The sequence below is a fragment of the Peromyscus californicus genome, unplaced genomic scaffold, assembly GCF_007827085.1.
Source record: "Peromyscus californicus insignis strain IS unplaced genomic scaffold, ASM782708v3 Scaffold_17__1_contigs__length_78620276, whole genome shotgun sequence".
Lineage (NCBI taxonomy): Eukaryota > Metazoa > Chordata > Mammalia > Rodentia > Cricetidae > Peromyscus > Peromyscus californicus.
Genome location: NW_026294469.1, coordinates 45,943,929 through 46,016,017, shown reverse-complemented (window position 1 = coordinate 46,016,017; position 72,089 = coordinate 45,943,929). Strand labels below are relative to the sequence as shown.

General features: G+C 44.2%; 1 protein-coding gene across 1 annotated transcript; it reads right to left on the bottom strand.

The window, feature by feature from the left end:
* Positions 1-27,771: 27,771 nt before the first annotated feature.
* On the bottom strand, positions 27,772-59,488 carry Prrc1 (proline rich coiled-coil 1). Its single transcript, XM_052742217.1, has 9 exons — positions 59,335-59,488; positions 52,346-52,474; positions 51,412-51,801; positions 49,889-50,049; positions 45,761-45,863; positions 43,678-43,841; positions 38,549-38,652; positions 35,973-36,075; positions 27,772-31,560 (listed from the first exon to the last, which is right to left on the bottom strand). Exons 2-9 carry the CDS (start codon positions 52,452-52,454, stop codon positions 31,351-31,353), a joined length of 1,344 nt encoding a protein of 447 aa, XP_052598177.1. The 5' UTR covers positions 52,455-52,474; positions 59,335-59,488; the 3' UTR covers positions 27,772-31,350.
* Positions 59,489-72,089: the final 12,601 nt, after the last annotated feature.

Sequence of the window (72,089 nt, the reverse complement as noted above, 5' to 3'; positions counted from 1 at the left end):
CCTGGCAGATTTGTGGAAAATAGCAGTGTGCTGATTGAACAGAAATGGGTATTAACCAGCCGGCAGAGAAGACGGAGTGGTCAAGGACAATCTCAGGCATTTACAGTTTGTAACTCCTCTTTTCATCCTGCACTCAGCGAAGCTCCTCTTTTCCACATGTTCATCTTTTACTGTCTCATCCTTTTTAAAGAATCTTCTACTTTTTATTCTCACCTTGAACAACTTCAACACCTTCTGCCATAGGGGTGTGTTTGGGATAAGAAATTACTTTGAAGTGCTTCTGACAAATGGAGCTTGTTTATAGAATGCCACTAAAATGTGCTCATTTCTCTTTTCAAAAGCATGCCAAGATGGTAGGTTGTTCATGGAGCAGACAAAGAGACCATAAGTGCCTCCTCTACAGACAGTTTGGAGGACTGTGGCACTCCCAGGGGTTCAGGTCACACAGAGTTACAGCACTGGCTTTCACCACAGAAACCTCCACAGAGGTTCCTTTTCCTCCACCATCTCCAATCATGTTTCCTTATTTATGAACATCAAAATATGCATGAGTTTTTAAAATTATCTTGGAACTGAAATGGCTCATGTGTTAAGAGCTGAGTTTGGTTTCCACAACTGAGCATAACTCCAGCTTCAGAATAGCCAGTGTTCTTTTCTGACTTCTGGGTGGCACCAATGCTCACATACACATACCCCCATATACATAACTAAAATAGAATAGCAAATAAAATTTAAAAAGATCTTATTCATTTGGTATCTGTCCTCTACCTCTACCTTGATGCTTAAACTCTAAGGGAGTGGCCTTATTTGTAGACCTAGATAGAATAAGATATGGTACATAACAGAAACTTAATAAATCAAGTTCCAGCCTTACACTACAGGACTCTCATCCAACTTCTCATCCCATAGACATCACTAGAGTTCCATTTGACTACAAGAGACCACCACCCTTCATGGTATTACTATCCCAATGTTAATATTAACTATTAGTATTTGTATAGTTTTACTTTTCCACAAACTAATGTTTAATAGATTTAATGTACTGAAATACATTGAAGTATTTTGTATCATTTAAGTAGTTCATATTTTCTAAGTTATATGACCACAATCAATTATTAATATTGAAGGGTCCAGGAACATAGAAATATAAAATCATCAATCATCAGCTCTCAAGGTTAACTGCAAACAATGGTTCCCTGCTTTACAGCCAGCTCCTCTGTCAACAGCCAGGGGTTAACTTTTAACCCCCTCGCCCTTATAGCCATCAACTGCCTGGACCAAAGTTAACTTTTAATAGTTGTCTCTACATGACTTCCAGCATGCATCGCATGCCTGATGTTTCTACGTGACTCCTAGCATGCACTCTGTGCCTAATGCCTTCCCTTTTACTATAAAAAGTGGCTCATAACCCCCCTCCAACTGCCACAGCCTTAAAATCCAACTCTGGCTGTGGTCTCAGCTAGCTGATAAGCTTTTGTGCCCTGCAGATGCTTTTTATTTTTTATTTTTTAATTTTTTTTCTGGAATAAAATTTGCTTCTGGTTTAATATACTTTGGTGGTCTTTCCCCCATTATTGTGAGACCCTGGATCCAACAAACACATTAAATTTATTTAATGCTTAATTGGAACTATGAAGAGGGCACCTAATAATTTCCACTTACTCTTGACTATCCAATGTAATGTATATTCTCAGCCATATTCTCAGTATATTCTGGTGTCCAGGGACAATTTGATATCTAGCAAATCCCCCACCCCTGACTGATTTTTGTTTCAGAAGCACTTCATCACAAGCTGCCAAAATCCTTTCTCAGAGTTCCATGGCCAGCTTCACACATCAGGACATGGTGCTATATTCCAGGTTCATTGGGTCCCTGAAAAAAACCATATGGTCAAGCTGAATGAAATTGAACAATAGAAATAAAGCCTTTGGAAAATCACAGACGTTGTAAAGAGTGAAACCCACACCAAGCCATTTGTTATTATCAGCCAGTAGTTACCATCTTACTACTAATGCAGGGACCTAGATGGTGCCTGGGATGGAGTAAGGACTTTGTGATTGGTTACAATCACTATTCTGGGAGTGTGGCTGAAAAGCCATCATTTCAGCCATGAGATAATACCTAAGCATTACCAATTTTTTTTTTTTAAATAACATGAGAAGCATGTGAAGCAGAGTGGCTCTGCTCAACATCAGGACCATGTCAGCTTGTCAGTCAGTATGTACAAACACTCACTGATTTGGGAAGGGGGTGCCAGCAGGAACTAAGGCTCTTGAAGTAAGTGGTATTTGAGTTCAGAGCCTATTTGTTTGCTAGCCACAATCAGCTCTCTCCTTTCCAGAGATCAATTTAACTGGAGCTAATCTGCAGATAACTGGAATTAAGGACTTCCAACCTCTTAATATGGCTCACCCCACTTGTAGGCTTAAAAGAACACAGTGCTTTGCCATTTTTTTTTACCTCCCCCAGGTACAGAACACTTTTCCTAGCAGGGCAGGGCCTCCCCAGTCTCTCATGGATGGCTATCAAGCAGAGTGAGGAAGTAAGTTGGAAATCCACAGAAATATGATGTCTATTTATTTATGCCTAGTGATTGGAGGGTGTTGAGACATGGTCTGACAATGTAACTCAGCTGGCCTTCAACTCATGATTCTCCTGCCTCAGTTTCCCATGTGCTGGGATTGCATGAGCATATCATCATGTCCAGTTAGTATTTGTTCACCTGAATAAAAGCCTGAGTTCTCTGAAAGGGAAAACTTCAGACACCACAATGTTAGTGACTTTTCTTGTTACAAAATACACGAGAAAAGCACCTTCATTAAAGAAATGTTTACTTTGGTTCACAGTTTGAAGATACAACTCATCATGGGGGAGAAGGCATGGCAGCCTGAGCTTGAGGTAGCTGGTCATATTGTGTCCACAGCGTGACACATAGAGGAGTCGCACTGAGGGGTGCAGAGAGGAGTGAACAGTGGAGCTCAGTTCCTGGACCCCCAACCCATGCACTGGTGTTGCTCACAGCGAGAGTGGGTCTTCCTACCTCCATTAGCCCAATCTAGAAGCATTCTCATGAGCCAGGAAGTGTGTTTCTGTTGTGACCCATCAAGTTGACACTTAAGTTTACCTACCGCGGACATGAAGCAGAGAGGATGAGTCATGAGCAGCGGAGAGAAGGCAGTGGCTCCTGGAAATTCAGAGCCTCTGGCCATGATCTGGGCAGGGGAAACAATGGGAGCTGCTGGGGGGCTTCCGAGCTGCTGGGCTGTACGTCCTGGGATGCAGCTCCACTTTCAACGATGTCAATGAAGACTAAACATTATGCTCAAAGGAAGCACAATGGAAGAATGGGTTCTTTCTTACAGGCTTTCGTCTTCACCTGGACAACAAAGCGATCATAAAGGACTTGAGTGGCATTTGAAAACTTACATGAGGAGGTGACATCATTACAGGCTGTGTCTGAGAAAGAGAAGTCACTGTCACGGCTCAAAAGTTGACAAGGCCCTGTAATGCCAACAGTGCATGCTCACCAGCAGGACCACTGGATTTCTACTTGCCACGCACTCCAACCTCTCTATTCTCTCCCTTCAGTGGGAGTCCAGTGCTTCCACCAGGCATGATTTCTGAGCACTGCCACATCTGCTGTCACCCCCACTTGGCACATACACTCACCATATTAATTCCAGGAGGACATAGTCCCCAATATCACCATCTCTGAAATCATCTGTGGGCCGTGGTCTTCCTTAGATATTTCTGTATTTCTCAAATATGCCATGATAAGGGAACCACGTGCATGACTGTAGAAATAAAAAATATATTTGATCTTCCCGGGTTCTTGTCACAGAACTGTTAAAACCCTGAAAGAATATTGTGAACGGAAGGAGCCTTATTTCGATCACATCTTAAGTTTATTCTCTTGAGGAGACTGAAGTAACATAGGTGCCACCTAGCAAATGTCCAGATGGGGTGGGTCACTTGAAAAACAATGGCACAAAGCTAGCATCATCAGCACGTACCAGGACTGTTCCAAGCAGGACACAGGCAAAGGGATGGGGAGACAAGTCTCCATAGAGGCCACAGAATGACATGACCTGATGAACTTGGAGACGCCGAATGTATGGAGATATTGGGAAGGAGGAGAATACACTGAAAAGACACAGAAGCTCCAGCTTCCCTGGGTACACACCTCTCCCCCTGCTACTTCTCCATCAGGTTCTCCCTCAGCTGTGTCCTTCACAATAAGCCAGTCCACCGAAGTGTTTCCCTAAGTTTTGTGAATATTTCCAGCAAATTATCATTCCTAAACAGGGCAAGGGTAAGTCATGAGAAGCCCTAGTTAAGAACTGGCCAATCAGAAACACCAGAGCCTCAGACTTAACAAGTGTCATCGGAAGAGAGGGCAGTCTTGTGCGACTGGGTGCTTTACCTGTGGGATCAACACTAATTCGATGTGCTGCCAGAATTGACTAAAGTATAGGATACCCAGCTGGTGTTTGGAGAGCTGGAGAAGTGTTTGGTGTGGAAAAATAACACACATCTGATTTCAGGTGTGTTGTTCTGTGTGATTACCAGATAGTTATAGTCCCTTGGTGAGCACATGCCATTTTAAAAGAAAGCAAATAAATCTTCTCTCTAACTATGCCATGGTTTGTTTAACAATGGGTTCCATGCAGTTTCTTGTGAAATAGTTGTCTCTGGATGGTTCAAAATATGAAGCCAATGGCTGACATTGCTACTGTGGAAGCCAGCCTTTGGACCTAGACTGAATCATTGATGTCTCTTCCTAGTCTTGTTTTTTGGTTTGTTTTTATGGGTTTTGTTTGTTTGTTTGTTTGTTTGTTTGTTTGTTTTTGAGACAGAGCCTCACTCTGTAGCCCAAGCTGGCCTAGAGCTCACCACATAGCCCAGGTGGCTTTGAACTCATGACAACTTTCCTGCCTCTGCCTCCCAAGTGCTGAGATTATAGGTGTGAGCACCAAAGCCTGGCTCTCATCCTGCTCCCTAATAAATGATATGTAGTGTCTGAGCTTCTTCCCTCCAATCTGAGGGGTTGGATATACGCCAGACAACACACACTTTATCGTATTCAGAAATCGACAATGTGTCCTTGTTATCAGCTGGATGGAAGCCACACGCCCGTAGGTTTCTTTCTTTTCTTTCTTTTTTTTTTTCTAATTTTTAGTTTATGTTTTCATACAAAGTAATAGTCTCCTTGTAGCATGTTTTTACACATACTTAGCTTGGTTGACCTCCTCCAGTTCTTCTCCCCCATCTCTGCACTCTCTGTCCCTCCTTAAATATTTCTACATACATGTTTCACCTATCCATTTTGTTATTTTACGTACTCTGTTGCCCTCTTCACTTCTTCCCTTGAAGTCTCCTTTTCCCTTCTCACAGTCTCCTTTCAGGTTTCCTGGACTGTATACACACAAATACACACACACACATACACACACACACACACACACACACACACACACACACACACACACACACACACATACACACACACACACACACACACACGTATATGAAGCAAGATACACATATGAGAGAGTATGTGCAGCTTTTGTCTTTTGGGGTCTGAGTTATCTCACTAAAGACAATCATTTCCAGTTGTATTCATCTTCTAGCAAATTACTTATGATTTTTCTTTATATAGCTTTATCCCAGCTCTCTTCAGCCCTCTCCTTTGGATGCAGGCTAACACACTTCAGGACAGTACACAGGCACACCCACAATTTTTTTTTAACATGGGGACTAGTGATCTGAATTCAGGCTCTCACGCTCACACAGCAGGTATCTTATTCACTCAGATATCTCCCAAACCCCACGATTTGAATTGTAGATACAAAAACTGATAAAGGCGTGCTCGAAGCATACAACAGGACACCTGTTTCCAGAGTCTCTGAGCAGACAGCACTGACACTTCACACAACAGATAGACTCCCTCTCTCACACACTCCTGTATTCACAGAGTCTCCCGACTTACTGATCCCTGCTGGAAAGTTGGATAAAAAGTCCCCCTAGCACTGCATATCAGTGCTGACCGGAAGTCCTGACTCAGCTGTTAGCAGTGGGGGTTGGTTTACGTTCTGAGTTAGTTCCCATTGCTGAAAACGTAATCATCTAAAGCCATGTGGATTTAACATCTCGCCATTCAGTAAGAAATCTGACTTGGGCCTCACTGAGCTAGATAACCGATGGTCAGCAGGGCGCTCTTCCTTCTGGAAGCACTGAAGAATGCAGTGCTGGAAGGGTGCTCAGCCTTTGGTCCATGGCTCCTTCTGTCTCTCACGTCCGCATTGGGAGTTTAAGTCACTGGGAGGGTGCGCAGCCTTTGGTCCATGGCTCCTTCTGTCTCTAACATCCGCATTGGGAGTTTAAGTCACTGGGAGGGTGCGCAGCCTTTGGTCCATGGCTCCTTCTGTCTCTAACGTCCGCATTGGGAGTTTAAGTCACTGGGAGGATGCTCAGCCTTTGGTCCATGGCTCCTTCTGTCTCTCATGTCCGCATTGAGAGTTTAAGTCACTGGGAGGATGCTCAGCCTTTGGTCCATGGCTCCTTCTGTCTCTCATGTCCGCATTGGGAGTTTAAGTCACTGGGAGGATGCTCAGCCTTTGGTCCATGGCTCCTTCTGTTTCTAACGTCCGCATTGGGAGTTTAAGTCACTGGGAGGGTGTGCAGCCTTTGGTCCATGGCTCCTTCTGTCTCTCATGTCCGCATTGGGAGTTTAAGTCACTGGGAGAGTGCGCAGCCTTTGGTCCATGGCTCCTTCTGTCTCTCATGTCCGCATTGGGAGTTTAAGTCACTGGGAGGATGCTCAGCCTTTGGTCCATGGCTCCCTCTGTCTCTCATGTCCACATTGGGAGTTTAAGTCACTGGGAGGATGCTCAGCCTTTGGTCCATGGCTCCTTCTGTCTCTCATGTCCGCATTGAGAGTTTAAGTCACTGGGAGGATGCTCAGCCTTTGGTCCATGGCTCCTTCTGTCTCTCATGTCCGCATTGGGAGTTTAAGTCACTGGGAGGATGCTCAGCCTTTGGTCCATGGCTCCTTCTGTCTCTAACGTCCGCATTGGGAGTTTAAGTCACTGGGAGGGTGTGCAGCCTTTGGTCCATGGCTCCTTCTGTCTCTCATGTCCGCATTGGGAGTTTAAGTCACTGGGAGAGTGCGCAGCCTTTGGTCCATGGCTCCTTCTGTCTCTCATGTCCGCATTGGGAGTTTAAGTCACTGGGAGGATGCTCAGCCTTTGGTCCATGGCTCCCTCTGTCTCTCATGTCCGCATTGGGAGTTTAAGTCACTGGGAGGATGCTCAGCCTTTGGTCCATGGCTCCTTCTGTCTCTCATGTCCGCATTGGGAGTTTAAGTCACTGGGAGGATGCTCAGCCTTTGGTCCATGGCTCCTTCTGTCTCTCATGTCCGCATTGGGAGTTTAAGTCACTGGGAGGATGCTCAGCCTTTGGTCCGTGGCTCCTTCTGTCTCTCATGTCCGCATTGGGAGTTTAAGTCACTTGGCACCTGGACTAACTCTGGCTTCTTCCCTGTCACCCTCTCTCATTTTTCAGGTTCCTTTGGATTCCACTGGACTCAATTCTGGATAATCTTTTGCTCTCAAGGTCAGTTGATTGACAGCCTTAATTCTATCAGCAAGCTTAACATCCCTCTGCCATATGAGTCCCCGGATTCCAGGGATCAGGCCACAAGCCTCTTTCTGGGCATTATCCTACATTTTACAAAGAAAGAAAATAAAAGCTGACAAAAATGTATTGGATGACAGGTCAATGACGGCAGAATGTGGAAGTAAAACAAAGATACAGGGAATAGGGCACAGTCAACAAATGTCTTGAGACTGGGGGACAAACAAATAAATTCCCCTAACATGCCAGGCAAGGTGGCTCACTCCTGTAATCTCAGAACTTGGAAGGCTGAAGCAGGAGGACTGCCAAGAGAGCTCAAAGCTAGCCTGGATTACTCTGGGAGTTCCAGGCCAGCCTTGGTAATAGAGTGAAATTCTTTCTCAAAATTAGAACAAACAAATAAACCCAACAACAAACACTCAGAGGTAAGAGAAATACACTGAAGCCATCTGTGAGGATGATCTTATTGTTCAGAATAAGGTTTTAAAGTCCCCTGCTACTATTATAGTAGGGCCTATTCCTCCTATTACTTAAAAAAAAAATATTCTTCACGTGTTTTGTTGCTATAATGTAAGGTACATGCTCATTTATAACTAAATCCTCTCTATGAATTGACTATGATTATATGATGACTCTGGTATCTTCAGTCATAGTTTTGTGCTTAAGGTCTACTTTGCCCCAATACATGTAAAGAAATGTCTGATGGGGCAATGTCTTTCTGTACACTGTGAATATGTGTTGCTCTGATTGGTTGATAAATAAAACTGTTTGGCCTATGGCAAGGCAGTTTAGAGGCAGGTGAGAAATTCAAAGAGAGAGACAGGAAGAAGGCAGAGACGCCAGCGAGCTGCCCAAGGAGCAACATGTAATAGGATGCAGGTAAAGCCACGGAACATGTGGCAATACATAGACCAATAGTTATGGTCCATAATTTAAGATATAAGAGCTAGCTAGCAAAAGGCTTGAGCCATAGCCACGGAGTTATAATAAATATAAGCCTCTGTGTGTTTACTTGGGTCTGAGTGGCTGCAGGGCCCAGGCAATGGAGAAAACCCCAGCTACAATGTCTGTTCTCTATTGTTTTCCATTTCAGTGAATATCTGTCCTTAAAGCTAAGGTTCTTATAAGTAGCCTACAAGTGGATAATTTGGGGCCAATTGATGTGTGCTTTTTAAATTACAGAATTTAAGTCATTTACATTTAAAGTAATTGTGAGTGTATAAGATTGTTTTTCCATCTTGTTAATTTTCTGCTGGCTTCTTTGTTCCTTTTGTTTTCTCTTGTTGCCTTCCTTTGTGGTTTGCTGGCTTTATTCAGTATTGTGCCTGGTTTGCTTTTTCAGCATTTTTTGTTGTCTTTAGATAAGCTTGTATAACATATAGTAGTCGTGTGTGTGTAGGCCAGAGGACAAACTTGTGTGTTGTTCCTCAGATACTGCTCTAGTTGTATTTCTGCAACTCTGACAAACTCCACAACTCCCTGACTTGCTCACTACCTTCTTTATATAGCCTAGGATCACCTGATGAGAAATGGTGCTGATGACAGTAGGCTTTGCCCTTCTGTATCCATTAGTAATCAAGACAATCCCTAAAAGACATGGCCATAGACAAATCTGACCTAGACAACCCCTCAGTCTGGGCTTCACTCTCAAGTCACTGGAGGCTGTGTCAAATTGATAGTTAATGCCAACTGAAACAAGTGTTGTCTACCTTTTCCTTTGTTACAAGACAGGATCTCTCACTGGCCTAGAACTTGCCAAGTATGATAGACTGGCTGGCCAGCAGCCCCAAGAAGTCACCTGTCTGCCTCCAAAGGGCTGGCATTGCAAATGCATGCCACCACACCCAACTTTTTTTATACAGGTTCTAGGGATCACACTTAGATACTGGTGCTTACATGGCAAGAGCTTTACTGAATGGCATGCCTCTCCAGCCTGGTAACCATCTTTTTAAAATAGATAGCAATTTAACCCTGATCATATGAAAAAATTCTACTCTCCACATAGACCATTACAGGATTCTGAACGTGGCTGTGAACTTCACCAGTGAGCTTTATTTGGTCTCTTGTTTCTATATCTAACTTCTTTCCTTTCACTTCTGTTTGAAGAGCTCTCTTCATCATTTCCTGTAAAAAGTCAAGTAGCAATAAACTCTGTTATCTTTTGTTTGTCCATCCTTTCTGATGAAACTTTTGGGTAGGTAAACTATTCTGGCCTGTTTCTTTCTTTCTTTTTCTTTTAACTATTTTTTTTCTTTTACCACTTTAACAGGACAAGCCTCCTTCCTTTTGCTTCTAACAAAAAAAATCTATTTGTCCTTGATTTTTAACAGCTTCATTCTAAAATGTTGTGCTGAGACCTTTGTTGCAGTTTTGGAGTTAGTCTAGCTATGTTGCCTAAGCTGGCCTAGAACTTATAATGCTCCTGCCACGGTCTTCCTAGTAGCACAGATTTCTGGTATATACCACCACACCTTCTCATCAGTGAACTTTTAGGTTAAAATTCTTCAGTGAACTTTTGAACTTCATGTATCTTAATATCCATAGCTTTCCTTAGATTTGAGTTTTTAGACCTTATTTCTTCAAAGAAACCTCTTTCCCTCCTCCTGTATCTTCTCTTCACAAATCTCTACAATGTTAACATTAGTTTTCTTGACTATTCTTTTTTTTTTTTTCTTCTCTGATGAGATATTTTCACAGGTCATTTCTTCCCACTTGATCAAGTCTGCTGTTGACAGTTTTTATTATGTGTTTTCATTTCAAGATTAGGAATTTTACTTATATTTGAAAGTTTAACTTTTTTTTGAACTTCTATTTTTGTTCATTTATTTTGTGATGTCTTTAAGTTGTCTATATTCTCTTGCAGCACAGGACATTCTTAAAAATAGTCATTTTGAATTCTTTGTTAGGCAAGCCATAGCTATCTAGTTCCTTAAGATCAGTTACTGGAATATTTTATTTCTTCAGTGATAACACTTTTTATTCATGCTTCCCTTCTTTGAAAGTCTTTTATTTGCTGCCTTTTTGACTGAAGAAGCAGTCACCTCTCTGGCTTCTACTGACTTCAGGAGAGACATGGTCACTAAGGATTCCAGTGGTGGCATTCTGGAAATTTTTTTGACCCATTTTCTTCCATACCTCTTGTTCCCCATGGGAATAGCTCCTAACAGCATATGCTCTCTCTTGACTTTACAAAGCCAAGCTGGGCGCTGGGAGCCTCCCATTTGTGTTTCCCAAGGGTGGTATCCTGAAGTGTTCGTTCAAGTAAAGCCAGCTGTGCACACTACATGTTTACACTGATATTGACGTCCACAGGTGTGTGCTCAGGGAACTAGCCTGGTGGCGGGGCTAAGGCATGAAGATCATGAATCAAACCCACAGGCAGGTTGGTAGCATACAGAGTTGATATCAGGGCCTTCCTGTGAAGTCCATAGATCCTCTTGCCTGCTCCAACCTGTGACAGCCATTCACCCATTCAGGTCCTTACCCATAAAATCTGGGTGGGATAAGGAAGACATGGACTTGTTGCTCACTCTCTGTACTCTCACTTTCCTCCGTGGGTGGGAACACTGGCTGGGGATGGATTTCCTGGCACTAGAAATGAAAGTGCTTTGACCTTCTTTAGTGCTTCTGGTACCAGGGCCAAGGGCCATTTTCCTTCTGCAGTGTCCTACAACCTCTGTACTGGATTCATCGCCTCCCATGTGGGAAGTCTCGTCTGTGAGTAGCTGGCCCAGTGCACAGCCCTTATGTAGAAAGAGGATGATAGAGAGTTCATATTGCATCATCTTGCCATCACTTCTAACTTATAAATTCAAAGGATCAGGCTTGTTGCTTGGTTGAAGAACTACATGGGTTCATTGCCGAAATGACCCAAACTCCTTATCTTTACTCTGGGAAACATTTTCAATGATATAACCATTACAAAACACCTCAGGGTACCCTTAGGGAACCACCAGAGATAATCTTCATTCATAAAGCTTTTTTGAGTCTCACTGTGTCCTGGGCACTACGCTATCTGCTGATGATGCAGATAAGAAAATGAGTTTTCTCTTCCCCTTAGGCATACAGGTGTAACAGTCATAACAAATGCAAGGTATGTAGTGAACTTGGGAGAAAAGTCTGTAAAAGGTTGTTGAGTATTAATGCAAAAGAGGAAATCACTATTCTCATTAGAAGACAGAGAAGGCAGGATACAAAGCTAAGAGTGTGGTTCTAGAGTTATATTTATAGATCTGGAATTCTAGCCAGTGACAGAATATTTGCACATTAATTCCCTCATCTTGAAATGATAATCAGGCCAAAGCACAGTACAGACCATGTTACGTGTACCACACAATTTTGTTTTCATGTTGAACACATTTCCTGGTTCCCTTGCAAGTAGGAGGTACCATGGATGATACGGTAGACCATAAAAATGTGGGTAAAGTGTTGTGATACCAGTCATAAGCTCCATCCTCAAACACCAGGTAGTCTACATGCTTTGTTTTCTCTACACAAAAGACTGATGTCTTAGTCACTGTTCTATTGTTATGAAGAGACACCATGATCAAGGCAACTCTTACGAAAGAAAAAAATTAATGGGGGCTTGCTTACAGCTTCAGAGAATTAGTCTATTGTCATCATGGCAAGAAGAGTGGTGGAAGAGAGACAGAAAGGCAGGCAGGCATGCATAGCACAAGAGAAGTAGCTGAGTGCTACATCCTCATTCAAAAGCAGCAGGTATACACACACACAGAGAAAGAGAGACAGAGACAGACAGAGACTGGGCCTGGTGTGGGCTTTTGAATCCTCAAAAGTCCCCAGTGACACATCTCCTCTGCTGCGGGCCACAAGTATGTGAAATAGAGATTCAGCTGTATATGATAAAGCTAAACCTAGAAGGGTCAAGGAATTCTTCTAGAGGAAAGTCAAATATCAAGGAATATTTGATGTTATTTGGCTTTTAATATATCAGTCTTCTGCTATGAATTTCTTGTGCACTTATATACTTCTAGGTGCTGTGGGATGTTCTGTATGGCAAATGTGTTGCTAATTAGTCAATAAATAAAACACTGATTGGCCATTGGCTAGGCAGGAAGAGTAGGTGGGACAAGGAGGAGAATAAAGCTGGGAAGTGGAAGGCTGAGTCAGAGAGACACTGCCAGCCACCATGATGAGAAACAGCATGTGAAGATGCCGGTAAGCCACAAGCCATGTGGCAAGGTATAGATTAATGGAAATGGATTAATTTAAGCTGTAAGAACAGTTAGCAAGTTAACCTGCCACGGCTATACAGTTTGTAACCAATATAAGTCTCTGTGTTTACTTGGTCGGGTCTGAGCGGCTGTGGGACTGGCAGTTGACAGAGATTTGTCCCGACTGTGGGCCAGGCAGGAAAACTTTAGCTACAAATGGCGTCCAACATGGTGGCAAGAGTTTCCACCTAAAAACTGAGAAAAAAGATTCTAAAATGGAGCTAAAAACAGTTCCTAATTGTCTCTCTCAAATGAGTAGCAGCTGCTAGTTTGAGCTACTCTGGTGAGTTCCTAGCGTGCGCGCTCGACCTGCAGTATGGCGGGAATGAGGCCTCTGCAAGTGGCACATTAAGCTGCGTGGTAGATTTAGCCTTTGCTAGTACAAAACAAAAAAAGAGGTTTCTGGGCTACACGCTGCTTGGCTAAAAGCATAGACCCACGATAGCTCCCAGAGCTGGCTGAAAACGCCATGTTGGGAAGTTGAGGTGGGCGGAGCCAACAGCCATAGCACCCTTTCAGTCTTAGAATGCTGCAGTTTAAAGCAATAGATTCACAATAAGACAGATTCAGATGTAATAGTTTACAATGTGTGTAAAAATATACGTAAGCTTGAAAGAGAGAAAAAAAGGAATATATAGTTATATAAAGAAATAAATAGTTTTTTAAAATAAAGTCTTTAAAGAGACAGTAAAGGTAGTATAAAAAATAAGCCACGTAGAGATGAATATTACACAGAGAATCTGGATTGTGTTGTCTTTGGGATTCTTAACTGCAGAGAGATATTTGATTGTAAAGGAAGCTGAGTTAAACCAGTATGTATATTTTAAAGATACTTTGACTTCAAAATTTGGATGTAAGGATATGTTGCTTTGGAAAAGAGTCTCTTTTGTTTCCACAGAAAGCAAGAGGCTATGGATTTGTTCCAGATTAAGATACATCAGGTTTGACCAGCCAAGACCCCCTGAAAGGTCTCCAATGACACCATGGCCCAGATGATCCAACATCCAGAATGGTTTGAAGGCATCTGGTTCAGACAATACAGCCTCATGGACTATTCCATAATCCTAAAATTTTCTTTGTGTCCCCATAAGATACAGCGCCCCCCTCCAGCAGGAAGTAGTAAGAGAAGCTACGCCCAAATTCCCAAATTATATGTAATTTTACTTTGTTAAGGTTAAAACCTTCCTTTTGGAAAAAAAAAGGGGGGGGGAAGTGCTGTGGGATGTTCTGTATGGCAAATGTGTTGCTAATTAGTCAATAAATAAAATACTGATTGGCCATTGTCTAGGCAGAAAGAGTAGGCGGGACAAGGAGGAGAATAAAGCTGGGAAGTGGAAGGCTGAGTCAGAGAGACACTGCCAGCCACCATGATGAGAAACAGCATGTGAAGATGCCGGTAAGCCACAAGCCATGTGGCAAGGTATAGATTAATGGAAATGGATTAATTTAAGCTGTAAGAACAGTTAGCAAGTTAGCCTGCCACGGCCATACAGTTTGTAACCAATATAAGTCTCTGTGTTTACTTGGTCGGGTCTGAGCGGCTGTGGGACTGGCAGTTGACAGAGATTTGTCCTGACTGTGGGCCAGGCAGGAAAACTTTAGCTACATCTAGGCCTTAACAGAAAACAGTATAAGCTTCTCAGATTTACTGCTGATCTGATCTGAACTAGGTAACACCCCTACAGAGCCTAGGAGACTGGCAGAATGCAGATGCATAGCTTTGCAAATGAAGCTCAGACCATCCCTTTCCTGCAGGCCTAGTGGCATTCCAGAGCTATTGACTCAGAACAAAAGGGTTTTTTGCATATCCAAGTGTGAGTGAAGGCTGGAGCAGAATTCCCCAGAATTCTGGGCAGAGTCTTGTGGCTGGGGAAAAGAGAACAAGGCAGAGTTTCTGTAGATGGTAGGACAAGAGTGGCTCAGGCCGAGGAGTGAGGAGCAAGGAAAATTTTTTGTAGATTGTAGGTGGATTTGAATCAGGTCAAGAGAGGAGGAGAGGAAGGTAAGATGGAAGATGGAGGATTGGAGGTCAAGGATGAGATCAAGAGCATAAGAGCTTAGTTATTACTAGGACCATTAGAGGTCAGGAAAAGAAAGGACAGAGAGGAACAATTTATAAGAATAGAAATAAAGCTATGTAGATAGGATTTAAATGGACAAAAGAGCCCAGTGAACTTAGATTCTTTTCCCTCAGATTACCCCACTCCGGCCATAGTTTCTTCCCCAGGACTCTGAGAGAAATCTTCTCAGGGCAGGCCCTGGGAAAATTTCAATATCTGGTATTCCTCCAACAAGGCCACACCTCCTAATCTTTCCCAAAAAGTTCCACTAACTGGAGACCAAACATTCAAATATAGGAGCCTATGGGAACCATTCTCAATCAAACCACCACAACTTAGATGCTTCAGCTGTGTTGTGAAGGGCTATTACAATCCTACATTGACAAACTGCCCAAGGGAGTGTCCCTGAATGAGACTACAAAACAGTTTCACAGCAACTCTGAAACTCCTTTATGCAAACATCAGCCTATCCTGATTAATATACCTCAACCTCAAAGGCTGATGGGGATGTAATGAGATCATGAAACCCTCTCAATGACCAACAGCCATTATTGCTATCATTGCCATGATACCAAGAAGTGAATACACACGTAAGTAGAACTAGAGGGGATTTGCTGAGTAGATAGATGAGAGTAAGACTCACAGTAACAGGAGTAGTGGGAATTTTGAGCAGACTTGGGGAAGAACAGCAAAGAAAGGAAGCTAGCTGGGTGTTGTGGTACATAATGGTGGCCTAGGGAGGCTGAGCTGGGAAGATCCATGAATTGAAAGCTGATATGGTCTGCATAGCAAGACCCTGGCTAAAACAGAGTTTTAAGAAAAGAAAAGAATGGGGACTGGGGATATAGCTCAGTTGGGCGAGTGCTTGCCTACATGGAAAAAGCTCTGGGTCTGATCCCCAGCACTGAAAAAAACTGAGCTTGGTGGCTCACAGCTGGGACCTCAACACTCAGGAGAGACAGACAGAAGGATCAGAAACTCAAGGGCGTCCTCACCTACGTGGGTCATTCAAGGCCAGTCTGGGCTCCATGAGATCCTGTGGGAAAAAGAAAAACTGAAAAGATAAAAGAAGAAAGGGAAGAGAAGGAAGTGACAGAGAGAGGGAAGGCTGGAGGAAGGGACATGTAACAGATGGGGAAAAAAGAAAAAAACAAAAAGCCCCAATGATGGCCACCCAGCAGCTACTAGTGCTGCTCAGAGCAGGGTTCCTGGGCCCAGGGCTCCTGCTGACAGCCACTCAGGGCTCACTGCTGTTTCTCTGGAGTCCATTCCAGATGCAGGTGGAGACAAGTGCATCACTCATTTGTTATAAGCTGATGAAAGCTCCTTCCTGGACACTTGTTTTTACTACTTGGAACATGTTTCTTTCAGCACCTTCCGGTCACAGGAGTGGTCTTAGGAAAGGGTGAGAGCAGAAAGCTCCCCCGAGGCCGACTAACAAAGAACAGCACTCTCTTTGTGTCTGTCCTGGAGCTGTGAAGGAACAAAGGGACAAGTGTGCAGGGCTCTCCTATGGCCACTCCGAGCAGCAGACATGTCCCTGGTCCCAGAGTTACTACTCATGCAATAATTTGTCCTGAGCTGTTCTAAGGGATGCTATAGCCTTGAGCACCTCACTTACCATCATCAAAACAGCCCAGAGGCTGCCCGGCATGGGGGGGGGGCGGGGCTAGAGCTTAAACACTTCTTACTAGCTCTGCCAGACTTGCTAACCTTTGCCAAGCCAGCTCCCTAAGGACTGAGTCTGTGGGAGAGTTAAGCATAGGTCTTGCTTATGAGATAAATGAAAATATCTCCCAACTGGAACGGACCCAATCAACACCATTTACAATACAATCTTGACAAGAAAAAAAAAAAAAAGCTTCACCTGTCTGATATCCCAGTAGTTGGTATTTCTAGGCAAAAGAACCACTCATGCCCCTCCAAAAAATGGGAAGTGACTAAAACAAGAAAAAGTTAACATAATAGTCAGAAAAATAAAATGCAGATACACTGCCCAAATGTTCACTGCCACCTATAGGCCATGAAGCGTTCTTTCCCAGCCAGTCTACCCACAGTAGGCATTTGGGAGCCAGGCTACCAGCTAGCCCCCAAGCTTCCAGGTGCCTAGTGTACAGAAATTAAAGTTCCTTATCCCACAGTGCTCTTCTTCCTGAAAAGGAAATCATATCTAGTTATGTGTATCTGTAATCAAAACCTACTTGTCTATGGCTTCAGAAAGACCCCACCAATCAGCCCAGGCTGGCTGAGGATTAGGACCGAGCCAACAAAGAGACCTATTCATTCCTCAGTGCTTCCAGAGAAGCCTGTGGTCCAACTGTCTGATTACAGCCTGATTTTTAAAAGGACATTTCACAACTGCAGCTAAAGATACATTTTTGTTCATTTAAACAAACACTGGGAGATAAGAAACCAGCATAAGAGGAAATGTCAGCTGTGATTGGCGCTTCTCTCTCTTTAAGATAGACCATTTGTATTATCTAAAGAGCTGACAAAATAATCTACTCAAATGGCCTCCCACACTGCTGGACCACACTCCCTGGACAAGATACTGTAGAGAACTGGGAAAGTCCACTGAAGTGGCCACCATGAAAATGCCCGGAAGCCCCTCCCCCTTCACTGGCATAAAGACTGGGGGAGGGGAGTTTTCTTCTTTTACTTCTTTGCTTTCTGATTTTTCTCCCATTCCCCCCATTTTGTGATGCTTTTTGCCTGCTGCTGTTTGATTTCATCTCATGTTCTTAAATCAAAGAAAAGAGAAGGAAAGGGAAGTAACATTTATTAAGCACCCACTTCTGAGACAAGGGGTTTCCAAGTATTATTTACTCATTCCTTCCATTGATTTAATCTGGGAAAGAATCTTGGCATGCTCCCAATGGAAGCATTTTTAATAAACTTTTTTTTAAGCAGCAAAGGCAATTTATTAAGTACTCTATTTTAGGACATCAAAGTCCTCAATATGTCCAATATATTAAAATCTGCCCTCCCTGTGTGCTCTGTAGGGCATACAGTTTCTGTCTTTAATCCACACATACAAATCTCAGAGACACATCCTTTCTTTTCATCCTGTGACATGGACATCAGGTTTCATGGGCTGGCCTATCACCTCCCTCCCGCCTCCAAGGCCTTGACCGCCTAAGTGCCAAGGGCAGCCATAGCTGGAGAAAAGACACCCAGCACCCTTCCAAATGACATTCTGAATTCCAGCCTTCCCTAACTAATGGTCCCCATGTCACCTCCTCACCACCCTCCTTCTGCCTAGCTCAGTTCTTCCTGGCCCTAGGCTTGCATGAAGTAGTGTTATCAAGATCTACTCTGATCTCCCCTCAGCCCCACTGGTCCTTTTAATCTCCATAGAATGAATCTAGTCATATGTCGGCTGGAAAAAAATTAAAAGACAGACAGGGTATAATCCAGAGTCGAGGGGAGCATCCTGTAGAGGTGATTGCGGCAATGGCCAAAGGGACCACCGCAGAGGAAAGTATTCTGACAGGGTAAGACTTGACAGTGGCCAGAGAAAGCATTGTACAGGGCACTGCCTCAAGAGGCAAGAATGGACGCTGGCCAAAGGGACCATTTTGCCAATTCATATGCTTCAGTAGGCTTTTTACTCTCTCTCAAAGTCCCTGGAACAGACAGCTTTCCTGGGGAGTGTTTTCCTGTCTGGGTGGTAGACAGGCCCATTTGAATAAACTCTTATGTGAAGGGACATAAAAGGCTTTATCAACCAGAAAGCTTCCTGCTAGATAGTAATCCCATGCTCTTTGGGGGGGGGGGGGGGATTTCAATATGTTCTATCACTACCTTAGGCCAAAGACATGAGTCAGATCCTATTCTTTTGACCAGTAGTCAAGATTCCTGAAGCTTCAGTTCCTGGTTTTACAATATGCTGATTATGGGGGGGGGTCCTCCCCAATAACCCCACTCTTCTAGACAACTAATATCTGAATAGTTACCTGGCAACCATAGCTGAGGAGAGGAGCAATGAAGAGTTCTCTCATTGCTCAGTGTTTTTCAAAGGAAGGCATAATTCCTTCAGTTTAAACATCTGTAGAATGAGACAGCTACTCCAACGGAAACAGGTCAGATTTATTTAGAAGATATAATGGCTAATCTTGGTTGTTGATTTGACACACCAGGGAAGAAGGAACCTCAACTGAAGAATTGCCTCCATCAGACTGGCCTGGAGACATGCCTGATTGCTAATTGATGGAGAAGGCATCAGCCCACTGCAGGTGGCACTATCCCCTAGACAGTCAGGCTTGGGCTGTGTAAGAATGTGAGCCTGAGGGGGAGCCAGTAAGCAGTGTTCCTCTGTGACTTTTGCTTTAGGCTCCTGTCTTGGCTTTCTTCAGTGATGGACTATAACCTATACATGAAATAAATCCTTTCCTTCCCAAGTTGCTTTGGTCACAGTGTTTGGCACAGCAATAGAAAGCAAACCAGGACATGCAGAATAGACGTCCCTTATTGGACCCATTTCCATATCCATAGGCCCAGTTCCCAATCACCCTTCAGACGGGTGTAGCCGATGACGTCCTACAGAGGAGATCCGATGTTGCCTGCAGACTTGTATGTAGGGAAGCAGCTGAGCAGTCCCAAGTCCAACTTCTCCCTGAGTCTGTAGTCCTTGTCTCCTAGGTCTACCACCCCATACCTGCTGGCTACTGAGAACCACAACTCCTGGCTCTTGAGCTCTTGGCTCTGCACAGAAGAGGGAGGGGCTTACTATGCCCTCCATTTATGATGAGGTAGCTGGGGCCCAGAGAGCTTTTGGAACATCTCTAGGATGCACAACTAGTAAACTGTGGAGCCAGGATGTGGACACCCCAGCAATGGAGAGTCCTTTTCTCCCCCTGAATCCTATGGTGTGCCCACAATTCTCATGTGCCCATCGGGATGTGCTGTTGAAAGTCTGCATACCTATGGACCTCACAACCTTGTATTCCAACCCATAATGCTCTGAGGATGGTGACAGGATGGATCAGGCTCTCTTGGGTTTTTTGATATGGCATAGGACCATTGTTTTGCCAGGCACTCTCTGGGAGAGCTCTGGTTGATAAATCAATTTAATATATTTTTCCATGCTATGCAAGTAAACGATTTTGCCAGATTTTGCTCCCCTGTTGCAGAAGGAAGCAGGAGTTCTGGGAATACGGCTGAAAGAAGGGAGGAGAAGGTGGGCTTACTCTTGGGGAAGGTTAAGCTTTCCCAAGCTCAGGCTTCTAATCTGCAGTATGGGTATGGTGCTATGTCCTGGCAGAACTGTGTCAGAGATGACGATATTGGTTGTAAAAAGGGCCACGTGCACTCCAGCAGTGACTGTCATTCTTTATCCCATTGCTGCTTACAATGAAAATGTCATGGCATTGGGTAAATCTTGGAGTTGAGTGGAGCCCCATTTTCTCCTTTTAAAAACAGGAATAGACTTCTACTCCATAGCTCATTCATCTACAAACTTTGGTCCAGTGCAGGCACATGGTAGCTTCAAACGATGTGACATCTAATTGTTTTCCTCAGCCAGCCCTCTCTCACACAGGGACATCTCCTCTCCCCTCAACTCACTTGCTTAGTCCTAGGGGAGGTGCACAGATTCCCAAGGCGGGTGGAACTCAGGATTTTGTTCCCCTTTTGAGCTGGAATCTAGCTGGATTGCTCCTGCTGGTCCTGACCTCATGGTCCAGCCTCTACCTCTTCTGTTGTATATGCTCACTTCCTTTTCTTTCTTTTTATTTCCCATCCTTCCCCTATTCATTCATTCATTCATTCATTCATTCATTCAATTTTCTAAAGAAGAACTAGGGATTGGGAAAATATCACAGATAGGCAACAGAGAGCCCATTGTTTGTGTGTGTAAACTCAAGCATGGCTAGCGTAGAGTTCCACTCTCTCTGGCAAAGCCACAGAAGCTGGAGCACTTGCTGCTTCCTTAGGGTGTCTGCGTCTGCGCAGTCCCACCCAGCACTCCTGAAGCTCCTGCCACAGCACCTATTCGTTCCCCATCGTAGAAGAATATAACTTCCGGACTTCACAGGGTCCTAAGGACACTCCACACACTGTATTGTACATATAAAGGATTGTATGTACAATACATTGTCATATAAAGAATAGCCAATGATACCAATTACTGTTGCAGGACAGGAAATAGATTTGAAAAAAATTCATGAAGGCTTTACACACTGTCCTAGTTTGCTTTCTCTCTCTAATGAATACTATGACCAAATAGCAATGTGGGAGAGAAGGGTTTATTTCACCTCACAACTTACATAGAGCTCTTCATGAACAGAAGTCAGGGCAGGAACTCAAGGCAGGAGCCAAAGCTCCATATGGCTTGCTCAGCCTCCTTTCTTATACAACCCAGGACACCAGCCTACGTGTAGCACTGCCCACACGGAGCTGGGCCCTCGCACATCAACTATTAATTAAGAAAATGCTTTGCAGGCTTGCCTGCAACTCAATCTTATGGAGGCATTTTCTCAGCTGAAGTTCCCTCTTCCCATACAACCTGGCCTGTGTCAAGTTGACTACTACTACTACTACTACTACTACTACTACTACTACTACTACTACTACTACTGATAATAATAATAATAATAAATCAGCACATACATTAGATGAGCACATAACAAAAGTCAGGAAAACAGCAGTGAAATTAATATGTAGTCTTGTGATCTTGTGAAAAACATAGAGTCTTCAAGTCTCCAACTTACTAGATCCTGAGGACAACTGGAGTGCTCTTTTCCTTCAGCAGCAGAAGTGGAGAGAGACTATGGATAGAAGTGCGGAGTCATCTTTTAAGAGTCATTTCCATTTGAAATTTGAAGATGGTTCCCCTAGGATGCCTAGATATTTTACGTGCACCTGGCGCCCTCTAGTGACAGTATGCAGGGTCTTCAGCAGCATTAAAGTTGAAGCAACCGTTGTTATTTCTACCAGTTCTTGTGGGCAGGGGCAGAGAGGCATGTGTTGGAACCCCTTTCTAATTCAATTGGCTGGATGTCAGCTTGCATCCTGAGGTTTAGAGGTTAGGAGTCCCCATGCTTTGGAAGTTTCACTTTTCTTTAAAAAAAAAAGGGGGGGGGATTTCTCACCTGTGTCTCTGGGAGCCCCCTGACTTGGAGTTGAGGGTTTCCAGGCTGCCTTGGGCAACTCAGATATCCTCCTCAAATCACCCAGTCCTCTCAGCTCCTAGAAACCAGGGGTTACAGAGCAGTTCTCCAACATCCCACAATGCCAGACAGAACGGAGTTTTTACCCTCTGTGAGCCCAGCTCCTTTCAGGTCAGCAGAGGACCAAAGAGTATCAAGGCAGATGCATTCTCCACAGGGAACACTGTGCAAGCTCCTCCCACCTCCCAGCACTCCTTCCTTGGCCTGAGCTTAGACCCGTGTTGATGACTGCCACCGTCCTCAGGAGAGGCCTTGCTCTCCTCCCCACTCCTCTCCCTGCGGCCCTACCACCAAGCTGTCAGGCTAGACACCATGGCTTCAATCCAGTTTAGCCACTTCCCACAGAGATGATTTTCTTCCTCTCCCAAACCCGATTCTCTCTCCCCTGCCATTCATCTGTTACACTGCTCCCAGCAATTTTTCACAACGTAAAACAATCTGTTCTGACCACCTTAGGAAAGACATGATCCAGTTGGTTTCTTTCCGCTTTCCTCCTCTTCTCCAGCACTGTCTGTCCTGTCCTACAGCAGCGCACAATTTGTCTCTGCATAGAGATCCCTGGCCCTCTGGTATGCCATACAATGGCATCTCCAGGAAGCACCCCCAACCTCGTGGCTATCCCATGAGCCTACAGAGCACTTTGTAAGTACCACTAACAGGAGCCCTGCCAATGCCTGTCTCACTTCAGTCTGCTTCAGAGCAAACACCTGACTTAGGTTTTTGCATACATCTCAGAGTTCCTGGCATGCAGTCCATATGCACACACACAGGGTAACGGATCAAATGCACACATACAGGTTGAGGTATATGGATCTAACCTTTAAGGTTTATTTCATCTACATCTCACCAGTCAAAACACGTGTTGGAAAGAGCATATGATTCAGCACCCAACAGGACAGTTTGAATCTTTATTCCATCTCTTCCTAGTTGGGTGACTTTAGGCAAGAGAGTAACTCAGTCTTGGCTTTTGGCTTACAAAATGAGGTAGCATTTAGCACCCATGTAAGGTGAAACTAAATAAGACATTGTATGTAAAATTCTTGAGTACGTGCAATATGGTATGAACGAGCAGTCCTCAAACATGGCATAGTGCCACTGAATACAGTTCTAGCTGGCTATTTTTCCAAATTTAGCTTTTTATTGACTCTTTGTGGATTTCATATCATGCATCTCAATCAAACTCATCTCCTCATCCCTTCCCATACACCCTCTACCCTTGTAACCTCCCCCGCCCCAGGATAAAACAAGACAAAATTTAAAAGAGAAAAAAGACAAGAAAAATCTTGTCACAGAAGCTGTAGTATGACACAGTGAGTTACACAGTATACCCTTTAGTCCATATTATTACTTGCAAGTGTTCATTGCCATGAGTCATTGGTTTGGTTCGAGGCCTCTGGGTTTTGCTACATCATCAATACTGGGTCCTCACTGGGACTCTTCTTGGATATCCTGTTGTTGTCCTGTGTCGTGGAGATTGCTGCTCTGGGTTTGCAGGACTGGCCTCCTCATGTGCTCCAACAGTTCATAGATGGGGAGGATGTTGGGGTGGGCCAACTCATAACCCTGGTTCTGGGGCTGGGTAGTTGCAGGGCTGGTCAGCCCACCTGCTCTCCCTCATCCTCAACACCAGGGTGAGTTCTCCAGTACTGCCCCAGCTAGACTAGCTCACCCTTTGTAGTGAGCAGCAAGGGGCAGAGCTACCTCTCCTGCTCTCCTGCCCTCTGATCAGCTAGCTCACACCTACACCACCAGGGCCCACTCTGCTATGTTGCCTAGGTGAGGTGTAGGGGCCACTCTGCCCAGTGCTGCAGCTGGTAAGAGGCAGGGCCACCTAGCTAGCTAATTGTATACCTGTATCTGTCCACTCATCTATCCATCCATCTGATACACAATATACATATGTACATGACAAAGAAGATTTAATCTTCCTGTAAAAATAAGGTTCAGAAAGTTCAGCTCTGAGCTCACACTAAACAGATCTGCTCTTTGCTCCACAGCCCTTAAACGCTTGTACATTTTCATCTGCATTTGATATAAACTGATGTTCTCTTTTTAACTAATGGAAGCTTTTTCAGTGGTCAAGTATTACTTCATAGAAACATGTCTATCGCCAGGCAGTGGTGGCGCACACCTTTAATCCCAGCACGTGGGAGGCAGAGGCAGGTGGACCTCTGTGAGTTGGAGGCTAGCCTGGTCTACAGAGTGAGTTCCAGGACAGGCTCCAAAGCTACACAGAGAAACCCTGTCTCGAAAAACAAACAAAAAAATTAAAAAAGAAAAAGAAGCATGTCTACCATGCCTCAGTTCCATAGTGAAAAACATGGGGAACTGTGGGTTTATTAATTGGGCATTTCATCATTTTTTCCCAGCTAAATGTGCACCAGAGCCAAGTCAGCTGAAAAAAAAAGTGTATAAGCAAAGTGTCACTTTCTCATCTTGTCTCCAAAGCTCCTGCTGCCAACACACATCTCATCTAGCCAAAGTGAAGTGTTGTGCTTAAAGAGACTTCAACAACCAGTCCACCCACAAGACACATACACTGCCCTCTTCCATAGCATCAGATTCAGAGTGCAATGCCTGACTGAGTAATTCACTGTTTGAGGATGAAAAAGGACATGGGGCGGGCGGGGGGGGGGGGGGGGGGGGGGGGGGAGGTGAGATTGGCTGTGAAGTCCCAGCTGATGGGACGATGGCTTGCGCCCTTTTAGAGCATTTAATATAAGTAAAAGAACAGGGGGAATGACCTGGCTCGCCAGCAAACCATTATGAAAATGTAAAAATGTGGGTGTGAACTCTAACCCCGTGTGCTTTCCATGATCAGCCTTCTAATTAATGCTTCAGCTGCAAAACTCTTTCAGGTTTTCATGCTATGCAAAAATTTAAGAATTAAAAACCCAATTAGGTGTGTTTATTAGGGGAAAATGCTTCAACATTTTTGTGATGTAATTCTTCATATTAAAGAAACCATCGAAAACAGGGAAAGTTTAGAAGAATTTCAGGCTTTTGCACTTGGCTTTGGGTGTTGGGATGAATCTGAGGAAGGCCAGTTCTACAAAGGGAAAATGAACTTACCTTTTTGGCTCTGGGAGAAAGCATAGATGAGCAGCCTTTTCTTGTCTAAATGTCTGTAACAAGTTGTTCAAAAGATATTTTAAAGGGTAGCCAGTACTTCACTTCAAAACCAGTTAATAGTAAGAAAGCTCCTTCAGGGTTAGCGATGAAGTTTATGTCCACTTCCCCTCTCAGCTCCGGGACTCCATCAGCTGAGCTCTTAGGAAAGGGGTTTGATGAAGACACCCCATTTAGGACTGAGTTTTCCAAGGCCTCCTGCTGTGGAATAATCCTGTACACTGTGAAAATGTGTTGCTCTCATTGATAATAAAAAGCTGATTGGCTGATAGCCAGGCAGAAGTATAGGCAGGTCAGCCAAACTGAGAATTTTGGGAGGAAAAAGGGTGGAGTCAGTGGAGTCGCCTGGAGACACAGAGGGAGCAAGCCATGCTGGAGGACAAGTAAAGCCACAAGCCACATGGCAAAGCATAGGTAAGAAATATGGGTTAATTTCAATGAAAGAGTTAGCTATTAACAAGACTGAGCTAATGGCCAAGCATTTATAATTAATATAGGCCTCACTGTGTTTATTTGGGAGCTGCTGGCAGGACAGAAACTTCCACCAACAGCCACCCACTCTCTGCACATTGTCCAGCTGTGGATCTCTGTATTTGTTCCCATCTACTGCAAGAAATTTCTCTGATGATGGCTGAGCAAGACACTGATCTATGAATATTATAGTGTCATTAGGAGTCATTTTACTGCTACATTCCATTAGTATTTTGTTTTCTCCTAGGTCCGTGATCTATCTAGTCTCTGGTTCTTGGGCATCCAAGCCATGTCGGGCATGGGTTCCATCTCATGGAGTGGGCCATATCCACTCAGATAGTGGTTGGTTACTCCCATAACTTTTACACCTGCATATCATACAGGCAAGTCACCATTGTATATTAAAGGGTTTGTAGCTAGGTAGAGGCTTGCTGTTTTCCTTTGGTAGTGTGCAGCACACCTTTCCAATACCATGGATGGATACTATTCAGTAGAGGTGGAGGCTCTAGGTAGGTACTAGACCAACTCCTCCATGTTCAATGAGTTACACAGGTGTTGTCGTCCAGAATAGAGCCTTATCCTTAAATATGGGTATTCTGCAGTCTGAGAAACCACAAATTAATTTACATTGGAGCATCACTTTTGAGTTCAAAACTGGATGCTCTTCCAGTGACATCAAGAAGTATTTTACAGTAAATTTCCTGTGGGGCACTGCCTGTCTTCTTCTAGCAGTTTGTTTTAGGTTTCACAGAAACACTGCAATCCTAAAGTGAGCGCACTTGAAAGCTCATTTACAATTTCCCTCATCTACAGTTCTAACTTCCTTGATGCTTCGTCTTACCAGTCTCACTTCTGATCTCAATTTCCTTTTCCCACCCCTTACTTCTGAAATTGAGTATAAATTCAATATGGCTTGTTCTTGTCTTCTTGTCTATTAAAAATAATAGTGTTGACCCTTGGCAACAACCACAAAGCCCAATCAATATGTCTACGGTCTTCTGGCAAGATTCCCCACTGGTCTCCTCCGATCCAGCTTTCCTAGCCCCACCTGGTCTACACAAAACAGAAATGTGCTGCTGGAGATGCCAGTCCACAGTAGCAAATCCACTAAAGACAAAGGTCTTCAACAGAAAGAAGGTGAGAGGTCTTCCCAAACTAACCGTAACTGTTACCATAACAAGACTTGAAAACAGTCCATACAAAACCTGAAGGCACCGACAGCAACTTTACTCATAGCTGCCCAAACTCAGACAACTGAGGTACCCTGTGGTAGATAAGTGGAAGAGCATTCTTTGCATTCTTTGGTACATCCAGAGAGTATTATTTTTCAGAGCTAAAGAGAAATGAGAAAACAAACCATGAAAATGCATGCAGGTAATGTTAAATGAGTATTACTCACAGCAGCAGCCAATCCAGAGCGTCACAGATTTCAACTATGATATCGCAGCAAAAGAAATGCTCAGGAGACAGTAAGTCACACTTGCGAGTGGGTGGAGAGCTGGGGATGAAGAGGCAAAGCACTGGATTTCCAGAGCAGTGGCAATACTGTACTAATATTGTCATACCCATTTACCTAACCCAGTGAGTCTAAATGTAAATCATGGGTGGTGACACTATGTCAGTGCCCTTCATGAACTGCTATGGATTACTATGGCAGTAGATGCTGACTATGGGTAAGGGTGAATACTTGTGGAGATGAGTAAAATTCAAAACCTTGTACCTTTCTCCCCAATTAATATCGTTGCTCCAAAAACTACTCCAAAACAAACAAACAAACAAATAAATAAATAAATAAAAAGGAGAGGTATAGAGGGCAAAAAGAAGTCATACCCAGGCATCAGAGCTCTCTTCATGAGCCCTTGACGTCCCACCATTACCTGTATCTCCAATGGGGCTTCGCTCTGAGTTCTCAGGCCTTCATGTTGGAAGCTGGTGCACCTGAATGTTAAAATTCTCTAGAAAGAAGGTGCTTGAAGTCTAATAATTTGTGGAAGTTGGTCACCAATTTAGAGCCAAAAAGGAGTAAGCAACCATCTGATATATTAATACAAGGTAGCATTTAAGTCACTGCACTTTTGAGAAATAAGTCAAAGTATTTATTTATGACATATTTACATACTTACAAAATTGATTTCATCTAATACATCACTCTACATAATATCACAAAATGAATACAATATCCTAGGAAAAATCTACACTTCGTAATAATTTATGTTTAACTCAACAACTTTTACAACAGATTATCAATTTGGCTTCACAAATCACACAGTCCTTATTTTTTTTTTCTTCTTTTTGCCAAATAGCAAGAGTAAACTAAAGGGCAGGCTGAAGTAATTTAGTTGACCCTGAGTAACTGCTAATTTGCATAATTCAGAATAGATGTACATCGTGTGCTTTCATTTTTCTTATTTACCTACATTTAAGACGGCAGTATCTTATCTCGGAAGACCGAGGGAGGAAGAATGAGAATTAATGGCAAGGGAATCAGTAGAGAACTCCCAGCTTCTTAAACTTTTCCAAGCTCAGAAGCCCATGGGAGAGCTTCAGTCCAGAGTTGTCTCAAAAACTGAGTAGGGACCTGGGGCTGGGGCTGGGGCTCTTCAGTAGAGCCCTTGCCTAGAGTAAATGGGGCTCTGAGCTCCACACCCAGGATTGTTACAAATAAACCAAGCCAGAGCAAAACAAGAAAAACAACAAAAACTGAAGAGGACGACCTTGGAACTAAATAGTTGAGCAATCTCGTGAGGCTGATGTTCAATTACTTTTCCTGCTTTATTTTCCTACTGATAAAAGTAAAAATTCAATAATCGGTACGAAAAAAACCACAAAAGCCACCCCCATAACAATGGTGATTTTTTTTCCTAAAAGGTTTAAAAAATGCAACAGCCGCCCACCAACTCCCTAAAACTGTCAGTGTGGAACTTACACAGACACAGGCAGGAAGAGAAAGGACGCAGGGACAGAAGGGCTGGGAAGGCACCGCGGCTGTGCACTGTCCAGGCCCACACAGACTGAGCACGGAATCCCAGGAGGACCACGGTTAGGGAAGATGAGCCGGTGGAGCCAGCCCGGCTCTGACATCCTCCACAGAGAATTCTGGGCCAGACCAAACTGTCTACAGAGAAATCAGACTGGATCACACAGTTCTCTCTTCCATCCTCCGCCCTTCCCTCCTCCTCTCAGAAGGCAGACTAAGGAACAATTATCCAGTTAATTACTCAGTTATTAAGCCATGGCATAAGTCTGCCACTGTTATTTAGAACTCAAGAAAAACAATACCCAATGAGATGTCAGTGACATCCTGTGATTCTACTGGATTGACCCTCTGAAACAGTAACTAAGACAATGCAGACTCAATAAAACAGTGAAGGGAAAAATAGGGTACCTTCAGGATCTGTGAAATTTACTTGCCTTTGAAGTATAATAAAACACTATCATCCAGGCAACACCCCATCAAATACTGTTAGACAAGGACAGTCCCCCCACCACCGTGTGTGTGTGTGTGTGTGTGTGTGTGTGTGTGTGTGCGCGTGTGTGCGTGTGCGCAGGTGTGTTCTGGGGACTGACCCGAGGGCCTGACATTAGCTAGTGTTCCATCACAGAGCTACATCCCCAGACCTAAAGGACAGCTTTTAAAAACAGCATAGAAGCAAGTGGTAGAGAAAGGCCTTTGCTTCTTTTTTTTTTTTTGGTTTTTCGAGACTGAGTTTCTCAGTGTAGTTTTGGTGCCTGTCCTGGATCTCGCTCTGTAGACCAGGCTGGCCTTGAACTCACAGAGATCCTCCTGGCTCTGCCTCCCAAGTGCTGGGATTAAAGGCATGCGCCACCGCCACCCAGCAGGCCCTTGCTTCTTATGCATGAAGAAGCAATGGGAAGTAGTACTGTGGCTGAGTTACCCCGGGCCAGGTACATAATCACAGGCACAACACTACTTCCTTCCTGTCTAACTAAGCAACACACACAGTGCTTGGAGATTAATCAAGATGCACCTCAAAAGTAGCAATTCTCCTTCTTCTGTAAAAGTAGCAGAAACAACATAACTACTAAAAAGCATTAGGGCACAGCACACTTCACAAATAGAGTTCAACTGTGTAAGAAAAACTTTACTTAATTTTGACTTATGTAAACCCCAAATGGTAAAATATATTATTTCAGGGAGGAAAAAACATTCACTAAATGCAATGGATTAAATAAACTACATTGGATATAAAATCATTCCTTTGGAAACATCCATAAGAAATAAAGGCAGAAGGGCACAGTTAGAAAAGTTAAACTGTACTTAAGGCAAACCAGGAAACAACCTTAAACCTACAAGGCCCAGCCAGTCCACATCCCAGCATGGCTGAGCTCATGACTGTCCTCCCCGCAAACCCCGAAAACTGGGGAGCTATTGGCAGTGGATGGATTCTGAGGAACAGTCAGTTTTCAAGGGTGTAGTTCTTTGTAGGTCAACTGGTTGTTAGCCTCACACTTATTTGGGCAGTACAAACTAGACTTGGTGGATGTCAAAAAAAAAGAGGACAAGAACTGAGAGCATGTAGTGGGAAAGGAAGAGTTAGGGGAAGGGTGGAGGGGAGTGTTATTAGAACACACTGAATGAACTTCTCAAATAATAATAACAACATTAATAAAGTAACCTTAATTAAAGAAAACACAGACCATCCCCAAAGAAGAGGATGCCCTCTTACCGTGTGGAGGATGTGAATGGATGCAGGAGGAACCGCTGTCGTGAGAGCTGATTTGTGGAAGTGCTAACACCATTGTGCAAAAATAACACAAGGAGGATGCAGAGATGGTTCAGTGGTTAAGAACATTGACTGCTCTTCTAGAGGGAGCCAGGTTCGATTCCCAGCACCCACATAGTTGCTCACAACCACCTGAGACTCCAGTTTCAGGGGTCTGATGCCCTTCTGGCCTCCTTGGGTACTGTACATACATTGTGCATAGACATACACACAAGCAAAAACACCAATATACAAAATCACAAAAACAAAGTAAAAAAACAACACGAATACATTTCCGATCTAAAATGTACTTGGATGATCTGCCATTTAGTTTTCACATAGCAATGAAGAAAAATAAAATGTTATTTTCTGATGTTCATAGTATAAATCTATAAAATGCCAAAATTTAAAACAAAAAAGAAACAAGTATATAACTTCCAGACTATGCATGTACATGACAAAAAATATCCATTCTGTTAATTTGGCCCATATTCTATAAAACACATGGAGCTGTGCACACACACACCCTGCCCCCAGCATCATGTAAGATCCATTGTTGAGCATGTGCGCACACAGATAACACAGGCAGACCTCATTACATATTCTTAAGAATGATGAGCCAAGAACAATCATCCAATCTGTGAGCATGGATTTCCACTTTATAGATTTGGTATATGAATTGTGCTGTAAAGATGTGTGTGTATTTTTTGAGAACTAGGATGTATGAATCATGACAGTAAAGAGAGGATCTACTTCTTTTGTTTTACTGGAATGACACTGTGCCTTTATTTAAAAACATTTTTTTTCTTTTGAAAGGACTGCAGCCTACAGGAAAGTTGTAAAATGTGTTGGATTCACGGAAGCTATCCAGTCTCCTCTAACACAGAGCCCAAGGTGACGGCAGGTCTCCATTTCCCAGCAGCTGGTCTCACATGGGCCTGGGTGGCAGGCGCTGCTTGTACATGCCTGCCACAGCCTTGGCCGCGCTGTAGATCATCTGTCGGCGAGACATACCCGTGAAAGCAAGGTGCCAATCAGTCCGGCTAACGTTTAGCAAGCTCTTTTCCAGGACTTCACCCACTGTCACCAAAAGGCCTGACCACCTCAGATTGTAGTCCTGGGGAGTCAGGCTTTGTGCCTATGGAAAAAGGAAAGTGAGTTACTTGTCACATTGAAACAGCACTGAAACTCGCTGTGTTAGAAATGACACCTCAACATCTTGACTCAGCTCATTTTAATATAGAGTATGACAAACCCTCAAAACTCAGCTCGGCTGCCACCAACTGTATAAAGTTACAAGGGTCAAAGGAACCAAACCACACAGTACACACCTATTGTGTTAATAACAGCCCACCACACGCACTGTTCAAATACAATCTGGTCTCCTTGTAATTCACATTTTCAGTGGTGCTGAGGCTGAAATACAGGGCTGAGTGCACGTTCAAGTCTTGAAAGAACTCCACCTGCTCACGACTCACTCTGAGGCCTTAAATTCTAGTTCTACGTCCAGGGTCACTTCATGTTAATAAGAGGTTTCTACTAAGATGATATTCTTATAGTCACAAAACTCCAAGCAGAGAGAGACTGTATATTGAGTCTTTATCCCATTTAAGAAAGGATTTATTAGTTTGTAGGAAGTGTCTGCAAACATGACTGATGTGAGTCGGTTGTAGCTCTCAAGCAGCACCCAGGCCAGGCCAGGCCAGCACCCTGCAGCGCCGTCAATCACCACCCTAACCCAGCCTAACCCAGCCTGTACCCGCTTCTCTGAAAATCACTTGCTCACACAAAGGAGTGAAAGGCAAATAGATCCAAGGATTCAACAGCCAGAGTTTTGTTTAGAGTGCTAGCACAATCCAGAGAATATCTGCATGCAGAATGGATCTGCACTGTGCACAGATGCCCAACTAGTTGCTTCACAATCACCCAAGGGGCTTTCTTTCAAAAAAAAAAAAAAAAAAAAAAGCCGGGCGGTGGTGGTGCACGCCTTTAATCCCAGCACTCGGGAGGCAGAGACAGGCGGATCTCTGTGAGTTCAAGGCCAGCCTGGACTACCAAGTGAGTTCCAGGAAAGGCGCAAAGCTACACAGAGAAACCCTGTCTCAAAAACCAAAAAAAAAAATTTCCTAGGACAACTAAATTAGAAACACTACAGCCCATTCCAAGACAAATAATCAAGAGTTACATCAAACAGCTTCCCAGCAATCCTGAAAGACACAGTGTAGCACTCTGCATGACCAGCACTGAAGTGGGCATCAAAGAGAGCCATCCGGTCTTCAAAGACCCCGGGAGCCTGCTCCTCACACACCACACAAGTCCCTGGGAGCCTGCTCCTCACACACCACACAAGTCCCCGGGACCCTGCTCCTCACACACCACAGAAGTTCCTGGGGGTCTTGCTATAAGATAGGTCCTGACTCAGTAGCTCAGCACAGGGGGTTGAGAAGCTTTTTATTTATTTGTTTGTTAAATCAAATGTGTATGTGATAACTGTGACGCTGGGTCAAAGATCATACTTCTGAGTGACCTGATACTGTTAAGCAAAACTTTGGAGCAGCCAGGTTTTAGTGGGGATGGGAAAGAAGCATAAGTTATATTAAAGTCTTTTAACAGATTTTTGCTAGGACACATACTGACAAGGACAGTTTACTGAAGAAATGCTTTCTAAACCCTTAAATTACTAAACTGTGACAAGGCACAGATGTAAGACATTTCAGGACAGATCAGGAAGCATGGCAGAGAACTCTTAAAAAAATTGTGATAGGGATGCTGATGGTTTCTGGTGGGGGTGAGGGTAGACTCAGTTTTCTTTAAGGAGCTGGCCACTAGAAGTTTGACCATGCTCCAGTGAGCATATGAGCAACACAAGTTGGACTTGGTATATTTTTTCTTTTTTTTTTGGGGGGGGGGGGGCAGAGTGGGAGGGTGGACCTGAGAGGATGGGAAGTAAGTGTGATCAGAGTGCATTGTGTGAAATTCCCAAATAATCAATAAAAATATTATGTTGAAAAAAAAAGAGAGAGAAATGTGAACAGCTAGAAACAAAAGATATTTCAATGCACATTAACTGTTTATCTTGGGAATTCTGAAACCACACAACAAAAAATTAAACAGAACAGGCAAACTCCGTGGCTTGCTGTGCACCTCCCCAGGCCTCCCGACTCGTCTGCACGTGTTCTAAAGCATATGAATCCCTGTTAGTAAGGACCCACACTAACCACGTGCTCTCTGACACCTGCAGTATGTTAGTGCTATAGATGCATGCGGACATGTGGGCCTACTTCACTGTTAGAGCAGCATGTCCAACTAATTAGTCCTCACACTAAATTATAATGAACAATGGTCAAAATTCAGCATGGGGCCAACAAACCTCTTTTGAAACAGGCCGAACAGTAAAGATTTTAGGTTTTGAAGTCAGTCTTCACCACAACTCCTCCATTTTGTCCTTTTGGTACAAAAGCAACTACATCTAAACAGTCTATAAGTAGATCGGCAGGTCCATGCAAGATAGACATAAAAACAGGCAATAGGCCAGAGCCAGCCCTGGGGTGACTGTGTGCTGACCCCACATCTACCTCAGCATCTACAACGCGGTGACAGTCCTCCTGCTGCTGTATCAGCAGGCTGGAGATGGGCTTTGACTTCCCAGCACACACAGAGACTTCTAATCCTGATGAGCCAGGACTGCTCAACTGCAAGCTTGTTACTTCCGCAAGTCCCTTAACTCTGAGGAAACCCTTCTTCTTTAGCATTCATGTAACTACATAGCTGCTTTGTGAGCCCATCCTCAGCTTTTTCTTCAGGACACAGTGCTCTGGGGTGTTCTGGGCTTGGTGGGGTTACCAGTGATTCCGATACCTGCTCTGAGCAGTGTGGGTGAGGCCTCACGGAAGGGGCTGCACAGAGTTCTGGTGTCTCACTGCCAGTGTGAGCAGCGAGAACCAGCTGCAGTGTGTTGCAGATCTAGCTCAAGACATTAGTCAGTGACGTACTGCCGGGTGGCGCTCTTTCCCTGTAGGCTAATGGAAGCGATTAGGCTAAGTCACATGAAACAGCGCAGACTCCTCGACTATTAAAGACAGCAATTCTCAATCTAATACTTCTGAATCAACAGTGGTAAAACTTCTATCTTCCCAGAACCTGTCACATTATGTCCATTTTAAGTTTTATTAGCATAACAACATGCACAGCATCAGCTTAAAGCCTCCACACATGAGAGCAATAGGAGAGTTTGCTTGACCTTCTGAAGAGAACTTAGGTATAAATAGGCTTCAGAAAAACATCAAAACTCCAAGCATCTTTCCACACTGCTAACATAAGGAAGGACCACTAGCCCCCTTAGCAACTTTATGGCCATACATTAAACTGAAATGTAACCACACACATTTTCTCAGAGAACACCAACTTTCTTCCCATATTGTCAAACGTCCATACACTCCAAATAATGGTAAAGGGGAGGGGGCAACAACTATCAGTTCATGGTACAGAGACCCCAATGACAGGCGCATCCATTCTGTTCATTAGAGAATTAAGAGAACGTTTACATAAAATATATACATATATATGAATCAGTTTGGAAACTGTCCATCTGCATGTTGGTGCACCTGTACATGCACACCTGGTGTCTGCAGAAGCATCAGATCCCCTGGAACTGCAGGTACAGACAGTTGGGAGCTGCCAGGTGGGAACTGAACGCGGGGCCTTAGGAAGAGCAGCCAGTGCTCTTAACCACTAAGCCACCTCTCCAGCACTCATCTAAATTTTGTTTGTTATTTTGGGTTTTTGAGACAAGGTTTAACTGTGTAGCCCTGACTAGCCTGGAACTTGCTCTGTAGACCAGGCTGGCCTGAAGCTCACAGAGATCAACCTGCCTCTGCCTCCCAAGTGCTGGGGTTAGAAGTGTACACCACTACGCTGGCTTTTATTTAACTTTTTAAATATTGACTTGTTACTAAAATGGACAACTAAAAAAGATGATTAGCTCCAAGAGAAGGCAAAGAGATAAAATAGTAGGAATAAAAATGAGATAAACAGGGCAGGGGACACGGCTCACCTGGTTAATGACTACTGTGTAAGACAAGGACCCAGCAGTCACTGACGAAAAGCCAAACATGAAAGCCCATGGCTGAAATACCAGTGCACGGGAAATGGAGACAGGAGGATCCCTGGGACTACTAGTCAGCCAGCCTCGCCTAACTGGTGAGTTTCAGGTCTTTGAGAGACTTGTCTCAAAAAACCACCAAGTAGGGTGGACAGCTCCTGCGGAGCGGCACCTGAGCTGTCTGTCCTCTGGTTTCCACACAGGCGACACTTCTGCACCTGCACCCACATCCAGACAACCACGGGTGGATAAAGGAAATGAAAACACAAAGTACATGTGAAACAGGGTTAAAGGCCAATGTTCTTCTGATTTCAGGGCCACGAATGTAAAAAAGGAAAATTATTTTCCCTGGTACAACCAGGAACCTGACAAGCACAGTAAAAGGGAAAGACAGAAGCAATAATCCTCACGACCAATACGGAGCATCATGACACGGCAAAGAAACCAACCTGCTGCACAAACTCCAAAGGCACTGGGGTCGCTTGAGTAAAGGCTTCCAGGCGGATGCCGTGCACGGGGTCTTCAACCACCAAGCAGCCGATGTCAAACCACCTAGAACACAAACAGGAGCACACTGTTTACACGCTAGATAAAATGAGAGTGGACCAGAGCAGCACACTGTTTCCACACTAGAAAAAATAAGAGTGAAGAGACAAAAGGAAAAGTCGTACTTACTGTTCAGATTAAATACCACAGCTCTCAGAAAGGAAATGTTTTTCTAATTAGTTTGCATTTGGACAATCCGTAAGTGCAAAAATAAAATTACACGATTGTCTTAATTCCAAGAAGAGATAGGAAGAGAGTAACAAAAAAGAAAATTGAAATCACTGACCATGGGAAATTTCCTTCTTGCTAAGATGGGGGATAATGTGAATGGGGGTACTCAGATACACAGATGATAAAAAAGAATTACACTTATTTGAACACGCAAGGAGCTCCTTGTGGATAATATTTTTAAACGATACTTGCTAAAATACGGGGAAATTTGTAATACCAACTCTCACCAGCCTGTAGCCATCTAACAATGTTACTAATAAATCAAGAAATAAGCTCATTCAGAGGAAGTAACCCTGTGCTTGATCCCCATGAACATAAACCCTTCGAATCACATGTTCCAAGTTAGGGTCAGCCTTTGAAAACACACTCATAAAATCAAGGTACTTTTTCCATGGAAAGATACTTACTGTAGATTATAAAAAAACGAGACATCATAAACATACTTAAGATAACAGCATCAGAATTCTAGCTACCCAAAATATCAAACCACCCTGAAATGAGTTTAAGTACTAAGGGCATATGGACAAGGCTATGTTCAATGTCTCCATCTTTTAAAAAATAAGTACCTTTAACAAGCACAAAGAACTACATAATGAATAAGGACATAACACTTACATTTTTAAAAACCACTAAATAAGACACAGAGCAGCATAAGCAACTCTGTAGAATATTAAAATGGTACTTTGTAATGTCTCAACATTCACATCTTGAAAATGTTTTAACTCATGAATACTTATTAGAATATTTATTCTACTTAACTACTCGTCAAAATTCCGTATTTTGTTTTAACAATGTTCTCATTCAAGAAAGTGTAGCTAAGCTCAGCTAAACCTTGTTCTGCCTTATTTCGCCTGCTGTGGGCACAGTGTCCAACAGGATACTTACTGCACTGACTCAACCTGAGGCAAGCACCTTCGCATCCTGAGAAGCTGCCCTAAAGGCATGGCAGTCTCTCTCTATCATCAACACACATGAGAACTCCAGTCCACCTCTGTTCTACAGAGCACCATCTCCACCAGACCCTGCAGTCTGGGACCTACTTTCCCAATCCCTTTACTGTGAACATGCAGTCACTTCCATGTGCCCAACGCCTTTCCCTTTTGGTCCCTGGCAAGGGAACTTTCAGAGTTCCCTCTCCTTCCTAAAGTCCTTCAACAGGATCACAACCAGGTCCGGGGGTGGGGAGAATCTCAGCTGATCACTTTTGATCACTAGGGATCTCCACCTTCCTTTTCTGTGTGTAAGACAAGGTGAGAAGAACATGATGGACCGTGGTTCCAAGGCAATTACATTTCCCGGAGCAAAAAAAGGTTCACACTAGATTCAGAAGCCACGAAGAGACCACCTACCGTCACAAAAAGTTGATGCTTAACACATTATAAGTGCACTTATAACATTTTTGTGCACTTAACACTAATCCAAAACTAACAGCAAAATCTAGATCTGTTCTTCACAGAATACTTACCCTTGTGTTATTCTGTATGTGGAAGACGACAACAGACTACTTTTTCCAATTTAGCATCAACAGATGACAACATCTGAAGAGCACTAACCACGTCTATCTGGTTCTACTCCTTTTACCCAACAAGCACATTTAGAGGTGATTTCCCTTTTAGGTGATGGCTTTCCCTGGCAGATGTTTTTTAGCTCAGTATAGGCCAGATTTTGCAAATTATGGTTACAAAATGATAGGCAACAAGTAAACAAAAAATTAAGACAAATATGAAACCACCATGCAATTATAAATGAAAGTAGAATTCACCAAAGCATGGTTGTTTATTATAAAGTAATAATAATAACTTAGCATTTCCAAAAAGGTTTTTCCTTTAAAAAAAAAAATCTATTAAAAACATAGGGACATAGAGCCCCCAAAACAACGCTGAACTGTGATTTCCAGAGACCCCTAAAGCCAGTCACACAGTGCTGTGTAACCCAGGCCTGCTAAGCACATGCGGTCTTCCTGCCTACATCTCCCGGTGTTCAATCCCACCTACCCAAGCTGACGTGCACTGTACCGCACATTCGGTCCTAGTGTATCAAGTGGCTGTAGGCAGTTTCAGAAGCAGGCATCACTCTGCTCCGCTCCATTACAAAACAAACAGTGTGAAGTGTCAGCTGAGCACAGGAAGTCCCACCATCAGAGCAGACACTCCACTCTGGCTTTAGAACAGGAGACACCTTTTTTAGGCATGCCACGTGAACTCCAGACACAGCTGTGCTGACTCCCAGGGCCCCCGGCATCTCTTACTTGTCGGGCAGCAGCTCAGCAATGAAGTTCTCCACCGACACGGCAGTCTGCTTTTCGTGGATGGCGCCAGTTCTCCGCAGGCTGTCTATGCGTTCCTGGGCACCCTGAGCAAAAGCAGAACAGGCTGGAAACCAGTTTCTCAAAACAGTATTAATATTAAATATCCCGATTCTTAGTTACATAACACATGCACATATTTAACATACACACTCACTGTAAACATTCAAGCAATGCCAAGGTACAGAGCAGTGGGTCTCAACACAGGAGTGACGACCCCTTTGTGGGTCTAAGGACCCTTTCACAGGGATTACCTAAGACCACTGGAAAACACAGTTCTTACATTATGATTCTTGACAGTAGCAAAATTATAGTTATGAAGGAGCAATAAAAACAAGTGGGGGTCACCACATATGAGGAACAGTATTAAAGGGTCACAGCATTAGGAAGGTTGAGAACCACTGGTCTACAGTAACAATATCCAATGGGATTCCCTTGGTATTAAGTTTAGGGTACATTTTCCAAATTATTCCTTCATGCAGTATTGTGTTGGTTGCAAGTTATTAAATAGATATTTTAAAATTATAATTTATAACTGACTACTCATGTAAGACAGCCTTATTTTTAAATGCTCATTTAGCAAGAGGTCATCTTCCAGAATAAAAACCTTTCAGCCCTGGTATCTGTTTGCTTGACTGGCTCTTGACTTTGGGCTTGTGACCACACCTACACTCAACAAGTGTCTTTCCAGTTTTTCTAATTCCCTTTTAAATACACATGCAGCAACACTGAACACTACTACAATTAAACAGCCACATGTGTATGTGGTATATGGAAACTGATTCAGCAGAATATTTGTCATTCATAAATCCAAACAGGTTTGAGAAACCTGCACATAACTCAGAGCTAAGGGTCTATATTGGGGAGCAGGGCAGCTAAAGTCAGATTATGAAGGCAGGCTGCTGTATCCAACTGTTACCCGAATCATCTCATGAACAGCGGTTACAAATGACGTGATAAAGATGTTCAAAGGGCAAAGGCTGGGGATTGGGGGGGGGGGGGCTGCAATCCCAGCACTTGAGAGCTGGGCACCAAAGGAACCAGCCTGGGCCACTTAACAAGACATAGTCTCAGACACACATACAAAGACCTATTTCTGAAAAAAATCTAGCCAAGAATAAGATTTTTTTTCCCTCGAGACAGGGTTTCTCTGTGTAACAGTCCTGGCTGTCCTGGATGTCGCTCTGTAGACCAGGCTGGCCTCGAACTCATAGAGATCCACCTGCCTCTGCCTCCTGAGTGCTGGGATTAAAGGTGTGTGCCACCACTGCCCAGCTGAATAAGCCTATTTTAAGGATAGAAGAGCTAACAGGAAAAATAAATTGAAATGACATGATGACACACTTAATTCTTACAACACAATTAGGAGACAAATGAACGAAGAAGTGGCAGCTCCATGAGACTGGACTCAACAGCTTCAGACGCTGGCTTGGAAAGGAGAAAGACAATACGATTCTACAGCAGGTGAATGCTAGCTGTCTAATTTTGATCAATTATGTTTCTTAGGCTCGGCATTAGGTGTAAACAAACAAGTATTCAATAAGAACTTGCCATGTGAAACACCAAACAATGTTAAAGCCAATCTTGAAACCTTGACAAGCAGAGACTCATTCCAGGCGAGAGATTTGTCCCCACCTTTCAAACAAAATTCATTCATATATATATGATGTATGTATGTATCTTAAGGTTTACATGTATGGTGGGTATATATTTATTTTTCCAATTCACCAGTTTCATTTCTAGATTAGACCGAATGCAAACCCTACAGACAGCGACTAGCTTTATTATATGGCACAAAGGACTTTTTCCTAAATGCACCCTGGTGTCAAAGTCAAAGGAAACATTACATGCTTCTTTACAAAGTTTTTAAATGTAAATATAGTTGATCCTCAATAATTCTAGAATCTATACTGGTGAATTCAGCTATTTACTAAAATTTATTGGTAACTGCGACATTAGCTGTGCACAAAACTACAAAATAATTAGATGTCTGTCCTGCACATCTCCAGCCGAGTTACACAAATGCCACTACCTTCTTGTTTAAACTCACACGTTGTAACGAGTAGCTGCTGCTGTATGTGGTGCCACCTTTTGCATTTGTGCTGTTAAAGGTTGCCACCTTTTCCAAGGGTCCCAAGGATAATGCTGAAGTGCTCTCTGAGGCTGCTAAGCACAGGAGGGCTCTGAAATACTTAAAGAGGGAAATGTGTGTGCTAAACAAACTGCATCCAATCAGGAGTTGCAGGACTGCTAGCTATGACTTTACTATAATAGATATACATACCAATATCTATTTACAAATGTAAAGCTGTATCTGAACAGAATCAAACATTAAAAAAAACTTCTACGTTGACAGTCTGGCAAAAAAACACTGTGGCCAGAAGCCTACAGGGACCTAATCCTTTTCCCCTTGGTAGCAAGAGTACCAGACTCACTAATATGGTGTGTGGCAACCTCACAGGAAAAACCTCAGCACATGTGTGTCTTGCAAACAAGACAGAGTGATGGAATAGAGACAAGAGGAGGCTGCAGCTGGTGTCCTTTTCTCATCTGAAGAAGTGGAAGGCAGGACTGCCTGCCGCCCACTGGGATGAGGTAGGACTGACTGTAAGAGAAAGAAAGGTTTCCTTCTAGACACGCTGAGCTTGGGACAGTCACGTTCAGGTGTCAAAAAGGCAACTCTTACATAAACTAAGAATTCACGAGCAGTCTTAGTGGCAATAGGAAGCTCAGTGTCCGCATAAGAGGCAGGCGAAGGCCAGGGCCGACGTGAGGTCAGCAAAGGATGCATGGAGACAGAGACCAAGAGGAAGCAGGGGAGAAAAGGAGGGACCAGCACCGGAAGCACAAAGCAGTCAGAGAGCAACAGATGAGCTCGGACAAAAGACACAGGAGTGAAAAACAGACTAAAGGAAAGTCAGGCCTGGTGCTGCACATCTATAATCCCACAACTCTGCAGGTGGAAGCAGGATCAGGAGTTCAAGGCCAGTGTTGGCTCCAGAGTAAGTCTGAGGCAGCCTGGCTATCCCAAACTCTAAACAACAGAGAGGATAAGCACCTGCCTGGAAAGCCCCTGATCAACCAAATAAATGGCAAGCCATTACTGGTGGCTTGAGTGCACTCTTATTAGGACAGGGAAATGCAGAAGTGTGGCTAGGCAGTTGGAAAAGCACAGAAAATTAGACAAAAATACTCAGAATTCTTACAGGAGTTTTACTGCACAAGGAAGCAAGCATGGTAGAATGACACAGGGGAAGTGAGGTCATAGAACACAGGGGAAGTGAGGACATAGAACACAGGGGAAGTGAGGACATAGAACACAGGGGAAGTGAGGACATAGAACACAGGGGAAGTGAGGACATAGAACACAGGGGAAGTGAGGTCATAGAACACAGGGGAAGTGAGGTCACAGAACACAGGGGAAGTGAGGTCATAGAACAACACAGGGGAAGTGAGGTCATAGAACAACACAGGGGAAGTGAGGTCATAGAACACAGGGGAAGTGAGGTCACAGAACACAGGGGAAGTGAGGTCATAGAACAACACAGGGGAAGTGAGGTCATAGAACACAGGGGAAGTGAGGACATAGAACGACAGGGGAAGTGAGGACATAGAACACAGGGGAAGTGAGGACATAGAACACAGGGGAAGTGAGGTCATAGAACAACACAGGGGAAGTGAGGACATAGAACACAGGGGAAGTGAGGTCATAGAACACAGGGGAAGTGAGGACATAGAACACAGGGGAAGTGAGGACATAGAACACAGGGGAAGTGAGGTCATAGAACACAGGGGAAGTGAGGACACAGAACAACACAGGGGAAGTGAGGACATAGAACAACAACACAGGGGAAGTGAGAAAATAGAACAACATAGGGGAAGTGAGGTCATAGAACACAGGGGAAGTGAGGACATAGAACACAGGGGAAGTGAGGACACAGAACACAGGGGAAGTGAGGTCATAGGACACAGGGGAAGTGAGGTCATAGAACACAGGGGAAGTGAGGACATAAAACACAGGGGAAGTGAGGACATAGAACACAGGGGAAGTGAGGTCATAGAACACAGGGGAAGTGAGGACATAGAACACAGGGGAAGTGAGGACATAGAACACAGGGGAAGTGAGGTCATAGGACACAGGGGAAGTGAGGTCATAGAACACAGGGGAAGTGAGGACATAGAACAACAACACAGGGGAAGTGAGGTCATAGAACACAGGGGAAGTGAGGACATAGAACACAGGGGAAGTGAGGTCATAGAACACAGGGGAAGTGAGGACATAGAACACAGGGGAAGTGAGGACATAGAACACAGGGGAAGTGAGGTCATAGAACACAAGGGAAGTGAGGACATAGAACACAGGGGAAGTGAGGACATAGAACAACACAGGGGAAGTGAGGACATAGAACAACACAGGGGAAGTGAGGACATAGAACACAGGGGAAGTGAGGACATAGAACACAGGGGAAGTGAGGACATAGAACGACACAGGGGAAGTGAGGACATAGAACAACACAGGGGAAGTGAGGACATAGAACACAGGGGAAGTGAGGACATAGAACGACACAGGGGAAGTGAGGACATAGAATTTGCTAGAACTTCCCTACCCTTGCTTTAGGATAGGAAATGTTTGGATGCCATCAACTTCACTTGTTTTGGCATGATTGTGTCCTTGTAACAATGTATCAGAGTTCTGTGTGTGTGTGTGTGTGTGTGTGTGTGTGTGTGTGTGTGTGTGTGTGTGTACACTGGGACCCAACAGATAGTATAATTTCAGTAACTGACTTGAAAATCAATACTATGTTATAAAGATTCCTTTCAAGATCATCTATTCTTTTTGTTCTTTCTTAATGCCACTGTCATCCTCCTCCAATAATCAAAACCTAATGGAGATTTCATTCAATTAAAACTCCTTTATATCTTCAAAACATTACAGTGTTGGCTGACAAATGACAAAGCTGGTATTTCAGTATATAAATACGCAGGAGTTCCACACAGAGCATAGGATTGTTACCACAATCGTGGGCAATGAACTGCAGGTCCCATCCTCCGGAAAAGCTTTTATTCCTCACCTTTAATCCAGCCGCATAGCCTACTGGCTGTGGGGCGATATTGGACTGTCCAGCTTCCCCCACAACCACAGCTAAGCCAAAGACCTCCTGGAAGGCATCACGGACAGCAGCCACCTTCACTTCTTTATTTGAGGTTACAACAATATCCAGTTCACCTCCAGATTCTACAGAAACCAAAAGAAATCTCAATTCCAAATTTAAGTAGTAACTTTCTAGACAGTCCACCATAGGCTTATACTGTATTTACTAATTGTTAGCAGCCTCATACATGTGAGCTAGGCTGGCAGACCCTTACCCACCATGACACAGCTGCCTATCACTACTGTCAGGACTCAAACCCAGGTCAGACACAAATCCTCTCTTTATCACACCATCTGATACAACCACACCCATTTACCACCCTCTAACCTCAGAGCACGCTATTCCAACATGTGCTTACAACCGAACTCCCAACTTCCCTTGTGTTTTAAGGATGGGGACTCAGCACATCATCTGCAGTCTGACGAGCTGAGGCTAGCAAACACCTCGGACTGGCTCTGAGTCGCCTGTGGTAACTAGAGCACAGTCCCTTGGGAGTCTATGAAAGCTCCAGAGCACATTAGCGCTGTCTGAAGCACAGCCTGCTACAACCAACTGTAGGAGAGGGTACCAGGAGGAGGAGAAGTCGAAGGCTGAATCCTACGCCTTCTCATTCACCAGCTTCATCACCCTGAGGAAGACACAGGGCTGGCTTCTTTGTAGAAAAATACCTGCCACCTCTATGGCCTTGCTCTAAGTACTGACTTCTAATTTGGTATGCCCAAAGGAACAGCAAGAGCTCCAAAAATGTTCATTCCTTCATTCAAATACATACACGAGAAGAATTACATAATTTAGTATTTCCAACTAGATTGGTGTAGATATATGAATATAAAAATAAACATATGCAGTAAAATCAAATTTATGAATCCTTTGGATGGCTACAAACAGGAAGAATTCTTTGGGGTTTTGTGTTTGTTTATATTTTGTTGATTTTTGAGACCATGAATACACTATGTGGCTGAGGCTAGCCTCCCACATCCCACTTCCCAAGTGCTGGAATTATAGGCATGTGTAACTACACATGGCTACCTGATTTAACTCCTGATTCAACTTCTATTACACAGGAAGCAAAGGAGACATATATAGATATAGATGAATGGTACATGCATAGGTAAATTCATCTGAGCGCCCATCAAGTTGCATGACCCCATATAGTAACTTACACCTCTCCAAACCCAGGTTCCTTACCCCAAACTGAATGAAAATACATGTGTCACAGAGTTCTTCTCAGCATCAGTGTCTAGCAGAACAAGAACTTGGAAACTGTACTTAATCTCTAAGGGTCTTACCAATGCGCACATATTAGACAGGAAATCACCAATGGAGTCGAGACAAGCTCTTGGCTTTTCACTGTCACTAAAATCTTCTGTTCCAGTATCTAATGCACAGCTCCAGCTTGCCAAGAGTTTCTACAGGATTACTGACGGAGTGCTGGCCTAGCTAGTCCCTATTTGTTCGTATACTGGAAATGTACATAAAAATTAAAGAGCAGTATGCCTATGTCAACCGTCTGAGGCTATCTAATGAGAGCTCAAAAGCAGCTAAAACAATATTCCCAGCACACTTAGTAATCAAGTTTTATTAAGTGCTAAATTAGCTTCCTCCAAAAACATTATTCCTGATTAAGCATAAACACATTTGATTAAAATAGATAACTAGAAAAATTGCCAAAGCAAGTATAAGCAAAGTACCACTTGAAAGCTAAAAATGAATAAAGAAAAATCAATATAAAACACTAAAAAGATATAAAAATTACTATCAAATTATTCCTTCCTACTTCCAAAGTTCATACTATGAAGTCCTCAAACTTACATAATGATGACTAAGAAAAAGATAAATTTGTTACACCAACACGCAGACTGAGGGTGAATTTGAGTTGAGAGCACAGGAGGAATTCCTATCAATTACATGACCATCTGAAATGAACGGAAACTACAATTGTGCACGACACTGATGAACACTCTAGAAACGTGGCCCACACTAGGCTCACTTATACACATACTGATATATGGAGCCATGCCGGGGTCCAGGGTCGTAATCATGCTCTCCACCGAATGCTTGGTCTTGTCAAGCACAGATTTCACCATAGGATTCCCAGCTACACCCTACAAGCAAGATGCAAATGTTCAGTTCAAACAAAGAACACCTTGACTTTCCTAAACATGAAAGAACTTCTGAAAACTTAATTTTGAGAATTTCATAAATAAAAACAATTTAGTGAGGTCATACTACCCCCATTTCCCTCTCTAATTTCTCCCATGTTCCAACACACCACTCCCAACTTTGTGTCTTTTCTCTGATAACCAACTAAGTCCAGTTAGTGCTGCCTATCTGTACATGGATGTGGGGACACCCCCGGAGCATAGGAAACGTACCAGCGGCCACCTCCTAAAAAAGAACGATTCTCCTTCCCTCAGCAACCGCTCACTGCTCCTCACTAAGGGGGAGAGCCTAGAGATCATCTACCACATCTATGCTTAAATGTGCATCAATGAAGAGATGCATAGCTGGTCACAGGGCTGGGAATGAGAGATGATGTCAGCCCCGAATGGGACACCTGTGTTAACCGCACTACCACCAAGGACCAGGAACATCACAGACAGGCGGGGAAGATTCTGAAAGCAAAGGATGGGGAAGAGTGCTATGAAACAGTGCCTCCTGAACACGGACGGCTGCCTCAACTGTGAGCACACAACAGCTGTGGATACCTGCAAGACCAACACAGGAAACTCGTCAAGTTTCCCATGCATCCGTGGACCAGCACTTTTAAAAACTATACAACTGTACTTTTGGAATCTGTAAGTAAAATGAGGTAAATCGATGTCAAATTCCTACTACAATCTAAGTAGTGCTCTTAGCTTCTTCCCTTCACACACAGAAAGCAGGCCAGCAGCAGCCTGTAGAGGGTTCTGGAACAACACTGTTTGAAAAGTGATAGTCTGAAAAGTGTGTTTCAGTCATAAATATATTTACAGGAGAAACTTGCTCCTCAGGGCTCTAATAAGGATTGTAACCATGTGTCTATATAAGTGCATACTTTGTTCCTAAAAAGATAAAAGCAGTAAAAAATAGTTCTCACTTTTATCCCCCAGAATAGTTCCTGATTACCTTAATGCATAACTTTGTCCTTCACATCTTCTACTCAAGCTCCTTTCTTGTACCCATTCCCAAACCCTCTCCCTTAGGCAGCTCTCCCTTCTTGAGTCTTCAGACCAACAGCACCATGAGCTTTTCACCCCAGAGTGGTCCAGCTTTCCTTCTTACACTCCAACTCTTCCAAAGTAAGGGGGCGCCCCCTAAGGGGCATCCAAAGACTACAATTTCCTCTTTCCAACTCACCAAGGAGATGACTGAGAATAGCTGAGTTCAAAAGAATTAAGTTTAAGACTGCCAGGCAACCTCACGAAGAAAATCATGTACGTTGATCTGGGTATTACAACTAGCAAAGGCCGTCTCTTTACAAAGCAGGAAGAAAGCTGTAGTTTCTGTATGAGAAAAGACTTCACAGTACAGAGATCTAAAAAAGCAAGTGTTTAAGAAGACCAGATTCCTGAAACAGAACCACACTAACCACTTAGTTTAAAACTGTGTTTAATGTATGTAACTAAACTGAACAGCTTCTCAGCAGAACACTGGGAGGAAGTTGGCAGAATGAGTTCAAAATTCTTTTTTCTTAAGAAAAAAAGTGGAGAAGACCAGCAAAGCAAACCTCAAGAGAAACCAGCGGCTCCCAGCACTGGAACCAGTGGCTCCCAGCACCGGAACCAGCGGCTCCCAGCACCGTACACTGCTGCCCTTTCTAACCCGCACTTTCCTTTTCATCACGGAATGATCCACACACCCACCTGAGCACACAGCGAGCTTCCAGCATGCGTCAGTGGAATGACCCAACCCAGCTGCAGTTTAAATGGTGTGCTACTATTACAGAGATAGGTTCAATGGGATAAAAGACAAAGCCCAGAGACTGGCACTAATGTGTAATTTAGTAAATAAAATAAGGGGGACATAGGGTCCCTGAGGGATGACCTCAAAATACTCCATTAAGAGGCTGGAAAACACTTAAATTTCTCTATCTTACATAGTGTATTGAAATACATCAGCTACATTAAACTACTCAGGGTGAAAATTGAAATGGTTTAAAAAAAAAAAAAGATGGAATGTAAAGGTATTCTTTCAGCATATAGAATGGAAAGAGATTCACAGAAATGACTTCTGAACACTTAAGAACTTTTGTGTTGAAAAAGCATAATAAAATTAAAATGTAGATTAAAATAGAATAGGCCATAATATGTACATCATAAAATAGCATTGCTTTATAGTCAGAGTTCTTAACAAACTCAGTTAGAGAAGCAAGTCTCCCAACTTCAAATTGGGCAAAGATGAACAGAGAATCCAGAAAACAATTCCATGGGGGGAGGTGCGGAGGCCAAACTTAATAGCAAAGAACTGAAAATTAAAACATGGTTTCAAGGTTGGGGGTTTGGCTTTTAAGGAAAAGCACTTGTGTCACATGAGGACCAGAGTTGGGATCCCCAGAACCCACACAAAAAACTCAGTGGGTGTGGTGGCCTTATGTAATCCCAATGCTCAGGACGGAGAGTTGGAGCAAGCTGGCAAGCCAGACTGGTCCAAACCACAAGCTCCTGGTACAGGAAGAAAATGGACCTAGATATATAAGGTGGAGAGCACTCATAAAGACACTCTGTATCAACCCTGGGCCTCCACATGCAAGCATGCACTCGTGCACACATATGCGCACATACACACACACACACACACACACACACACACACACACACACACACACACACACACACACACACACGCATGGGCACCAAAAAAGATTTCAAATGTTTCTGTCTATTAAACCAGAAAAAAAAAACCTGTATTTCAAATTAACATCCCGTGCTGCCCTGTGAACAATTATGGAACAAGATATGCTGGTGTAGCTCCTGGAAAGCAATATACAGGAAGTTCTAGGGCATTCACTAGGACTTTCATCAGGAACTAATGATGTCAGAGATGCCCATCAAGATGTACATACAAGAGTGCTCATTAGTTTTATTTATAAGAATTAAAATCAGAAGGGATCACTGTACAGCTCAGTGGCTGCATCATGTTAATTGAGCCTAAGGGTACAGTCCTGTGATCCTGTTACAAGCCAGGCCGAGGCAGGAGGATGGCAAGCTTCAGACCAGCTCGGGATACTGAGTAAACTCCAAACCAGTCTAGTCAAATTGATGTGACTCTTTCTCAGAGTGAAAGTAAAAAGAGAGCTGGGGATCAGGCTAGTAATAAAGTGCTTACCAGTGTGGGTAAGGCTGCAGGTTCAGTCTGCAATACCATCAACAACAACAACCAAAAATGTACATGTTTACATCTTTCTCAAAGTTAAGTAAAATGATTTAAAAACTTACAACCAGATAGTAGTGGTAACAAATTTGTAAAATAAAACAGGATAAATGCAACAGCATTGATGACAAGAAGTTAATTAAGAAATACATTCTAAAGAAAGAATACTCAGAGCTGGAGAGATGCTTCAATCAGTAAATGCCATATAAGCACAAGGACCTGAGTTCAGATCCCAGCACCCATGTGAAAAGCGGAGCGCTACAGCACGGTCTTCACACCCCAGCATTGGGACGGGGCATAAATGAGAGGATCCTCGGAGCTCACTGGCAAGCCATCCTAGCTGAATTGGTGAATTCCAAATTCAATGACAGAACACACACACACACACACACCACACACACACACACACACACACACACACACACACACACACACACACACCTGTACACATACATACATCCATACAAACACATGCAGACCCCAAATACACAAGAGGCAAAGACAGTTTTCCAGCTGGGAGGACACTAATGGAGTCTTCTAGAAAAGACAAAAAAACCACAATGCTCACGTCACTAATCCAACTGGATTCTTAAGAGAATAAGTACATGTGTATAGACATGCATAGACAAAAGGCATCACCAACCACAGAAATCCTGTGTTCCCTTACCCTATACTGTGTTCTCAGAACTCTGTGTTCCCTACACTACACTGTGTTCCTCTAATGGATACTTGTCAGTTTTAGAATTAGGACAGTCATTTGAAAAGCAAACCCCCTTACCTTGATAAAACCCCAGATCCCACCAGCAGGTGCATCATCCTGGCCTCTAACAATTCTCGGATCTTCCTGTTCCTCTGGGAAAGTAATGGCTGATGTGGTTCCAGGTCCCTGTACCAGAGATGTCATACTGGCTTGCTGAGTGATGGGGGCTGGCATAATACCTAGTCAATGGCAAAAATTTAGTTGGGTAATTTATTCCACCAATGTTTTCCTATAAAAGGATGTATTATGATATGAGAAGCTCAAAACAAATTCAATCACAGAACTACTTAAGGACCTAAAGATGAAGTTATTAACTCAAACCTTTATAGAAATAAACTTAAAAAAGGTATTTTCCCCTTTACATAGGTTTATACCAAGTGTCCTGAACAACAAATACAAGCACACTCACACACACAGGAGTGTGTGTGTGTGTGTGTGTGTGTGTGTGTGTGTGTGTGTGTTGCTGTTTGTCCTACTCAGCATTTGGATGATAGTTGGACTTCTAATCTCCTTTATCCATAGAAGTAATTGCGCACTCAAACCCATCGTTAAATAAAATAAAATAAAATAAAAAATCACTACACATACTCCATATACTTCCAAAAGAAAACACCCATTGGGGCTGGAGAGCGAGTTCAACTGCTAACAGCACTGGCTGTTCCTGCAGAGGACCCAGGTTCAGTTCCCACATGAGGCGGCTTCACAGCCATCTGTAACTCCAGTTGCACAGATAAAACACCTTTTTAAGCCTCCTAAGGTGTCTGCATACATGTGGTACCCATACACACACTCAGGCACACACACACACACGAACATGCACACACATAAAATAAATAAATCTCTTTTAAAAACACATGTGAACACAGATAAGCATGTAATACCTATGTTCCATAATAAGTTTTATTGTAAAGATAGGTCAATTTGGATAATAAATAATCAAAGCTAAAGTGCTCCTTTACCCTCAAATGATGAACAACAGAAGACAGCAAAGATTATGTTTTGATAACTTGTTTCTAACAACCACACTAAAAAAGGGGACCAGGGACGATGTAGTTGGCCTAAGAAAAGAAATGGCCCAGTATCACCCACTCCGGACATATGGGACCGGCTAGATAGAATCTATCCCCTAGGGAAGTTACTTCTGATAAAAAAGCAAACTATAACGTACTCTTGGATTGCAACCTGCAGCTTATCAGTAAGTAACAAACATTAGCATGGAATATGGGAATTCTCTCTCACACCTCAAATGTCATTTGTACATCAGTTTTTATACCACACAAAAACTATACAGTAAGTTATATTAGTTTTACTGTTAATAATTTAAGTGGCAAAAAGATGAGCGTGGGAAGCTCTGGAAATCAGAGTGAAGACTAGATCCTTCATGTGGAGAAAGCAAAGGCCCATGAGCAGCAGATGGCCACGTCTATACATACAAGTACTATACTGTCCACCTCAAATCACCGGCTAGTGCACAGATCACAGTGCAGCACAATCAATGCCGTCAAACGCGGCTGAGTGCTGGGGACAGTGGAGAAGGTCACCTGTGACTGGAGGTGCAGAGAAGGATGGCATCAAAGGCGTCTGGGGCGCTCTCCCGGCATGGCCCCTCGTGATGTCGTAGGCTGCACCAACGGCAAATCCTGAGATAGGAGGACCCGAAGGCGGTGTGGATAAGAGAGCGCCGGAGGCGGAGGTCGCAGGGGGGAAGGGGGCTATGGGGGGGCTGCTGAAGGCCGCGGCAGGTGACGGAGACATGGAGGGTGGCACCGAAGTGCCACTCAGGGGAACCGAAGGAGCTGGAGACAGTGGCACAAAAGGAGGCGGTGCCGACGGCTGCACAGGGGGCAGGGATGGCTGAGGCGTGGAGTACGCATGTGGCGGCAAGGACTCCATCCCGGACACACCGGGAGATGAGAAGGAACTGGTTGCAGCTAGAACAAAAAAAAGCAGAGAGGATAAACACACACTCCCCTGCTTGGGAAGGTCCTAATGTGGTAAGGCAAATCATAACAATTAATTTTAAAGGTGTAATTTTCACTTGTTCCTGAGTACAGGCTGTGATTCCACTGGGGAGGCCACACAACTCCAGGGCGGCACTGTCCGGAGCAGACCTTCCTTCCCATTAGTTTGTGACTCAGATAAGAAGGTCACTTTCATCCCGTATTGGAACACTAAAACCTCAGAAAGATTAATCCCTGCACAGTCACAGAACATCAAGGACAATGCTCTGAAGGCCGGCTAGGAGGGTTTGTAGTGAGTGTGAACAGGGCGAGCGAACCTGCTGCCGGCCAAACACACGCCTGCTGACCTGTGACAAGCAAGGCTGTTTCTCTGTCGTGGTTTAAACGTAAGAGGGCTATGTCTTCGCACCCCAACAAGATGAGAGAAGCATTAACAAACACATTCTTAACTGATTCAGGGAGACCAGTGTCTTCCTCAGCCTCCACCCTGCCAGAGGTCAGGCCCAACACCCACCTAAGTGAACCTCAGTGGAGGGCATGGCGGCTGCGGCGGCAGCCAGGCCTGCGGGGTTCAGGGGAGGGGTTCCAGGTGGAGTTGTCTCTATTCCGCTTTCTTCCATCATTGTCCCTCAGTTATGGTGCACTGCAGAGATACAAAAACGTGGTAAGCTTTACTCAGGGGCAGCAGCTCGCACAGTTAGAGAATGATTAAGAAAGATCACAAAGAGGCAAGTCTGCCTTTATGACTTGTAACACCACCACGTCTAGAGGAAGGGCTTAGCAAAACTCCTGAGAGAGCTGCGACGACCCACCCGGTGACAGCACTTGTGCTCCTCAGAGGACCCGAGTTCAGATCCCAGGGCCCAAGCAGACAGCTCACAACTACCTGCACTGCAGCTTTGGGGTATCTGACACCCTCCTCTAGCCTCCAAAGGCACCAACACGCGTCTCACACACACACACACACACACACACACACACACACACACACACAAAATATTAAAAAAAAAAAAATTTAGTACCTGAAAAAAGAGTCTGTAGTCTTTGGGTCTGGTTCATTTCTGTGTGTAATTTTTCTTATTTGCAACAATTTTTATAACAAAGTTTAAATAAATTTAAAAAGTCTGTGAAATTACTTAATAGACAAATATCCTGTGACATTTCCCTATACATATTTTACAACTTGGAAATAATTTTGCGTTAACCATTTCATTAACGAAGCTATATATTTCAAATAGTAGAGTGCCAAGTCGATTTGGCTACTTGAATCCCATGAAGAGTCACATGCAGGTTTCAGTCAAGATGCTTAAAATACAAACATCTGATTTATCTTTGGAACCCTCTTCTTCCCTCACAAAACATTCCATGTGGGCTACTCTGTTAACATTTCTTTTTAAAAGTTAAATTTGCTTGACTTTACAAATGCACTCTCCCCAATACATTCCATGTAGGCTATACCTATTAACATTTAAAAAAAAAAAATCAAGATGCATTCAGCTCTATAAACAGGCTAGTCTCCAGCCTGGTCCACAGCAGCTTTGTAAAGTGAAATGGTGTGGCTCAGGTGTTAGAAGTTGCCTGTAAAAGGCGAAGCCACAAGAAAGTACGGTCCGAACAGATGATGACGCACACCAAATACAAGAAAACATCCTCACAAATCAAAGTGCCTTCTCAGCACTCAGCTTCACGCCCACAATCTGTGCAGCTCTCAGCCCTCATCAGAGAAGGACTTTTTGCACTGGATGGCGGTTAATGGAGAGACTCGGACGTACTGGAAGCCTAGCAAGTAAGTGACTGTGGAGCGCTCAGCCTTACAAGGACCAGCTACGTAACACCCCTCCCACCATGGCGCAGGGGACATCATGGAACAGGGGGTGGAAGACTGTAAGAGCCAGAGCTGGAGCTGTTATGAGACAGTGTCGTCTGGACATCATGGGGCCACAAGACCTGCACAAAATCAAGCCAGTCAGTTTCCTGCAAGGATCGAGGAGTGGCTCACCAAGCCCAGCCCTCACAGAGGGCCTGAGACAGTTGATGGCTGTTGGGGGAGGTGGGGAGACTGTTTTCTTCAGACTGCCCCACACCCACCCCACCCCACACACAGGCAGCACTATTTGGAGGAGGTGTGCGTGGGTGGGGGTGGATATGATTCTATTAAAAAATTACAAGTCTCAGAATTCATCTTAAGTGTATGACAGTGTTAACTATAGTCAACTTGACAGACTGAAATCACCTGAAAGGAACAGCCCCAGGGCACAGCTGTGGGCATTATCTTGATTGTGTTTACTGCAGTGGGAAGATCTGCCCACTGTAGGGGGGACCATTCCCTGGTTGGGCTCCCAGACTGCAAAAAAGGAAAATGGGAGTTTATCATCACCACGATCATGCCATTTTGTAAACTTCATTTTGGTTGATTGGTAACAATTCCAGTAACTACAGGAATTTGATTTCTAGAAGTAAATTAACTTGTTCCATAGAGTACTGATTATTCTACCCTGTGGACCCCAGGAAAGACATTTATTGATCTCTGACATTCTTTCCGTCACTGCTCACCACTCTCTAGTCAGAAGTCTTTCAACTCCCTGCCTCCTGCCTTCTAACTACCCCATCGAGGAAGCTGATGGTGGTCTGTGATTCTTGCAGAGACCCCTCTGCAGGTTTTTTCCCCTGAATAAGGAAGGGTCTCATCCCCTGGCCTGTCTTTCCTTCTTGCTCACCTTCCGTTTGGTGACACACACACACAGATGGTGTCTACGCAAGAGAACCTGAGAGGCAGAGCAGGGTAAGCAGGGAGCAGGGCAGAGGCCAAGAAGATAAAGGGCTGGACTGAGGGAACCTTTGGACCACAACCCGGAGCTAAGTCTTTGAATGTGGTAGTGCAGTGTGTTGTCCTTTATCCAGGAGCGACCACTGTCAAAGGGCAGTGCAGCCAGGCCGTGCTGCAGGAAATTACAAGACATCTAGGCTTCGGAGAAGTGTTTAATCCCAGGGCAGATCATTTTATTCTAATTTTATGTTTATTAATGTTTTGCCCACATCCTGTGTACCATGGGGGTGGCTGGTACCCACATATCCGATATTTCCGATGGTCTTAGGTCTAGACCTCTGGAAGAGGGAGGGTCGTCTGACCCCCAGTTGAGAGCCACTGCTCTAGGAAGTTTAGAAGAGTGTTAGCCCATGGTCATAGGGAGAGATGAAATGAAATCTTCCCAAACAATAAGCACCCCTTTCCTTGAGGGGGTCCTACTTAACAATGGAGTACCTTCAAGAGGACTGGGACATCTCTTCAATATGATCTGAGGGAAAGCTCTCCACTGAGCTGGAGTTTCTGAGGGGTCCATCTGGCTGAGGGTCAGAAAGGAGGCGTCTCCAACGGGAAAAATCTAAAAAACTCACCCAAGGCTGAATGAGCCATTGGCTGATGGGAAGTCAATGGATAAGGTCCCTGTTAGAACTGCTTGGGGTCCGGCTGGAGTAAGGCTCGGGGGGTGGGGGGCAACATCTAGAACAGAACAGATTGCATCTAAGAAAAACTCATGGAAGGGAGGTCTCTAGGTTGGGAAAACAGTTCACTGTCCACTTACAGTAGGGACAGTTACAGGGGGACAGGTGGGGGTCAAAAGCATCCACTGCCAAGAATAATCAAAGACTGGTGAGTGAGAAACTGTGGACTAAAGGATGATCATAACTATCCTTCTGACCAGGAACTGTCAAGCGCCTGAAGGGGTGGGAGGGGGCACAGCAGGAAAACAAATCTGGAGCGCTGGTTACTGTAGTTACAGAAACTTTCAAACTGGTGTGACCACCGCTACCAAGCAGCAGCGGGCATCCGTTCATCAATCTCTGCTTCCTCATTCTGGGTGCCACGTGACCTTCAAGCCCCACCTGGAAGTCTCCGCCATGGTGGGCTATGCCCTTGAACTATGAAACGGATAAGCCCTTCTCTCTCTGAAGTGGCTTCTGTTGTTTGTTGGAGTGTTTTATACAGCAACAGGAAAGGAAACTCAGACAGTACAAAACCAGCTCTAAACATGCAAATTGGCTCTTGATGTTTTGACTCATTTTACAAATGTTCAGCGAAGGCAAATTGTTTGCCAAACACTGAATTGAGCTAAGCAAAATCCGGTCAACATAGAGACTTGTACAGGACACGACCAAGGAACAGTACCAATACCCAAGGATGCTGGTACAGTTCAACACGTAACAGCAATAACAGGACACGACCAAATAACAGTACCAATACCCAAGGATACTGGTACAGTTCAACATGGTAACAGCAACACACAGCAAGGCTGGATTCTAATGCTGAGGCTGAGAACACAGTCACGCTGGGCAGAAGAAAGGATTCTGACCGAAAGGTCTGGGGAAGGTGCCCAACTCGCAGATGAGCTCAGTTCTGAAAGGTAAACCCAATTTCCATAAGTCAAGGAAAGAAAGAACTTAAATCGGGAAAGGGGAGGCATTCAGAAGAAAAGTGGGCACACTGCAGGTATCAACACTAGGGACGGCAGAGGGAATAAGACACGGTCATGAAAACCCAAGTAACAGAAGAGGACCGAGGGGCAGCCGGGGGCCCAGATGTACAGCCTTCCTGACAGAGGTAAGGAGCTGGCCCTTTTAAGAACAGAAAGGCACTGGAGCTGGAGGAAGCATCTGTCTTTTTATTCTAACTCTTCTGAGATTTTAAATCCATAAGACGCAAACACAGTAGAGTTCGCTATGCAAGCTGATCTCAGTCACAGTCGCTTACAGAAATTCGCAAATACCGAAGGCAGAAATGCCGACTATGGAACGGCACTACTAACGGCTCTGGAGAGCTTCCCCGGACCTCAGCTGTTTTTAGTTATTCCTGAGTATAGGAGGTGTGGACAGTTCTGTGAAGCTGAACCACGTGCAGAGACACCCACCGTCAGCACAGTTAGGACCCACAAGCACACCATCACCCCAAACTCCCTCACTGTACTCCTGTCATCCTCCAAGCATAAAACCGGCAACAAAACACTCTCTGGGTCTCTCACTTTCTCACTTCACAAAGGTGGAATAAATAAAATCATACCCCGAATAGCTTCTTCATATTTGGCTTCCCGCCCCCCTAACACACACACAGAAAAATGTCTGAAATTCATCAAGGTTGGTCCACTTCCATTCTTGATAAACGGCATTTCCACCTCACAGATGCTGTCAGTCCACCCACTACTCACTGAAGACGTGGGCTGACCCCAGTTACTGACAATCCCTATTTGTGTTTTGAAGACTCCTTTGGGCTGGGGTCCTAACTCAGTGGTGAAACACTTGCCTAGCAAATGCAAGGGCCCTGAATTTAGCCACTAATACCATGAGGGGAAAAATAAAATATTCCTCCTTTGGCTGAAATATGTACACTGGACCACAGGGCACAGACAGCACTCGGGTACAGAAGTAGTTCAAACAAGGTCCGCCAATACCCTACACTAAGGATAACCATAACCTCATATCCCCTAGGGTTTCCATGACAACTTCTGGTTGTCACAGGGCACTGCTGGTATGTATCAGGTAGTGGCTCAAATCCCCATAATGCACATCTCACAATCCACAAGAATCTTATGTCCCCAAACATCCATAGTGCCAGGCTGAGACTCTGTAGCCTAAACTAAGGCGATGATGGAGGTGAGAAAGGAGACAGACGTGAGAAACATTTAGGGGGTAAGACTCAAGGAGTGCCCATAAAGAACAAGAGGGGTTGGCATGAGTTACACACTTAGTCAGACAGATAATGGTGCCAACAGGTAGGACCGAGAGCTCTGTAAGAGGCCAAGATGGTGTCTTTTGGGGGAAATCATAAAGTGCTTCCCCTCTAACTCAGCAGGAGCAAATTCCTGGGAACACCTGAAAAGGGACACCAGCTGGGTCTGGAGTCCACACACACCACAACCCTCAAGTGTCATCAATGGACCAACAGTTTCTGATACCCTGCTCTGCGCTCTCTCTCCTCAGAAGAGCACACCAAGGCAAAGGGACTAACTACTACTTAACGCCAAACTTTCTTTCAGTCATGTGGCCAACTAACCTGCAGAAAATAAGACCAGCAGAATAGCAGGGAGAAATGAGGACACGCTGGCACTCAGAAGCCGCCAGCATTTCAAGGTAGGAATGGATGATGGCGCTAAATACTGCAGAGAAGCCAGAAGGGATGCTGTGAATGGTTCCATGGGTTCGCTAAATTACAGATGATCTGAGAGCTGTTTCCAAAGAGGGGAGACTAGGGGATGGCTAAGATAAAACGGAGAAGTAGGAAAAGACAGGTATGTACCCCACCAAAGCCTGACTGTGAAGGGAGGAAAGACAAGGCATTCCAGAGGCTAAATATAGGCCTATTCCCTACCTGGACAAAGACAGATGACCTGGGAGAAAGTCATATTTGTCACTCATATTCTTGAGGCAGAAGCTACCCAATCCTTGCCATGGCTAGGTCCTATTTAAAGATAACCCCATCTCTCAGCAAATGCATGGGCAAAAGAACTCACCTGAGATACGTAATCAATTTCTTTCAGTTCTTAAAAGCTTTACTGTTTGAGGAATGGCTTAAACACAACACGGAAATATACTTCGCAAACATAAACATACCCTCAAAAAAAAAAAAAAAGGAAAAAGGAAAAAGCAGCAGCAGCCTAGTAGGATAAACAACAGAGAAGCATCTGTTGACAGAGCTTTTGAGGAACAAAAGTAGTCCGAATGCATCAACGTTACAGGAAAAAGAGATGGAAACAGTTTACAAGATTAGTCCTCAGGCGATGATCAAACCGCTCCTCGAATCGGTTTGCACCTACTCAGGTCTGCAGTAGATGGCTACTTTTAAGAAAAACGGGATAGTGGACTTGTGATAAATTTCAGAGCATCAGAAGCTATTCCTGTTGATCTTATTGATGCCCTACGTTTGCCTCGAATACCACAAGACGGAGGTCAGCGGTCTGCCATTCTCTGTGCAGAGCCCAAAATAAACTTCCCTGCACACTCAGTGATTCCAACAGCGCTCAGACAGCACCGGAGTGCCCCAGAGCGTCGGGATCGCGGACGATTCAAAGCTACCTCTCAAATCAACTGCTGTGACAAAAACTCTCGGACGTGAGACCTTGCCGTTTAGGAAATAAGCAAGCCTGCAAATCAGGCTGACGTGGGTCCGGGTGGAAGAGCCCTGCAGGGCGGCGCTGGCCACTACTCGCGGGCATCCCAGGAGGAGGCACGGCGTCCCACCGGGGCGGGTGGCCTGGGCAGTCCGGGCAGCCTGTGCCACGTCTGCAGGCCGGGCTGGGCCGGGCGAAGGTCCGCGGGCCTGGACACCCGTGCACGCGGGGGAAGGTGCAGGCCCGGGGAGCCGGGGTCGGGGCCGGAGCGATGCGGGGATGGACCCGGCTCTCCCGACGAGCGTCCCCGCCGCCCGGAGCCCCCACACTCCAACGCCCGCCCACCCGGGGCTCGCCCCAGTCCCGTTGCCGCCGTGCGAGTCACCGCCAGGCCGGCGCTCACCTGGGTCCGAGCGAGCGCCTCGGCGGAAGCTGCACACGCCGGGGTCGGGTCGGGGTCGGGATGTGAGTGCCCGGCGCAGGGATCCGGCTCGGCGAGGACGAGGAAGCCCGGAGGAGCGCGCGTCCCGCGCCAAGATGGCCTCCGCGCCGCCCCGCTGCCACGTCGCCGCCACGCCCCGCCACGCCCCTCGGCCCGCCCCCTCGGCCCGCCCCCTCGGCCCGCCCCCTCGGCCCGCCCCCTCCGCGCCGCCCCACACCCACCCAGAGCGGGGCCCCGGTGCACCGCCGCCCACGGCGCTCCGTCCCGCCTCCCGGCCAGGCCGGGATCAAAGCTTTCCACGTAGCAGAGGTGGCCTCCCCCGAGAGAGGCACTGGGCACTGGAAGGGCGGCAAGTTACTGGCCGATGTTCTTCTTAAGTAATGCGCGGTATTTTATTTAAATAAAAAAAGAAAAAAAGGGAAGGAAGGAAGGAAGGAGGGAAGGAGGGAAGGTGGGTGGGAGGGAGGGAGGGAGGAAGGAAGGAAGGAAGGAACCCCTAGAGTTCTGGAGCAACTGCCTTATTTTATAAGCACCTGAAACAATTAGTGTACAATAACCAACGACGTATATTAAAGGAACCAATGAATGAAATGTAAAAGGGAAAAGAAAGAAAGAATTTCACAATCAGAAATCTTAATTTGGATCTAAAAACCCCTTCCTCTGCAACGTCCCCTTGTACGAACTACCTAGTCCCCTTATTTCCATCTGTAAAATGGGAATAATATTGTCCAGCATTAACTCAGGCAGGTAACAAAGTCTAATAAAACAAGATGAATGAAAGGACCTTTAAAGCTGCCTGGGGTTGAACAAAATGAAGAATTACAGCTTTTGTTTTAGCTGGAAATTTTCATTCAGGGATTTATTCATAGATTTGAAATTGATGCATCTCTTGAACTTGGCAGCTTTAAACATTCTACAGTTCTTCGCTGAAAACTAATAGTATTTAGCAGTTCCCTGACGGTAGGTATGACTGCAGTTCCCTTAGTTACCTTATCCACTCAGAATGTGTGTAGGTGGCTGGCTGGGTTACGCTTTTAAATAGCTTTGTTTGGGGCGGGGCTGAAAGCAGATACCATCTCCATCCCTTTGCTCACACCCTTAGTAGTTATAAGGTATGTTGATTTCTTCATTCATTTAGCAAATATTAATTAATGGCTGCAGTGTGCTGAGCCTTGGTATGCTGCAACAAGCAAGACAGGCAAGGTCTTCGTGCACGGCTTTCCTTTAAATAGGACAAACGTCCGTGAGCTAGAAAAACAACAAGACAAGGCAAGAGTAATGTGACATGGACTATACTTTAGGCTCACCACTTAGGGGTGTGCGATGAAAATGCAAGGCTTGGTGTAAGAAATGGGATTTGAGCAGAAACTTATCCCAGTGCAGGCTGTGGTTATCTCGACAGAAGGAAGAACATGCAGGGAGTTAGGGCAGGGTCACAGAGGAAGTCAGAGACCAGTAAGAAACAGGACAGTGTAGCTGGAGTTATCTACAGTCCCGCCCAGGCCTGCAGCCACTCAGACCCAAATAAACACACAGACGCTTGTATTATTTCTTAACAGATGAAGATAGGTCTCTTCTGTATCCCAGAATTTAATCAATATGTGTATGTATAATTCAACTATTATTTGGCTTAAAAGGGCATATTGGGAAATGTTATCATTTTTACTATTTTCTATAGAGAAAATATTTTCCAGTTTCAAATAACCTTGGACTTTTGAATTATAATCTGTTTTTATGTTCAAAAAAAATAATAATAATAAAGCAAAACAAACCAAGAAAAAAGGGGAAAAAAGGAAATAAGGGGCTAGAAAGCAAATGGGTGAAACAAAAGGGAGTCTTTTACATTATTTTTAAAACATTTTTAAATTTATTTTGGTGGCTAGAGAGATGGCTCAGTAGTTAAGAGCACTGGTTAAGAGAAAATATTTTACTGTTTAAAATAACCCTGGACTTTTGAATTATAACCTGTTTTTATGTTCAAGCTATCTGTGTATTATTTCTCCTGCATGCTGTGGGATGTTCTGTATGTCAGATGTGTTGCTCTGATTGGTTAATAAATAAAACACTGATTGGCCAGTAGCCAGGCAGAAGGAAGTATAGGCGGGACAAGGAAGAGAATAATTCTGGGAAGTGGAAGGCAGAGTCGGAGAGACACTGCCAGCTGCCGCCATGACAAGCAACATGTGAAGATGCCGGTAAGCTACAAGCCACATGGCAAGGTATAGATGAATAGAAATGGGTTAATTTAAGATATAAGAACAGTTAGCAAGAAGCCTGCCACGGCCATACAGTTTGTAAGCAATATAAGTCTCTGTGTTTACTTGGTTGGGTCTGAGCGGCTGTGGGACTGGCGGGTGACAGAGATTTGTCCTGACTGTGGGCCAGGCAAGACTGGAAAACTCTAGCTACTCCTGCAGTTGTACATAAAATGTTTTACATTTTAAAAAAGGACATACATTATTTCAGTTTTAAATCACACCCTGATCACCATGTGCCTACAGCACATGGAGAAGTGAAAAGATGATCCGCAGAGGGACAGTGGTGGCTTAGCCTGATGGGGGAAGGTGTGTAGGCTAGACGTGTCTTGAAAGTTGAGCTGCTTTAATTTGCTGATGGCTCCGATTTGGACCCTAATCATTGTTTTTAGCCATGGCAGTGGCTCAAAGCAACAGATTTTATTCTGTCACATTTCTGGAGGCCAGCAGTCCAAGAACAATGTGTCACCAGGGCCACTCTCTACAACTTAGGGGAGAATTGTTTATGTTCCTTCCAGCTTTGGTGGCACCGGATGTTTCTTAGCTTGTACCAACCTACCCACAGTCTTTGTCCCTGTGTTCATGTGACCACCGTTCTTCCCATGGTGCTGTGGCTCAAATCTCCTTATTTCTCTGTAAATGTATTTCTCATTGTATTGAGGACCCAGCCTAAGTCTGAAGAAACTTGGAGAACTTACAAATACAGATACACATATCTTTTTTGGGGGGAGGAGTCACTATTCAACTGATTATATAGACAAAGGGGCAGGAATGGATGAAATACATTGAATTATAATATAGATTTGGAACTTGTCAATCTCTATTTTTTATTTTTATTTTTGTTTTTTTGGGAGGGCTTCGAGACAGGGTTTCTCTGTGTAGTTTTGGTGCCTGTCCTGGATCTCGAACTGTAGACCAGGCTGGCCTTGAACTCACAGAGATCCGCCTGTCTCTGTCTCCCAAGTGCTGGGACTAAAGGCGTATACCACCGCTGCCCAGCTTTGACAATCTTTAATAGCATGTATAACATAATGTATCCATTACTTTTTTGGTTTCTATGACCATAAATCCCTGACAAGAGTCAACTTAAGAGAGAAAGTATTCATTTTGTTTTCTAGTTTAAAGGTTTAGACTATTTTGTCAGACGAGGCATGTGGCAGGAGAATATGCCCTAATCAGGAAGTGGGATTATGCTAAGAAACCTCAAAGTCCTCCTGTGGTGATATATTGTGTACCCTAATAAACTTGCATGAGGATCAGAGGACAGAGCCAGCCACTAGATTAGACATAGAGGCTAGACAGTGGTGGCACACACCTTTAATCCCAGCACTTGAGATCTCATGCTTTTGCTTGGGAAGCACACATGCCTTTAATTCCAGGAAGTGATGTCTGGGCAGAGAAAGGTATATAAGGTGTGAGGAAACTTGAACTCACTCTCTTGGGGCTGGGGATTCCGTAGAGGTAAGAACTAGTGGCTGGCTGCTCTGCTTCTCTGATCTTTCAGCTCTCACCCTGATATCTGGCTCCAAGTTTTTTAATAAAAGACCATCTAAGATTCGAACAACGTCCTCCACAATTTCCCACTTCCTCTAGCTAGGCACCACCTGAAGCTCTGCCCCCAGCTAGAAACATGTGTCCACACATATAAGCCTATAAGGGTCATTTCACCTTCACATCACAATATATGGTATGCTTTTCTTACCACTTTTCATTTGAACTTCTTGAGAAGTTTATTTGACAGATACCATTACTCTAGAATTGTAAATGAAATAAAAATGAAGCCTTTCAGGATTGCAAGTAGAGCTGGAATTGAAACCCAGATTTCATAGATGATACCCCAACTGCTTGCTTACTTTTCGGGTGGTAAGGAAATGAAATGTGTTCTTAGATGAGCAGACCATGAGGGGAATCAGCAGGGAACTGTAACTTAAGGACAAAACAAAATACTACTGTGATGGTTAGTTTTTGTCAACTTCACACAACCTACGGTCACCTGGGAAGAGGAAACTTCAATTAAGAATTGCCTCCAACAGACTGGTCTGTGGTCATGTCTGTGAGGCATTTTCTTGGTTAGCTATTGATGCAGAAGGGGCCTAGCCCATTGTGGGCAGGGCCACCCCTAGGCACGTAGTCCTGGGTTGTGTAAGAAAGCAAACTGGGGCTGGAGAAATGGCTCAGCTGTTAAAGTCTAGGCTCACAACCAAAAACATATGAAGGCAAACTGAACAAGCCTGTACGCAGCATTCTTCGGTGGACTCTGCTCTAATTCCCACCTCCAGGATAAGCCTTGCGTTTATGCCTTGTTTTCCTCAATAGAAAAATGGAAAAAAGATAAAATGAGCGATAGCCTGGAAGCTGAAAGAAACCCTTTCCTCCCCATGTTACTTTTGACCAGTGTTTTATCACATCAGAAGTGAAGTAAATGAGGAAGACTCCTCAAGGGTGCTTCTTTTTTAGCTTAATGATAACTCTACAGTTTCTCTTAGAAATCTCAAAGACTATTGGAGTTTGTCAGCACCAGAGTTCCACAACAGGATCGATTCTCTCTCTCTCTCTCTCTCTCTCTCTCTCTCTCTCTCTCTCCTCGAAAATATGGACAAACAAAACCACACCTCACTGGAGACTCTGTTCTAGCCCAACCAGAGTTAATAAGATCTGCTTTTTAAATCTTCTTAGGACAGTTCTGAATGTCCATAACCTTCATATGAGTATCCAAGAAAGCATTCACAGGTGAATGGAAGACAAGGCTGATTGGGCTTCTGCAGCATACCTGGGAAGGGAGGAGCTCTTGATCCTGGTTGCAGATGATGGGATCTACTAAGAGCACAGCTCATGAGCTGCACAACCAGGTAGAACACTTCAGATGCTGTAGGGGTGTACTCAAGATATAGAGGTGCATACACACAGTCATACGAATACAAGGTGTAGGTTGTTTTGGCAACTAAGAAAGAGGGTAAATCTTGCCACAAATATCACATAACACACAGTTGAACTGAAAAATTGTGTGGTGCATATAAATTTACTCAGACCCACACACGTACACATAAAATGGAAAAAAAAAGTCTCAGAAATAAAATTACATCTCTAGCTTGATTTTTAGGTGAATAGTTAAGCAATTTAAAACTCAAAGTGTGGGCATGATATCCAAGCATGCCAAAGGTTAGCTACTGACTAAGCAGATATCAGTGTTGGGGTTTCAATCCAGGCTGTTAGGTCATGAAGTTAAATGTTTTAATCTATACTATATTTCCTTTTGGGCTTTAATTCCTGACTCACTTGCCTCCTAAATGTGAATTTCAGGTGGATAATTCTTAATTTTATGTTTATAGGTATTTTGCCTGCATGCATGTCTGTGCACCCTGTGGGTACCTGGTGCTCCTGGATTCCAGAAGAGGGTGTCCAATACCCTAGAACTGAAGTTACAGGCAGTTGTGAGCTGCCTGATATGGGTGCTGGGAATGCAACCCAGATCCTTTGCAAGATCAGCAAGTGCTCTTCACCACTGAACCATCTCTCCAGCCCCGACAGATGTAACTTTTAAATTGAGCTTGTGTGTGTGTGTGTATTGGTTTTCAACTTAAAAAAAAAATAGATATAGGGGTGACTACCTCTCCATTTGTCAAAAATACTCCCACTTCAGAGCTATTTGTTAGTAGGAATAGCCAACTTTTATTCTCAAAAGCATTTCAGTTTGACAATAAATTGTGTGAGTGTGAGAATGCGTGTGTGTGTGTGTGTGTGTGTGTGTGTGTGTGTGTGTGTGTGTGTGTGTGTATGTCCCTGTGTGGGTACACTTGCATGTATGTATATGTGCATGTATACGTGTGTATACAGAGGCCAGGGCACAGTTTTTGGGTATTGTTCCTTGGATGTTGCCCACCTCTTTATTCAAACATACTCTCGTGCTACATTGGAGTACACCAGTGAAGTAAGCTGGTTGGCCAGCAAGCCTGGATATTGACTTGCTCCTTCTCCCCAGCACTAGACTTACTACTATGCACCGCCACACCAGGCTGTTGCTGAAGTTATCTCCAGTCCCACCTGGGCCTGCTCAGACCCAAATAAACACTCAGACACTTATATTGTTTAAACTGTTTGGCCTAATGGCTCAGGCTTCTTGCTATCCAGCTCTTATATCTTAACCCATTTCTATCAATCTATAAGTTGCCACATGGCTTGTGGCTTACTGGTACGTTCACATCATGCTTCCTCTGTCTCTGGCTGGTGACTCCTGACTCAGCCTTCCTGTTGCCAGAATTCTCTTCTCTGATTATTCCGCCTATACTATACTTCCTGCCGGCTACTGGCAAATCAGCGTTTTATTTATTAATCAGTCAGAGCAACACATTCACAGCATCCCCAGCACCAGGCTGTTTTGCCTTTGTTTTTGTTTTTAACATAGGTTTTAGAGACCAAATTAGGTCTTTGTGATTGCAAGGCAAGCATTTTACAGACTGAGCCATGCCCCAGCCTCACCAGTAAATTGTATTATTTTAGCTGTTTGTGTTGTGTGCAGGTGAGCTATACTGTGAAAGTGTCAATACCTGTTTATTCCCCCACACAAAAGGCCATCATCATCACAGTTTTATTCTAACTGCCTTAAAAGACAAAATAATTTATAGAATACATATTTATAAAAATTCTACCATCCTGCGTTAGCTGTGGTTATCAGAAAACAACCAAGAAAATCAACTTAGTGGAGAAAAGATTTATTTGGGGGCTCGTGGTTTCAGAGATGGCAGTTCATGGTCATTGCTCCTGTGCCTGGGACAGAGGGTGAACAGATTCTCAACTCAGAAGAGCTAAGAAGCAGGGATGGGGTGGGATGGGTTGGAGTGGGGTGGGATGCAGTGGGAGTGAGGTAGAGGTGGTAAGGCTCTAATATCCCATTCAAAGGCACCCTACTCTGTCTTGCTTCCTCCAACAAGCCCCTCCTCTCTATCAAACTGTCCCATCTCCCAATAGCACCACAGGCTGATAACCAAGCTAACCTTTAGCACATGGCCCTTGGAAGACATTTTGGATCCAAACCCTAACAGGCCCTTTGTTTTCCACATGGAAAAAAAAGGCAAAGACCCAGTTCCACCTTGCTTTCTAGACTATTCTCTTGTGCTATATTCCTCATCTCAGGGATCAGTCCCAAGGACCTGTTCAGTCTGAACCTGAAACCAGGTGACCTTCACCCAAAATGTGCATTTCCCTTCTGTCTTCTGCTAACAGGAAACTCTCAGTGTTCGAGGCCCAGCTCAAAGTTTTCGTCCACCATAACAACCTTTTCACATTGTCTTATCGTCGGGCTCCATGGCTGTATTCCCTACTCATTTAGGAACTGCGTTTAGACTGCCACTACATTCAGTGCCACTGAAAGCTGTTCAGAGTACTCACTGAAGTGAAAATCTAGATTTAGGAAGGCCCTTTGACCCTCTTCTGAATGCTGACTCTTTTCTCCTGTCCCAGAGTGACTTTCCTTGAACACCCAGCTCCTCCTGATATGACAACGTAACTATTTGTTTACTGTCTACCTTTCACATTATGAAAACAAGCTTCATGAGCATGTTTGTCTGTTTTGTCTCCCCATTGTATCCCCAAAATTAGTCCCCTATCCTCAGCAGGTACTCAGTCAGTCTCTGTTAAAGGGGTGAGTCTGAGCACTGCGTCAGGAATCTGCCTCAGAGTCCTGCAGCCGCTGTTGCAGGGTGCTCTTATCATTCTTTCCCAAGGCCCACAATTGTGATTAAGTCTGATCAAAAACATGATCTCAGAGGCAGTTTAGTTCTTCATTTTCTTCATATCCATAAACTTCTTGTCCCTCGGTGGGAAGCAGTTAAACTTGGCCGCAGAAATGTAGTCTGTGATGGAAGTTAAGATTCCTTATGTAATTGGCCATCATAGATAAGTGGCTTGTGTATGGGTTAAGTTTTAGGTGCCAGGGTTACGGGAAATATTATAAAATCTTCACACAACCAGTGCTTATTGAGTAAAGCTCTGTGCTAGAAGGCGAGGCCAGCAGCAGCACGAAATATTTCCTTTCCTTCTGTCCTCTTGATCATTGCTTTTCTAAAGATTTTATTGGTTCTTTGAGAATTTCATGCAATGTGTTGTGATCATAGTCACCTTCTCTCCCCCAGCGCTTCCCAGAGCCCTCTCCCTTCCCTCCCCACTCAGCTTTCTCCGTTGTCACCCCCACCAGGGCCACCTTGTGCTGCCAGATATTCTTGGCTGTGTGGCCTTCTACTGGAGCATGGTCAACTCATCGGGGGTTATACTCTTAGAGAAAGCTGACCCTTCTTCTCCAATTGCCACTTGCTCCTCAGCTGGGGTAGAAATTTGTGCCCAGCTTCTCTCTCCATGCTAGGATTTGGTCTGGCTTAGACTTGCACAGGTCTTGTGCTTGCTGTCACAGCTGCTGTGAGTTCATATGGGCAGCTGCCCTGCTGTGTCCAAAAGACATGGTTTCCTTGTAATTATCAACTGGTCTGACCCTTACAGTCTATGTGACCCCTCTTCCACAGTGATCTCTGATCCTTTAGAGGAGGGAGTACAGTATATATGTGTGTTTAAGGCTGAACATTCTACTCGTGCTGATCTGAAGAGCTCATCCCTTCTGACTAGATGTCGTAGAGCTGGAAGGTACTATGCAACCTACCAGAGGAGAAAATTTCATCGTAAGTCATGCCCAGATGTGAACTCTGTGAACTACAATAATGACTGACCAGGCAGGACATGCCCATTGGGCAACAGAGGCATGAGTGTCATAGAAATAACCAACCACTTTCTGATTGGGTTAAGATCTACTCCACAAGATGAAACTCATACCATCACCAGAGGTCACAGGCTGTAGTAGAAAACCTACAACTATTCTGCTAGGAGACAATTTAGTACTATTATTCTGCTTAGTGGACATTGTATTAAACTAAACGCCTAGTGCCTTACACTTATACTCATAGATTAAGGAGTCTTCCAGCCCTTATCAGAGAAGCTTTTGTTTGCAGTAGACGATTGTCAACACAGAGACCCATAACTGGTAAAGGTGCAGAGAATAAGAGACTGTGGAATGTTCAGTCCTACTTCCTTTCCTGAAGAAGGTGATATATGGTAAGAAAGGTATTTGCTCAAAGCATGAAAATCTTGATGCTATCTCAGACATGCACACAAGTATGAGAGAACACAAACTGGGTGGCCTAGTTGTAGTGCATGAAGAACCCTCAAACTTTAAAAAAAAAATATATATATATATATATATATATACATTGCTGTTTTGCCTGCATGTATGTCTGGGTGAAGGTGTTGGGTCCCCCTGGAACTAGAGCTACAGACAGCCATGAATTGCCATGTGGATGCTGGGAATTGAACCCGGGTCCTCTGGAAGAACAGTCAGTGTTCCTAACCACTGAGCCATTTCTCCAGCCCCCCTCAACCCTTTTAATACAGCTCTAGAAGGAGAGTCATTGCAGTTTGCAGTCAGGAGAGGGGCAGGTGGCACTTTCACCCTCCCCACCATGTTTCCTCATGCAGGATTACTTTCCTGCAAGATCCTTTCTTACCTTGCATGCATAATGATGCACCAGTCTCTTCTTTCTCATTTAAAAATAGTAAATAACTCTTACAAAATGCATTATTTTCTTTTAGGTTCTTCTTCTTCTTCTTCTTCTTCTTCTTCTTCTTCTTCTTCTTCTTCTTCTTCTTCTCCTCCTCCTCCTCCTCCTCCTCCTCCTCCTCCTCCTCCTCCTCCTTCTTCTTCTTCAAGAAGTGCCTATTTCTTACAATCATCGTGAGAAGTATCTTTAATGAGGGCAAATATGACCCATTTTATTTCTGTTATCTCATGCACACATAAGAAACAACACATTCTTCCTGCAGAGAAGGGTAGGGAGTATTGTACCTGTTTCTCGAAACCCCCAGAGACCACCAAGGAGCCGGTTTCCAATGCAAGCACATAAGAGTCCTTTTATTCAGGTTCAACCTGGGCCACTGCACGGCAGATGGAGGGAAATGTGGCAGAGGCCATGAGCCCAGGTGTAGAGATTTTATAGGGAAAAGCCACAAGCCAGGAATTGGCAGCTTGGGATTGAGTAGAAAGGATATGGGGCAAGGTGATTTTTTGAAGCTATTGGTCTAGACTTTAGGTGCAAGACCACATTTGAAACCATTGGGTAAGACTTTTGACGGGAACCACAACCTACTGAACAGGATTATCTGGACTGCTCAGCAGGATTATCTAGATATCTTCAAGGGCCATAAACTACAGACAGGATGTCTGCAGGAGGATACTGCTCCATATCTGTTTGAGTTGTCATGGCACTTTCCTGAGGTCCTTCCTGGAACTGAGTACAGCAGGTAGTCTGAGATGGTGGCCCTTTCCCTAAGATGGAGCCTGTAATGTCAAGTCTAGGCCTTCACAGGAGCAGCCTGTACTCAACAAATCATGAGCCTTTGGAGTTGCAGGAATCACTGTCCACTGCCCTCACTACTGTCATCATTCTCCACACTCCCAACTGTGGTAATATTTTATTTGTGCTGAAATGTGGTGATATTTTATTTGTATGTTAATAAATAAAGTTTGCCTGGAGATCAGAGGAAATAGCAAGCCATTTTAAGAGAACACAAAATTTAGGCAGTAGTAGCACACGCCCTTAATCCAATCACTTGGCAGGCAGGGTCTGTACATTCAAGGCCACACTAGGGAACAGCCAAGCATGGTGACAGAGGCCTTTAATCCCAGTACCAACCAGAGAGACCTGGAGGTCTGTACAGACAGGCAGTGACAAGGAAGTAAGGTAGCTGGGCTAAGAGCCAATGAGAGGGCAGAACAGCAAGGCAATAAGGTGCGGGTTGACAGGAAGTAACTCACTTTGGAAGCTGCAGCATGGTGAGATAAGGTTAGCTGGTGGCTATCCCTGTTTCCCTGATCTCTAAGCCTTTCACCCCTGTATTTGACTCCGTGTTTTTTTATTTAATAAGACCACTTAGAAATTTGTCTACACCCAACCCCCACAGTACCAGTAAAAAAGGTTCAGATTCCTGATGCCAGTTTGTGTGTGCATGCTCGTAGAGCCTGAGGAAGTGGCAGGTGTCATTCCTCAGGATCTGTTTACATTTTTTTTTTTGAGACATGGTTTCTTACTGGCCTGAAAGTCAACAAACAGGCTACTAGGCTAGGCTGTCTGGCCAGCAAGCACCTAGAGATCTGCTTTTCTCTATTGTCTACAAAGCACATCACCACATGTGGTGCTCTCTGTCTTCTCTCTCTCTGTCTCTCTCTGTCTCTCTCTGTCTCTCTCTGTCTCTGTCTCTCTCTCTCTCTCTCTCTCTCTTTCTCTCTCTCTCTCTCTCTCTCTCTCTGTGTGTGTGTGTGTGTGTGTGTGTGTGTGTGTGTGTGTGTGTTATACACAGACCAGAGGTTTATGTTTGGTGTCTTCTTCTATTGCTCGCCATGTTATATTTTGAGACAGGATCTCTCACTGAACATGGAACTCAGCGATTAGCTACATGGGCTGGTCAGTGAGTTCCAGGGATCTGCCTTCCTCTGCCCTCATAGTACTGAGGTTACAGATACATGCCATGGCACTCAGCTTTTGACATAGGCCCTGGGGATCTTAACTTGGATCCTCATATTTGTTTATGCAATAGGTACTTGAACTACCAAGTCATCTACCCAGCCCCCACACCTGGCCTTCTGTGTGAGTTCTGGTGCTTAAACTCAAGTCTTCATGCTTGCAAGACCAGCACTTTGCCAGATAAGCAATCCCCTAGCCCATTGGTACATTGCTTTTAGAGACTGCCAGTCTCAACATACAACCTACTTACTTACAGGCAAGAGAAAGAATCAGCTGTTTCAACGTCTGTGCCTGCCTGCCTGACTCAGGATCTTCCCAAATGCAAACAGTTGGAGGATAAATTCATCGCTTTATTCATGAAGCTATTTTCAAATTTTGCCTTTTCTATTTTAATTGTATCATTCAGCAATGAGAAAAAAAATTCCTGACAGCTATTCCCACTCCACCAACTCTATTAATCAAAACCCCAAGCATTCTGGGACTTTCCATTGCCTCTTGCATCATGCATTCACCACTGTTCTGATACTAGTTTAAGCTACAAGTCTGAAATCGTGACATAGACTTGGATTTCTGCATACCTCTACTGTGTTAATCAGATGAACCTTGCTTTCTTCTGCCCCCTAATAGGAGAATAAAGTCCAAACCCTTTAGCCTTGATTTGCCACTGTAAGAATGATACAGGATTTTTCAGAGCAGTAGACTTTTCTTGGCTCAGTTGTGCTTGACCCAAGGACCTAAGATGCCCACACACTCACAGGCATTGAAGATCCAACGGGGACAGTAGCTCTTAGTCTGTTGTATCATAGCAAAGAAGATTAGTGATGGGAACTCTTGGAACTAAGTTAAACCCAACCAGGGAGAGATAACCATGTAATGTCCATGAGATGTCCAGCTTGTTAGGGGT

Coding starts and splice junctions, on each gene's coding strand:
- Prrc1 (XM_052742217.1), bottom strand. CDS start 52,454: ATGATGGAAGAAAGCGGAATAGAGACAACTCCACCTGGAACCCCTCCC. Junction 43,842..45,760: donor CGGCATGGCTCCATATATCA/GTATGTGTATAA, acceptor TGGTTTCTGTAG/AATCTGGAGGTGAACTGGAT. Junction 36,076..38,548: donor GCTGAGCTGCTGCCCGACAA/GTAAGAGATGCC, acceptor TTTGTGTTCTAG/GTGGTTTGACATCGGCTGCT.